Raw genomic sequence first — 72,089 nt, forward strand, 5'->3', positions numbered from 1 at the left:
TTCATGCAAGTCATTTAACTAAACTTTAAGTGTATTTCTAAATGTTAAACAAACACTTTCTCTAAGAGACTCATTAAATTATAAGCAATAGAATGGGTAACTTTAAGGCTATATAAGTTAAGAATTTTATTTTATTTGTGCAACTTTACTTAGTGTGTGCATTGTTGGGTTAACTGAATGTCAGACTTAAGTGATATGCTAATTAGAAGTGTTAAAGTGTTGACGATTTTTTCTTTGTTCCTCTGTAACATATTCCTTTCACAGAGTATTTATGAAGCAACTGACTTGAACTGTCCTGAAGAAAATCCAGGTCAAAGTTCATCACGGATGTCTGTGAAAAAAGAAAATAACTTTCTTTTTCTTTATTTTTTTAAGTGAATATGTGAGAAAACTACTCAAAATAACACCTCTTTTTCTTTTCTTAGAAGTGAAGAATTGGTAAGACAAAGCTATAGTAATGTTTTATACTGAGATATTGTAGCATACAATTTCCTTATATTTTGCATGTTAATAGCTTATGCTGTAGTGTTATTAATGAACTATACATGCAAATGTACAAAAAAACACACTGGCCCCAATGGATATAAGGTGCCAAATAAACGAGTCAGTAACAAAAAAGGAAACTGTACTAAACAACGGCCTATAAAACTTAATATACTTTGAGTAAGGGCATTCACAAACCCCGTTTGCTTCTTCAGACTCTAAAAACTATTACACATCCAAAACAGTGCTTAAATAAAAATTCAAAAAGTGACCAGTCAATAAGATACTTCCAATTCACAACATAGCTTTAATGAAACAGTAACAGCAACCTGAAACAGTTAAAATAACAAAATAATAAAAACAAAAACACAAACAAAATTCCTATATAATAAAATCTCAAATTGGATGTATCAGTCAGTGAGTCAAGATGCATATAAAAAAAATCTCAAACAACTATGACATGTTCTTTCAGTATAAAATTCTCACATCTGTTAGTTTATAAGCAACTGCAACACTGTACATCATATCAGATGTTAAACTAGCAGAATGAATGCCTTCAACCTCAAAAGGAGTAAGTAAGGAACACAAATTACCCCATCGCAACACAAGTCGTCATTCTGCACTTTATAATCAGCATCAGGCTTTACAGCATTCCAATGGATTTCCCTTTAAATCAAAGGCCTCTATATGAAACATACATTCTAAAATGCACTGTGTGAATGTAAAGAGGCATTCCACTATATAATGCTAGTCCATCCCTAAGCTGAAGCATGACTTTAGCCATTAAAATAACTCAAAAATGTCAAACAGAAGATCAGGTCTGCTATATAACAGTAAAACTCACATAAAAAACACAATAAAACATAACACTAGATAAAAGAAACCCACTGCTAAAACAGGAACACTTATATACACATGCCCTATGGCTGCTGACAGTAATAAACTATTAAATTGCAGCTTAAATCTTGATAGTAATAAGCTATTAAATTGCATCTTAAATCTATCAACTATCCATGGAACTTACATTCAAGACACATTTCATGTTTCACTAGGTGGATTCTCTACACAAGCTTTCTGTATATCACTTTTCTACCCTATTCTTAACCATACCTCCATAACTCTGTTCCCAGTTTTCTACGGACTTACTCTTTCACCATCTCTCCTTTGTCCTAAGGTATCCTTAATCACATTCTACTCCTCTAACATCCTGACTCTCTTCTTACTAGCCTCTTAACTTTCTTCTACATTCTCCCACTTTCAGACTTACCTGCTGAATTCTCATACTTCACTGATTGTCTTCCTCGACAGTCTACTCTCTTGTCTCTACCCGCTCCATTCGCCCTTCGGGCTCACTCCGCTCCCCTACCCTGCCCCCAATTCCCACCCACCCCCAGTGCTCCTACATTTATTCCTCTAAAGACACCCCCCACTATACCTACTCCTATCATGCAAATCACATCATTAACACTCCCAGACCCCTTTTTCACAACACACCCACTAATACCTACCTCTCATCCCTCCTTGGTTTAATACCCTACCTACTGTAATATCTCCTACGTGCTTTTAAAACATACCTCCCATTTCTTTCTCACCTCACTAACCATTGCAATGTCTATATCAATCATCCCTTACAAATTACATTTATTAATCTGGGTCTCACTCCTACCTCCTCTAGCCACTACCTATTTCTTAACCTCCTATGAACAACCACTTTACTCTACCCTTCTCTTCCCCTCCAAACAAACCTCAACACCAACATTACCTTTCTCTCTAAATTTCCTAAACTTCATTCACAAACCCAGCTACCTACTAGCCAAATATCACAGACTAGCACACATTAAGTTCACCAACCTAAAAACTAGAAAATTATTTGACTATTATTGTAAGCCTCTCCAGCCTAAACACTTAACACTCCCTCACTCATTACTGGATGGGGGCATTCATCCCAACCCTGGCCCAAACTATCCCCTTACCAATGCAAACTGCAACCAAGACAAAATTAGTATACCCTATCACCTACCAAACCTTCCAACTCACTCTCTATAGCACATCTTAATATACGTAGTGTTTGCAATAAAATTGATCAAGTTCATGCCCTCTTACATGTCCACCTATGTGACATCCTTTGCTTATCAGAAACATGGCTAAAACCTACCATTAAAGACAATGAAATCACCCCACCTGGTTACAATATCATTAGACTTGACCGTACAGCCAAAAAGGGAGGAGGGGTAGCACTCCTCTATAAAGCAGAGCTACAAGTCAGCACTATAAATCTTAACCTAACTTTGGAAAACAGTGCAGAAATAATTATCTCCAAACTTCAGGTCAACACATGTAAAGCCATAAATATCATCTGTATATATCTTCCCCCAGGAAATAACATTAATACACTTGAGTATATCCTTAACTGGCTTTCTATTAATTTCCCACAAGAAACCATAGTCCTAGGGGACTTTAATATTGATTGGAATTCCTGTACTAGTACAAACCCCACCACCCATATTAACCTATATGGCTTCTCACAACTTATTAACTGCCCAACTAGAACTAATAGACTCTACAACAAAGAAAGCACCTTGGACTGCATACTTACTAATTCTCCTCATCAAACCTACATAGCAGGAACCCTTCCAGATGACCTAAGTGACCATTCACTAACTTATATTATCAGACATAAAACCAACCTAACTTTCCCTAACACTTTCAGAACAGTACGCTCCAAAAAGCAATTTAACCCAGAACTTTTCCAAACAGAACTGAAACAATTTTATTGGTCACCATTAAAATCTCTCCCTCTAAATAAAGCAGTAGAATACTTCAATTCCACATTCTTAACCATCCTTGACCACCACGCACCAGCTCGCTCTATGAGAACCAAAGCTAAACCAGCCCCTTGGCTCTCTAACAATACTAGACAAAAAATCCTTCTCAGACACAAGTCCTGGGCAAAATGGCATACTACTAAGAATCCGACAGACAGCCAAACCTTTAGAGAACATAGAAATACTACAAAAAAATCCATCCTGTTAGAGAAAAATAACTTTTATCTCCAATTACAACAAACCTCCCACAAGGAACCTAGAAAATTTTGGACTAGTATTAACAATCTTCTTTTCCCAGGCCAATCTATCACACCCAATCCACAAGGCTCAAACCCTGAGAATCCCACACAAACAGTTAATGCCTTTAATTCTTTCTTCACATACACCATCCAAACTCTTGCTAGCCACCTATCTCCTGATACCTCAAATCTGCCTACTTCTTCTACAAACCCACCCCCATTATTTCATTTACAACCAGTGTCTACTTCCTTTATTTCCTCCCTTCTCCTAAAATTAAAACCTACCACCCCCTCAGCTGACAAACCCCCAGCAGAATTCCTGCAAAAAGGAGCTAAAGCCATTGCCTATCCCATTTCCATTCTGATAAATAGGTCCATAAGTGAAGGAACTATCCCATCTATCTGGAAAATTTCTCATGTCATCCCACTACATAAAGGGTGGAACTCCAATGACTTTTCTAACTTTCGTCCCATAGCTCTACTATCCCCTATTGCAAAAATTATGGAAAAGTGCATCCATAAACAACTACTTAACCACCTTCGCCATAACAACCTACTTGCCAACTGTCAACATGGTTTCAGACCCTTCCACAGTACCACCACTGCCCTGCTATCCTTCACAAAGTGCATCAACAATAACCGCAACAAAAATATTCTTTCATTTGCAGTCTTGATTGACTTATCTAAAGCTTTTGACATGGTTAATCACCAACTATTTCTACACATACTGAATTCTCTTTCACTTGATCCTCTATCTATGAATTGGTTCACATCTTACCTTGAAAAGCGACAGCAGGCTGTACTCTGGCAAAATAAACTATCTAATCACCATTCTATCTCCCTCGGGGTCCCACAGGGCTCCATATTAAGCCCACTCCTATTTTCCATTTATATTAATGACCTGCAATCAGCTATTCCATACTCCACCTGCATTCAATATGCAGATGACTCTACTATAATCTGTTCAGCCACTTCTCAATCTGAACTTCAGTCTCTTACCCAAAAAGCTTTCAACACTGTAGAACAATGGTTCTCACACTGCTGCCTCCTCCTAAACCCCAAGAAAACTAAACTGTTACTCTTCACACCAACCCAAAAGTCCACCTCTTTACATTTCACTCTCACTTCCAACAACGTTACTCTTATTTCTCCTGACCCAACCAGTAAACTGTTAGGAATAACAATAGACAACAATCTCAACGTTGATACTCACATAAACACCACAATAAAATTAGTTAACAACAAAATAGGATCCCTTTACAGAATTAAACCCTATCTTACACCAGTAGCTAGGACTGCTATAGCAAAATCTCATCTAATCTCCACTCTACTCTATGCTTCTCCTATATACACCAATCTCTCTAAAAACAACCTCAACAAACTAGCAACATCCTATAATAATATTGCTAGATTTGCTACAGGCTCTCCTTTTAGAACCCAACACTGTTTGAATCTACGACAACTAGACTGGCTAGAATTTCTTAACCAGCTCCAATTTCAACAGCTCACAATAGCCCACAAGACCCTGTATCAATCCAGCAACACTCCAATACTCTCTAGCCTCATTACACCTTATAATAATCTCAAAAATCTACGCTCCTCAAACAAACTGCTGATCAATACTACCAAACCCAACAACTCAGCAGGTGACTCCTTGTTCTCTAACTCTGTTGGAAAAATATGGAATAAACTACCCTCTGAAATCACATCTCAGACTTCTCTTTCACTTTTTAAAAGGAATCTAAAACTATATCTCAATAAACACTGGCTATGCTCCTGTACTAACCCTGACTAATTATTTTCCTATTCACTAATACTCACCCTTACATCCTTTATTATCTTCCCTTTATGTTTCAATATACTATATCATTGCATATAAAATTAATGTATATATATATATATGTAAATTGTACCTTCTCACAAAATCACTATGAGTATTATAATTTGTACTTCTTGTGTGAAAAAAAACACTAATGTTTTTATGTAACAATTGCTGTTTTTATAATATCTGTCATAACTTCCATATTAACTTTGTATGATTTCTTGGAGCTTTTCTCCCCGGGCCTCTACTGAAAATGGACATGTATCCAGCTAGACTAGCCCGGTCAACAAATGTAAAATAAAATAAAATAAAATAAAATATATAATAAATGTGAAGGATGGTTCGATCCTATGCCCATAACTTCACTGCAAATGCAGACTCCACAAGAACAATAAAATGCTCTCATCAATCACAGGCCAAACTAACAAACACTACTGCTCTTTTAAGCTTGGCCTTAATAAACTACTCACAGTGCCATCTACTGTCAACTTCAGAATATATTGCTTTAACTGTTAATACCAAAGAATGTAAACTCAACCTTGAAATGGACTGATATTACTACAAAGAAAATTTGCCCATCTCACATATAGAGATGGCCGCACACAACTGTCAACATATTCAGATTTAAATATATAGAAATGAGTTCTGGTGCCCTAATTATCTAAGGCTAGACCTACTAAACCCACTTAAGATATACCATTCCAATCACGATACTGTGATCACCTACTTAGTCTTCTACCTCACAGGGCTGGTCTAATTGGCAGAAATTCATTCAACCCCAACCTCATATGTGCCATAAGTCTAACAATCCATAGGGACTCCAAAGTCTCTGTACAGCTGATCAAATCAAATCCTCACAGGTGGTCATAAACCATATCTATAACCTGAAACTGAAAACTATGAGAATCACCCGCATTCAAAGTATGTTTGGCTAAGGCACTACATACTAATTTCTTCTTTGTACAATAACTATGGTCACATATCCTCTTACATAACCTCCTGTTGGTCTTGCCACATAAAAATGTGGGCAGACCACACAGCAAGTTAAATGGACCACATTTTTGCTGTTACAGTCAGCCTCCACTTTGAACTTAAAACACTCTACCTGTATCCGGGTGCCTAAACACCCCTCCATACTCTATAACACAACAGAAATTACAGTTGTTGCATGTAGTAGTCCCCATGGGAATACCATCCTTGATCTGACATGATGTTCTCTCAGGGTAACAAAACATACATTTTAGTGATGGTTTATTCTTATATCTGAACCGTGGGTGAGTTCCAGCCACCCTTATAACTTTCTCATCCAGATGCAAAATCCCCCAGTTCTTACGACAAATCTCTCTTAACAGGTGTATATCATTACTATATGTAATGGTGACCATACTACATTCTTTAGTTCTCTACACCTCCCTCAAAGTGGTATCACACTTGGAAAAATATGGTCTTGCTCTTGTGTGCCTCAAGGCCTGGCATCATTCACATACTTATCAATCTCGTTCTCGATATACCCCCTTCTTTTCAAATTAACCTCTAATTGTTTCAAATGTGCATCACAAACAGTATCTTCAGCACAAAGCCTAGACAACTTCATGGCCTGCCTTTAACTATTTTATTAAAAATATGTACATGCTAGAACGATGAAGTAAAGATATCTTAATACACTCCTTCATGTAAAGATCACTGATAAGGGATCCACAAGGGTCTCTACTAATAAGAACATCAAAAGACTCAATGCTTTCAAATGAAGACTTCACCGTAAATTTAAGAAATGAGGTACTGTCATTCAACATACATACAAAAGCATCCAATTCACATTTTAAACCACCCCAAATGAGGAATAAATCCTCCACAAATCTTTGGTAAAACCAGACCTGGGACACAGGTAGAACAACTCTAGTTTCCCATTCTACAAGCACCATGTTGGCGTAGCTATTAGCACAAAAAGTTCTAACAGCGCCAGATATCTGCAAATAATATTCCTCATCAAACATACAAACATTATTCTCTAAAACTACTTCCAAAAACAAACAAAGGAGGTCAACAAAAATTAAGTCATATTCACTCCACTGTAACAAAAAGCTCCTCACCATTTCAATGCCCTGTTGACTGGGTATAACTGTAAATAACGATTGAATGTCCATGGTGACTAATAATACCCCTTTAGATCTGCAGATCATTCCACATACCCAAACAACTCCAAAATAAATTATTTAGTGTCCCTGAGAACATACACGTACTTATCAAGAACAGGCCTAAGAAATTTTGTTATATCAATAGAAAATGGCTCTGGTAACCAGTCCCCACCAGCCTCTATAGGCCTAAACAGGAATCTCAACAGATCTTTAAGAACTTTGACCATCCCTTGTATAACTGGCACAAGTGGGGCCTCTACAGCCAAATAATTGAAGAGATCTTTAGAAATAGTTTCTGTGTTAAGACAATCAAACAGCATGTTCATGATATTATTACGCATGCATCCTATATCTGCAGCACTGATAACTACATATATATTCAAATCACCCAGCATCTGTTTCATAGATTCAAAACAGTAATCTCTATTCATGACCGTCATCAAGTCACCCTTGTCTGCAGGACGTATAATAATGCTCTTGTCATTCCTTAACTCAACCAGGGCTGCTCTCTCAGCAACTGATAAACTATAGAATCTACATTTTCTACTACTATCATTGAATAACTCATAATTGTCATGTTTACGTTTTCTAGCAAGTAACTCTACAATCTGATGGTTCTGTAGAACAAATGCACCAGGCGTCTTAAAAACATTATCAGCTGCATCCAAGGCAATATTATCATTACAGTACATAATTCTCAACATCAAAGTCTTGATAAAAAATTTCAAGTCCATAATGCAATCCAGCAAGTCCACAGGTTGAGATGGTATAAAACTTAAGCCCCTATTCAGGACACGGAGTTAATCAGTAGACAACTGTCTATCTTAGAGATGCCACACTAAGGTCTATCTCTCGTTGTCCACATTTTCTTTGTAGTGGGATACCTGCTTTGTCCCCCTGGTTGTCTCCTTTTCCTTGTCCTTCCCCGACTCTTGAACCTCCCTGATGAGGCATTCCATCCTTGTCTGATTAACTGTAGTATCTTTCAACTGTACATCACCATGTGTGTTGAAAGTTTTGGAATCTTAGAGAGACACTCCCATCCTCTCCACATAGGGTACTGTATGTGGACCCATTCTGTTGAATAGGTTCACTGTCTATAGGCACAGTCTGTGCTACCTTGACCACCACAGTAGTATCCACTCCTTATTCTGTGTTACTAACACTAACCCTACCACTTACTGGTTGAGGCCATGAAAAAAAGAAGTTATGTACTGACCATAACTTTCCACGTGAGGTGTTCATCTCGCCTTCATTCTTACAGATGGGTTCAGAGCCAATCCTCGGCTCCAAGTCGGCCTACTACAAAGCTCAGTCTTCAGACAACTCGAGGCCAAGTCACTATCCCATGATGCATCTTCAGTTACCTCAGATCTTGTTTGCTGCATCTAACAATACCATGTGCCATTCTATCACTCTTTAGGAAAAACCCATAGAAAGACTGAGCAACCATGAGAAAACTAGTATCTCGGTCCCTGAAAAACCCTGGAGGGGGTAGGAGGGTGGGAAGTAAGAATGAAGGCGAGATAAACAACTCAAATGGAATGTTATGGTGAGTACATAACTTCTTTATGTGAAGTTGTTCTATCTTGCTGTTCATTCTTACAGATGGGTAGCGTCCCAAGCACCATCTTTCTCGGGTGGCTCACAGAAGTATGATTTTCAGGACAGTAGAACCAAAGGAGGCCCTGTCGCTGGAGGCCTTATCAACTTTGTAATGAGTGATAAAGGTATGAGATCTTGGCCAAGTGGCTGCTGCACAAATGTCTATAGGAAGCCTAGCAGGCAAAGCAGAGGATGTGGACACTGCTCTGGTAGAATGAGCCTTAATTTTGTGTTGTAAAGGTAAATTGGCAGCTGAATAAGTAAAGGTGATGCAATCAGATAACCATTTAGATAGTGTTGTTTTTGCCACTGGCATACCTTCCTAGAATCTGAAAAGGAAACAAAACATTGTTCTGATTTCCTGAACTCTTTGGTTCTATCCAGGTAAAATCTGAGCTGTCTATGAACATCAAGCTTGTGCAGCATATACTCTACGTTGTTGGTATGTTTGGGGAAAAACACTGGTAAATCTATGATTTGGTTAAGGTTAGCTTGGGTACAAAATTTAGGTAAAAATAAAGGATTTGTTCGCTGGGACACTCTGTCAGCATGAAAAAATCAAATTTGGAGGCTTTATGGACAAGGCCTGTAGCTCTGATACTCTACGGGGAGATGTGATGGCTATTAAAAAGATAGTCTTCTAAGACAAAAATTTCAAATCACATGAGGAAGCTGGCTCGAAAGGTGGGAGAATAATGCATGAAAGCATAAAAGTTAGGTTCCATGGGGTAAGGGGATTTCACTGGTGGTCTGAGGTGGAAGGTCCCTTTGAGAAAGGCTTTGGATAGCTTGTGTGACATTATGTTCAATCCTTCAAAGCCAAGGTGAAAATTAGAGATGTCGGCAAGTTGTACCCGAACTGTAGCTGCTGCAGCTCCTTTGTTGAAAAGAATAGTAAAAAATTCTAATATAGAGGAAATGGAGGCTTGGTAGGGATCAATGTTATTCTGAGAAGCCCATATGGAAAATCTCCTCCATTTGCTAAGATATAACTTCCTCGAAGAGGATTTATGAGACGATATTAAAATATGCTGCGTTTCGTTTGAGAGGTTATGGAACCTGCCTATGTTGGGAATTGGAGCAGCCAAGCTGTCAATTTTAGGTACTGAAGAGAGGGATGAAGAGCCCCCAATGAATGTGTCAGAATGTCTGGTACAAGGTCCAGAATCCAAGGCTCTTCCAACAGATGAAGTCAAATGAAGGGGAACCAAATCTGACGAGGCCAATGAGGGGCTATTAGAATAATGGTCCTTCCCAGGGCTTTTGCTTTCTGTAATACTTTGGGTATCAAGGGAATTGGTGGGAATGCATACAGGAGACCCGGAGGCCAATCGTGTATGAGTGCATCCCTTGGGGAATCTCCCGGAGGGGGAATCAGGGCAAAGTAGCTGCTGCATTTTGTGTTCGTGTGGGAAGCAAAAAGGTCGCAGCAAGGCTGGCCCCACCTGAGGAATATTCCCTCCGCTATCTCTTTTTTGAGGGACCACTCATGAGGCAACAAAATTGCCCTGCTCAGTTTGTCTGCAATCATGTTGGATTTCCCCGGGATGTGCGTTGCTATCAGAAAGCGCTGGGTGGAAGTAGCCCACTGCCATACTCTTAGGGCCTTGCGACAAAGGGGAAAGGACCTGGTTCCTCGTTGTTTGTTCAAGTACCAGAACACTGACATGTTGTCCGTCTGAATCTCAATTGTCCCCAGAGGGAGAGAGTCCTGAAAGTACTGCAATGCCAAAAGTATCGCTCTCATCTCCAGGACATTGATATGCAGATGTGTCTCTTGTTCGGTCCATGTGCCTTGGGCTGTTCTTCCCTGAAAATGCCCCCCTACCCTATCAGGAAAGCATCTGTGGTCACTGTGGCAGCTGGTGAGGGTAGGATAAAAGGACAACCTATTGTTACTTGAAGTGAGGTCGACCACCACTGAAGATCCTTTTTACATGTGTTTGTTACAATTATGAGATGAAACTTTGGGAGCTCTTGATAAGACCATTGAGTGAATAGCAGCCATTGTAGAATCCGCATGTGCAAGTGACCCAACGGTATCACTATCATTGCAGCTGCCATCGTGCCTAACAACTTTAGCACTTCTGATGCTGGAGCCTTGTCTCTGGATATGATGTGGACTTGCTGACGTAGTAGTAAAACTCTTTCTGCTGGAAGTTTTAAAGTGGTAGAGGTGGTGTCCAATTCTGCTCCGATAAAAACAATATATTGCAATGGCGACAAGGCAGATTTTTCTGAATTTATGGTAATGCCCAGATGATTGCAAAGAGTAAGAGTGGTATCCCTGGCTTGTATTAGCTGATTCCTGTTGGTGGCAGTGAGGAGCCAATCGTCTAAGTACAGAAACACATGGAATCCCAAACACCTCAGGTGAGCTGTGACCACTGCCATACATTTGGTGAACACTCTGGGGGCTGTAGTGAGACCAAAGGGCAGGGCTCAAAACTGGTAATGACTGGCTCCCAGCCGGAAGTGCAGATGATTCCTGGATGGTCTGGCCATTTTTATATGGTAGTACGGATCCTGTAGATCTATCGAGCACATCCAACTGTCTTTCCCTAAGAAGGGAAGTATCAAGTGAAGTGTGACCATCTGAAACTTCTCTTTCTTGACATATCTGTTTAGTCTGCTGAGGTCCAAAATAGGTCTCCAGTCCCCTTTCTTTTTTGGAACTAAAAAGAATCTTGAGTAAGTTCCGGATCCTGTCTGGTCTGCTGGGACTGGTTGGATGACTCTTTTTCTTAACAACGTTTGGACCTCTACTGTTGCTTGCTCCCTGTAACTGGGTGGAACATCTGGGATTTTTGTTGTCATTGGAAGGTGAATAGAGAAGGGAATGAAATATCCTCTGGAAACTATACTTTGTACCCAGTTGTCGTTTGTTATTTTGAGCCAGCCGTCTGGACACAAAGATAAGCGACCCCCGACTGCCACCAGAGCAGGACAGTCGAGCCTCCTTTCAGGAGCGCTGGTAGGGCTTCCCAAAGAAATGCTCTCTGTCACCCTGGTTTTGCGGACCTCCCTCTGCCGTGAGGGCAGCATATTCCATTATTCCCCCTCCTCTGTCCATGGAGAGGGGTTCACCATGTGTGTCCAGAAAGGCTCCTTGGGCTTTTTGGAATCACATCTTTCCTCCCTTTTGCCCCTTGGGGTAGGGTCTAGTACGGTGGAAAATGGACTCTGACAACAGACAGAGACTTTCCTTCCTGCTCACACCTGGTCAAAGTTTCCTTAACTTTGGGCTCAAAAAGGGACAAGCCATCAAAAGGGGTGTTGACAAAGGATGACTTAAAGGGGTCCGCGAAGGAACACAGGCACATCCAGGAGTACCTCAATCCTGTACCCGCTGCCCTGCTCATTCCATCAGCTGCATATGAAATGAGATGCATGGACGAGTTCACTATGGAATTAAGGGTAGCAAGCTGGGAGGCGACTTTGTCTGAAGTTCCTGCAGCTACCGTACCCTGCAGAGTATTGCCAAGCTCTTTTAGGAGGTCTCTTTGCAGTCTTGTAAAATGTGTGAGATAGTTCAGTGAATGCATGGCAAAAGTCACTGAACTGTACATGCGCTTCCTGTATCTATACATGATCCTACAGTCTCTGTTAGGAGGATGGATAGAGGAAGAAGTTTCTGACATCTCCTTTTTGGTGGCTGCCGCCACCAAGGAAATCCTCCACAAATCTTTGGTAAACCAGACCTGGGACACAGGTAGAACAACTCTAGTTTCCCATTCTACAAGCACCATGTTGGCGTAGCTATTAGCACAAAAGTTCTAACAGCCAGATATCTGCAAATAATATTCCTCATCAAACATACAAACATTATTCTCTAAAACTACTTCCAAAAACAAACAAAGGAGGTCAACAAAAATTAAGTCATATTCACTCCACTGTAACAAAAAGCTCCTCACCATTTCAATGCCCTGTTGACTGGGTATAACTGTAAATAACGATTGAATGTCCATGGTGACTAATAATACCCCTTTAGATCTGCAGATCATTCCACATACCCAAACAACTCCAAAATAAATTATTTAGTGTCCCTGAGAACATACACGTACTTATCAAGAACAGGCCTAAGAAATTTTGTTATATCAATAGAAAATGGCTCTGGTAACCAGTCCCCACCAGCCTCTATAGGCCTAAACAGGAATCTCAACAGATCTTTAAGAACTTTGACCATCCCTTGTATAACTGGTACAAGTGGGCCTCTACAGCCAAATAATTGAAGAGATCTTTAGAAATAGTTTCTGTGTTAAGACAATCAAACAGCATGTTCATGATATTATTACGCATGCATCCTATATCTGCAGCACTGATAACTACATATATATTCAAATCACCCAGCATCTGTTTCATAGATTCAAAACAGTAATCTCTATTCATGACCGTCATCAAGTCACCCTTGTCTGCAGGACGTATAATAATGCTCTTGTCATTCCTTAACTCAACCAGGGCTGCTCTCTCAGCAACTGATAAACTATAGAATCTACATTTTCTACTACTATCATTGAATAACTCATAATTGTCATGTTTACGTTTTCTAGCAAGTAACTCTACAATCTGATGGTTCTGTAGAACAAATGCACCAGGCGTCTTAAAAACATTATCAGCTGCATCCAAGGCAATATTATCATTACAGTACATAATTCTCAACATCAAAGTCTTGATAAAAAATTTCAAGTCCATAATGCAATCCAGCAAGTCCACAGGTTGAGATGGTATAAAACTTAAGCCCCTATTCAGGACACGGAGTTAATCAGTAGACAACTGTCTATCTTAGAGATGCCACACTAAGGTCTATCTCTCGTTGTCCACATTTTCTTTGTAGTGGGATACCTGCTTGTCCCCTGGTTGTCTCCTTTTCCTTGTCCTTCCCCGACTCTTGAACCTCCCTGATGAGGCATTCCATCCTTGTCTGATTAACTGTAGTATCTTTCAACTGTACATCACCATGTGTGTTGAAAGCTTTTGGAACCTTAGAGAGACACTCCCATCCTCTCCACATAGGGTACTGTATGTGGACCCATTCTGTTGAATAGGTTCACTGTCTATAGGCACAGTCTGTGCTACCTTGACCACCACAGTAGTATCCACTCCTTATTCTGTGTTACTAACACTAACCCTACCACTTACTGGTTGAGGCCATGAAAAAAAGAAGTTATGTACTGACCATAACTTTCCACGAGGTGTTCATCTCTTCATTCTTACAGATGGGTTCAGAGCCAACTCGGCTCCAAGTCGGCCTACTACAAAGCTCAGTCTTCAGACAACTCGAGGCCAAGTCACTATCCCATGATGCATCTTCAGTTACCTCAGATCTTGTTTGCTGCATCTAACAATACCATGTGCCATTCTATCACTCTTTAGGAAAAACCCATAGAAAGACTGAGCAACCATGAGAAAACTAGTATCTCGGTCCCTGAAAAACCCTGGAGGGGGTAGGAGGGTGGGAAGTAAGAATGAAGGCGAGATAAACAACTCAAATGGAATGTTATGGTGAGTACATAACTTCTTTATGTGAAGTTGTTCTATCTTGCTGTTCATTCTTACAGATGGGTAGCGTCCCAAGCACCATCTTTCTCGGGTGGCTCACAGAAGTATGATTTTCAGGACAGTAGAACCAAAGGAGGCCCTGTCGCTGGAGGCCTTATCAACTTTGTAATGAGTGATAAAGGTATGAGATCTTGGCCAAGTGGCTGCTGCACAAATGTCTATAGGAAGCCTAGCAGGCAAAGCAGAGGATGTGGACACTGCTCTGGTAGAATGAGCCTTAATTTTGTGTTGTAAAGGTAAATTGGCAGCTGAATAAGTAAAGGTGATGCAATCAGATAACCATTTAGATAGTGTTGTTTTTGCCACTGGCATACCTTCCTAGAATCTGAAAAGGAAACAAAACATTGTTCTGATTTCCTGAACTCTTTGGTTCTATCCAGGTAAAATCTGAGCTGTCTATGAACATCAAGCTTGTGCAGCATATACTCTACGTTGTTGGTATGTTTGGGGAAAAACACTGGTAAATCTATGATTTGGTTAAGGTTAGCTTGGGTACAAAATTTAGGTAAAAATAAAGGATTTGTTCGCTGGGACACTCTGTCAGCATGAAAAAATCAAATTTGGAGGCTTTATGGACAAGGCCTGTAGCTCTGATACTCTACGGGGAGATGTGATGGCTATTAAAAAGATAGTCTTCTAAGACAAAAATTTCAAATCACATGAGGAAGCTGGCTCGAAAGGTGGGAGAATAATGCATGAAAGCATAAAAGTTAGGTTCCATGGGGTAAGGGGATTTCACTGGTGGTCTGAGGTGGAAGGTCCCTTTGAGAAAGGCTTTGGATAGCTTGTGTGACATTATGTTCAATCCTTCAAAGCCAAGGTGAAAATTAGAGATGTCGGCAAGTTGTACCCGAACTGTAGCTGCTGCAGCTCCTTTGTTGAAAAGAATAGTAAAAAATTCTAATATAGAGGAAATGGAGGCTTGGTAGGGATCAATGTTATTCTGAGAAGCCCATATGGAAAATCTCCTCCATTTGCTAAGATATAACTTCCTCAAGAGGATTTATGAGACGATATTAAAATATGCTGCGTTTCGTTTGAGAGGTTATGGAACCTGCCTATGTTGGGAATTGGAGCAGCCAAGCTGTCAATTTTAGGTACTGAAGAGAGGGATGAAGAGCCCCCAATGAATGTGTCAGAATGTCTGGTACAAGGTCCAGAATCCAAGGCTCTTCCAACAGATGAAGTCGAATGAAGGGGAACCAAATCTGACGAGGCCAATGAGGGGCTATTAGAATAATGGTCCTTCCCAGGGCTTTTGCTTTCTGTAATACTTTGGGTATCAAGGAAATTGGTGGGAATGCATACAGGAGACCCGGAGGCCAATCGTGTATGAGTGCATCCCTTGGGGAATCTCCGGAGGGGAATCAGGGCAAAGTAGCTGCTGCATTTTGTGTTCGTGTGGGAAGCAAAAAGGTCGCAGCAAGGCTGGCCCCACCTGAGGAATATTCCCTCCGCTATCTCTTTGAGGGACCACTCATGAGGCAACAAAATTGCCCTGCTCAGTTTGTCTGCAATCATGTTGGATTTCCCCGGGATGTGCGTTGCTATCAGAAAGCGCTGGGTGGAAGTAGCCCACTGCCATACTCTTAGGGCCTTGCGACAAAGGGGAAAGGACCTGGTTCCTCATTGTTTGTTCAAGTACCAGAACACTGACATGTTGTCCGTCTGAATCTCAATTGTCCCCAGAGGGAGAGAGTCCTGAAAGTACTGCAATGCCAAAAGTATCGCTCTCATCTCCAGGACATTGATATGCAGATGTGTCTCTTGTTCGGTCCATGTGCCTTGGGCTGTTCTTCCCTGAAAATGCCCCCCTACCCTATCAGGAAAGCATCTGTGGTCACTGTGGCAGCTGGTGAGGGTAGGATAAAAGGACAACCTATTGTTACTTGAAGTGAGGTCGACCACCACTGAAGATCCTTTTTACATGTGTTTGTTACAATTATGAGATGAAACTTTGGGAGCTCTTGATAAGACCATTGAGTGAATAGCAGCCATTGTAGAATCCGCATGTGCAAGTGACCCAACGGTATCACTATCATTGCAGCTGCCATCGTGCCTAACAACTTTAGCACTTCTGATGCTGGAGCCTTGTCTCTGGATATGATGTGGACTTGCTGACGTAGTAGTAAAACTCTTTCTGCTGGAAGTTTTAAAGTGGTAGAGGTGGTGTCCAATTCTGCTCCGATAAAAACAATATATTGCAATGGCGACAAGGCAGATTTTTCTGAATTTATGGTAATGCCCAGATGATTGCAAAGAGTAAGAGTGGTATCCCTGGCTTGTATTAGCTGATTCCTGTTGGTGGCAGTGAGGAGCCAATCGTCTAAGTACAGAAACACATGGAATCCGAAACACCTCAGGTGAGCTGTGACCACTGCCATACATTTGGTGAACACTCTGGGGGCTGTAGTGAGACCAAAGGGCAGGGCTCAAACTGGTAATGACTGGCTCCCAGCCGGAAGTGCAGATGATTCCTGGATGGTCTGGCCATTTTATATGGTAGTAATGGATCCTGTAGATCTATCGCGCACATCCAACTGTCTTTCCCTAAGAAGGGAAGTATCAAGTGAAGTGTGACCATCTGAAACTTCTCTTTCTTGACATATCTGTTTAGTCTGCTGAGGTCCAAAATAGGTCTCCAGTCCCCTTTCTTTTGGAACTAAAAGAATCTTGAGTAAGTTCCGGATCCTGTCTGGTCTGCTGGGACTGGTTGGATGACTCTTTTTCTTAACAACGTTTGGACCTCTACTGTTGCTTGCTCCCTGTAACTGGGTGGAACATCTGGGATTTTTGTTGTCATTGGAAGGTGAATAGAGAAGGGAATGAAATATCCTCTGGAAACTATACTTTGTACCCAGTTGTCGTTTGTTATTTTGAGCCAGCCGTCTGGACACAAAGATAAGCGACCCCCGACTGCCACCAGAGCAGGACAGTCGAGCCTCCTTTCAGGAGCGCTGGTAGGGCTTCCCAAAGAAATGCTCTCTGTCACCCTGGTTTTGCGGACCTCCCTCTGCCGTGAGGGCAGCATATTCCATTATTCCCCCTCCTCTGTCCATGGAGAGGGGTTCACCATGTGTGTCCAGAAAGGCTCCTTGGGCTTTTTGGAATCACATCTTTCCTCCCTTTTGCCCCTTGGGGTAGGGTCTAGTACGGGTGGAAAAATGGACTCTGACAACAGACAGAGACTTTCCTTCCTGCTCACACCTGGTCAAAGTTTCCTTAACTTTGGGCTCAAAAAGGGACAAGCCATCAAAAGGGGTGTTGACAAAGGATGACTTAAAGGGGTCCGCGAAGGAACACAGGCACATCCAGGAGTACCTCAATCCTGTACCCGCTGCCCTGCTCATTCCATCAGCTGCATATGAAATGAGATGCATGGACGAGTTCACTATGGAATTAAGGGTAGCAAGCTGGGAGGCGACTTTGTCTGAAGTTCCTGCAGCTACCGTACCCTGCAGAGTATTGCCAAGCTCTTTTAGGAGGTCTCTTTGCAGTCTTGTAAAATGTGTGAGATAGTTCAGTGAATGCATGGCAAAAGTCACTGAACTGTACATGCGCTTCCTGTATCTATACATGATCCTACAGTCTCTGTTAGGAGAATGGATAGAGGAAGAAGTTTCTGACATCTCCTTTTTGGTGGCTGCCGCCACCACCATGGCATCAACTGGCACTCCCTTAGTGAGAAAGGACTTATCCTGAGGGGCAGAAATAAATTTATTGGGCTTCCTAGGGACAGGCTACATGGTGTCTGGAGACTCCCATGCCCTTCATGAGACCAGCTCCATGAGCTCATGGAAGGGTGAAGACACCTAAGAGGTGGAGGGTTAAGACCCGAAAGCCTTCAGGAGAACAGACTAATCTTCAGTAGGGTTGTTGGACTTCCAGCCACCCCTCTGCTTATGGATTTCTAATATCTCTGCAAATGAGATATCATCAGAGGGGGACCATGGGGACCCTTCTGATTCATCTAAGTCGGTATCAGATGTGAGAGACTCCTGTGGGGAGTCTAGGTGCTTCCTCTTGCAAATTCTCTTCCTGGGAACCTCATCAGTGGGAACTTCTGGTGAGGTCTCGGAAGAGCAGGGGACACCCAGTGGGGCTTCCTGAGGCTCAGGGTCTCTACGCTTCAAAGGGATCTGTGAGGCAGAAGTGGACACAGGTGCTTTTGGGGAGGAGGTAGTTGGACCTTAACTTGTAGATATCTTGGGGGACATCACTCTCCTCATGGCTTCAAAGGCACCTCTGCTACAATGGGAAGGGATCGCTGGATCTGAAGAAACAAAAGATTCCCTTGGCACCGGAATAGTGGGCTCCAAACCAGAGGTAGGAGCCAAACTCATCTGAGCAAAGGCCCAGAGAGGAGAAGTCAGAACCGACAGGTCAGTCTGACTATCCTCCCCAGTCCCGACCAGAGAGTGTCAGCTCCTAGACTCCTCAACAGGTGATGAGGAAGTCTGAGTAAATGGAACCAATGGCACTGCAGCAGGCGTCAGCTCCGAAGGCTCAACAATCATCAGGTCCAACTCCTCCGGCTCCGATGAACCGGTATGGCTCGGAGGAGGAAAAGAAGTTGATGGCATAACAGTCTTCGGTTCCAAAATCACTTGGGTGGGAGCCGATAAAAATTTAGCAAATGCCGGTGCCTGTAGCAACTTCTGCACCACATGATCCACATCCAAATCGGAAAGTCTGATCGAGGACTGAGATGAATTTATGGAGGGTGGTACCAACTGGAGAATGGGAGACTTTAATACTTCAGAGACTGGTTCCAGGACTGGGGACCAGCTCCGAAAAGACAGGAAGCTCAGCTGCAAAGGCTGTGGAGCCAACGTCGACTTTTTTTTAGATTTTGTCATATCAGTAGAAGAAGCCTTAGAAGACTTTGAAGACATGGGAGACTGGCTAGATTTATCCTGGTCACTCAAAGCTTCCTGAAATGAAGATTTAAAAAGTCCTCTGTCAATGAGTTTTCTTTTTCTCTCATGTAAAACTCTAGAAGAAAAAAATGGCAAATGGAGCAGCTCTCTTGTAAGTGCAAGGCTCCAAGACAATAAACACAATTTACGTGACAATCTGTCACAGACATCTTTTGTCCACATTTTGGACACTTTTTAAAGCCAGACATAGAATGCTTGTCTTTCTCCTGGTCAGCCAAATGGAAATCTGGAGTACCAAAAATTCTACTGTACAATAACAGACTGTAGTCTCAAAAAAGAATACACACACACACACACACACACACAACTTTAGCAAAGTTAAACTAGAGTAATTAGCCCTAAACAACAAATGGGCTGTATAAGAATAAATGTGATGTAACTCTAACTATCTAAATGCACTCACACGCTATCACCGGGATTCATGAAGCTTGTGCCAGGTGCAGGTGAAGCATCAGCATTCTAACACCAAATACGGCCACCTGTTTCTACGTGCACTACCTGCGTATGCTACGCCTGCACAACTCCTCAGCCATGTATGCTAATTACCCCATGTGCAGCAGTGTAGCATGCAAATGAAGGTATGTAGCAATTCAGGAAGTGGTGCAGACGTACTGTAAGCATGCAGACATGTAAACCATAGAAAACGGTTTACATTTTTGCAAACATAAAATCGGAGCCATGACAGTCGACCAAACACATGTATTATAATGTTAATACATGCCAATGGCTAAATATATAGCCATTGGCATAAAAAATTACAAAATATAAAATTAACATTTAATATATATATAGTCGCACTATCACGACGTGGAAGCACAGGGCAGCGGTGCGCAAACGGGATCGCAAGGAATATATAAAAATATAGAATAAAACTGCAATGAAACACATATCACGATTTGCCCATAATACTCAATGGCAGGCATGCCACACCATACTCATGGAGCAAGGGTTGCTGAGGGGTAGTGACACTGTTATGCGCAGTAGCTAGGAATTAGTAGGCAATGCCATGCAAATGAGAGGAGTAATAGTGAATCGCAGACTCCCAGCTGGTGTAAGGGTGCACCTCACAGCGTAGTGTTATAACACCGAGGTGAGCCCTTGAGATAATGATGACATCAAGAAAGGGGCGTGTCGCCATTGCTGTAAACACATTGGAGCATTGCTAAACCGGTCTGCCGCTAGCTAGGCAAAGCTGCAGGATAGGGGTGTGTCGAATCACCCATAGCTATGCTTAGCTGAGAGTACAGAAGGTAACCGAGTATGCATGTGAATGGAGATGAAAACGCGCGTAAACCTGGTAAACGGGTATGCATGTCGCGCACTGTAGCCGAAACAGGAAGGATATAGGAAAGAAAAAAGGAAATGTTGCAGCAGTGAAATTGGAGTACAAATGACTAATTAACACCTAGGAGCCTACAGTGAGCCACTGACAACAGCTAACAAGGCTGCAAGCAGCTACCTGCAGAACAGGGAAGGGGAGGGGCTGTACTGCAAAGAAAACAGCAAAGTGTCAAAGCAGAACAAAGGCGATATGCAGTATATCAGCTACAAGCACATTTTGCCATGACTGGGTAGGGAACGTACAAAACAAAAAAGACGGGAGGTGTATGCATGCCTGATAATGAGAGGGGATCCTGGTCTAAAAGTGAATTAAAGGGCAACAGATTAATCAAGGCAGGCAAGTAGATCTCCACAGTAAGGGCCCCACACTTGCAATACTCATTGCAAAACACATAATTAAGACACACAGCAGCTGGAATAGTTCATACACACCCACTTACATCAGCAGCATCCATAGCACAATACTATAAAGTGTGAAAGCACCTCACACACACATTTGTGTATTCCCATACACTCTGCACCAGTGGTGTATGCAGACGGGGAAATTTTATTATGTACATGCTAGGGGCTGCCATAGCTTTGATCCACCAGCATGTATGGAGGATGATGCACATGACCACCAAATGCACCAGAGGAGGAGGAGAGTGTTCAGAACCAGGCTAACCTACCAGGGGCTACATGACCTGGAGATAGTAGAGCATTACAGGGTGGACAGGGACACCCTACCACAACTTGTGGATCTGTGCCGGCCACGCCTTAGAGCCAGAACAGAGAGGAACCCATCCCAGTGGATATGAAGGTATGAGTAAGCCTGAGAATACTAGCTACAGGTACCTTTCAAAGACCAACTTGGGATATCATGGGTATCTCACAGGCATCAGCATCCAGGGTACTACACCAGTTCCTGGAAGCCATGTTACCACATGCCAATAAGCACATATACTTCCCCCGAACTCAGGAGGAGTTGGCCAGCAATATGCATCTCTTCCACCGTGTGGCAGAATACCCGGAGGTACTGGGTGCAATAGACTGCACGCACATACACATCAAGTCACCACCCAGTGAGCAAGGAAGGTGATACATAAACCGCAAGGGATACCCCTCCATCAACTGCCAGGTCGTGTGCAATGCCCAGGGCATTATCATGGATGTGTGTGCTGGCAGCCCTAGAAGCTATCATGACTCCCACATCTGGCATACCTCACAGCTGTATTGGTTATTTGGCATAAGGGACATCCCAAATGGCCACCTAGTGGGGGATGCTGGCTATGCACTGGAACCGTGGATGATGACTCCCATCAGAAATGCACACACACCCATGCAGGAACGTCATAATGAGGCACATGCACAAACAGAATCATCACAGAGCATGCGTCTGGGATGCTGAAATCATGGTTTCGTTGTTTGGACATATCTGGTGGAGCCTTGCAGTACTCTCCAGACACATGTGCCCACATCTTCATAGTGTGTGCCATGCTAAACAATATGGTCCTGCGGAAACAGCTGCAGCAGGGACAGAATGGTGAAGGCCCTCACAGCCCACCACCATTGCCAAGGGCCCCACAGGCACAGAGGTACTCAGACCATAAACACCCTGAGCCAGTCCCAGTAGGCAGATGGAGGTGTGCCCAGTATGCCCGTGCCTTGGCAAAGAGGGAACATATAGCACACACACTGACAATGTAGGCACCTAGGGACAGACACCTTTCTCCACCTGCACACACAGTAAAAATGGATGGTACACACACACACAATACTACCTGTAAATTGTCATGTATAGGCAGTCTACTGTGTGCATCCAACATAGGCAGCCCTCAACTACTGCACACACAACAGCCATTGGTACAAGGTAAGTCAACACCTGAACAGTAAATTAAGCTATCAGCATATGCAGATACTGTATGTATAGATTCATAGGTAGGTACTTGGCCAACTGCCAGAGGCCATTCATAAGGCCAGCCAAAATGTGTCAGCTTTTGCCACCCCACTGATTCATTAACCATCCCTCTGTGGAGCAGATCCAATGGCAGGATCCATGGAGTGCATCTACTGTTCCCCATCCACCCTTCAAGGTTTCTCTTGCAGAGTGTTAGTGAGGGGCTCTGTATAATGTAGTTAGGGATGTTGTTCCAAAGTATGGGGAGTGTCTGTGACAGGAAGCTGTCCCTCCAGCATCTCCAGGTTATTGTTGTGGCAAGGTCAGCTCACTACAGTGTGTGGCTCACTGGGACATGGATTCCCATAGGTGGAGCATATACATCAAGCCTGAGTTCGACAAGGCTGTGTTGGTCAGTGGAGATCATCTCTGGGTAAACGAGATACCACTGAGTAAAGCAGGAGTTTATTCAGTCTGGCTGCATAGGCCATATGTTAGAGGCCAGTATTCCCCTTGGTGAGGTACATTCGAGGACCCCCCGCTGTTGGACGTGTTCTCTGAGGTACATCCCACATGGGTTACTATACCCTATGATAGGATTGATGTGTGATGAGTAAAGGGGCACTATAACCCCAGTATGTCTAGATGGGATTCTTTTAGTAGTCAGATGGCCTACACAAAAGGATGTCCTAACTACTGTGGAGATATGATTGTCACAAAGGAGATCACTATCTACCTTAATCCCCAGATACCCCATTACCTCATCTGTATTAAAGTGACTGCCGCTCATGTGATAATACATGGGTGCCAATTCCACAATGGAATAACCATGCAGTTAGTGGCACTTGGCTGGAGGCCATGTCGTTGGCACCCTGTGATGTTCTCTGTGAGGCCCCCTGAGGGATGTCCGTGTCAGCTGGACTATCAATCATGGCTCCCAGTTTGCAGTTATTGCCAAACATGGTCTGTCAGAGTCCACCTGTGTTTGCCTGTACATCTGAGACATATATGCCAAACAGTAGGGCTCCCAGGACAGAGTCCTGTGGGACACCAGTCATGACTGTTCAAGAGTTGGACCATGTGGGTTCTGTGTGTAAGCCCAATGGCAACCCAACCTGTGATGTATGGGTGAATGTACAGGCTGGTGTGTTTATCATTAATACCTGAGTGAGGCATGTTGTCAAAAGCCTTGGTGAGGTTCAGGTAGTATGTGTGAACCACCTCCCCTGTCATCTAACGTCTTGGTGACTGTATGTAACACTTCAAACAGGTTCAGTAGGCATGAACTGCACTCAACCAAGCTGACCTGGGTTGGGTCACATGTTCGAAGGTTACCAATGTCATTGTTAATGAATGACATGAGGATGCGAACCATACCACTGCAGACCAGGCTAGTCAGGCTTATGGGGTGGTAGTTACCATGGTCAGTTGTGATTTCTCCGTGATGTGGAATAACCGTTGCCACGTGCCATTGTATGGGCATGTAGCCTGTGGAGAGGCTGAGGTAGGAATGCTTAATTAGGTGAGGGGCAGGTTGTCTTGTACAGTTTGCAAGATGCAGTCTGGGTCAACATCTGCCTCCATTGATGCTGTGTTCTGCTGTTAGAGAGGGCCATTTCCACCTGTGTCTCATGGTTGGGATGCTGTACCTTTCGGATAGTGCTGTGGGCTCTTTAGGGGGTGAAGTATGCACAGAATATATCTGCAAGGATGTTGGCGATATCAGTAGGGTCAGCATATTTTGTACTATATTTCACTGGCACAGTGCAAATCTGTGTGTCACCACGTAGATCCTTGACATAGCCAATGAAGGCTTTGTGGTTATCTTTCAAATCATTGCATATTCTCCTGCTGATGTTAGCCTTGGATGATGTCATGAGGGACCTACGTATCATACTAATAGTGGGCATGGATGTCTGCCCTTCGTGGGATTTGCTGTGTGTCTGGGACACTGTCCTACGTCTATAGTAGAGCCTGTTTATTGCAGAGGTCCACCAGACTAGTGTCCTTGTCTAGGAGGAGTGAGTCTTGGTTTACCAGCGATGGCACAATCCATACATCAATGTAGGTGCTTATAGACTGCATTTGTAAATCTGTCTGTATCTTGAGCAGTGTTTCCCCTTAGCATGGAGGCTGTAAAACCTCCCACCCCTGTCACTAGTAGTGTACATTTAGCTGTAGGAAAGGTATACACTGTGGTATCCATGGGTGGGGGAAATGCTAGGGTGTGGAAACAGGGAATAATTCATGGTCAGATCTAACCAGTGACCGGTTAACCTCCACTGTGGTGCACCTGTTACCCATGTTGGTGATGACCACATCTAGTAGTTTCCACCCCACGTTAGGAAGGTTACACCTGATACAGGGCATATGAGGTGATACATTCCAGGAAGCGCTGGTCCTGGAAGTGAGTACCGGAGAACGTTTCCCAGTTAATGGTATGGTAGTTGACATCGACCAATGCCAGGGTGTTCGTTAGGACTGTCATGTTCTCCACTGTCTCCAGGTAGGTGGAGTGGAGGTCTTGGGTCATGGAGGGTGATCCGTAGTAGGCCACATTCCACATTGCAGTTGTGACTGATGTTAGCTGCACATGGATGATCACAGAGGTATCATGCTGCCCCACTAACCTGGAGGTGTAGGTATCCCTGATGAATATGGATACAGCCCCTCCATGTCTGTCAGTCCATGTTCTGTGGCTGAAATGTGTGGTATGGGTTGTAGTCTGGTAGTGCTGGTGTGCTCTCAGGAGCCTTAAGACAGATTTCAGTTAATGCACAGAAGTTGATGTCCATCCTGAGGAGTGCTGTGAGTGCATGCATGTTGTGATCACAACCCCTGGTGTTGTGTTGAGTAGCATAAACCTCATTGAATATGCTATTGTGCTGTTTACGCAGCTGGTATTCACCTTCAAGACTTTCCTAAATAAGGCACCATGGGGGCGCCAATAGCCTTGCTCAGTATTCCAAAGCGTAAGGCTGACACATAGGCCGGTATGGTATCATTGCATGCATGTTCCCCATCTGTGCTTGTTTTTCATCCCCCCTGTAGGTGACCTAGTGGCAAGCAATAGAAAGCCTTAAACTTATACAAGTCTTCTAGCTCCCAAGATAGGCTTTTTAATTCACTAAGTATCAGTGTTAAGTATGTTTTTGCTGTACTCAAGTGTTTCCTGACTACATGGTGAGTTCACACTGTATATTGTGATCTGAATGTCTGTTTATTCAGATATTATGGCTGTGATGGCCTGCACGTTAGAGGTTCACAGATAGCCTACTATTTATCTGCCCAAGGGCAATTAGAAGCATAGCAACAGTGTGTTGGCCTTCCCCGCACCATTGATGAAGTAACTGAGCCTCTGTCAAGCATAGCCAATGAAGCAATTCCAGGCAGAGTTGCTGGAAGCTGTTGAAGACTGCAGTTGTGGAGGGTGATAGGGGCACTTAGTGATCTAAAGACAGCATGTTAATGTGGCAATTCAAGACCATTCAATTCCCCCAACAGGTCTTGCAGCTGTCAAACTGGACAGGCTTCCCCACCCCCTAGCTGTATGGTTCTGAGTCACATGATCCCAGGGGTGTATAGTCTGTTACCCATTCACACAACAAGGTTTCCCTTGAAGTGTGTCAGTGAGGGGCTATGCCTAATGTAGGTAGGAATACAATGTATTGTCTCACAGTACATTTGTTATATGTTGTTATGTCAAGAGTACGTGAAGCTCAGTGAGTTTGGGGGCTCCCACCCTTTGCTTAGCCTAGCTTACACATAGAAATCATCTAAATAGGCAGAAGCAACGTTAATGTCTACAGTGTAATGGTTACAGCATCTGCATAGTATCTGTGCATTCAAGGTTACAATCAAGATAAAGGCAGGGATGTTTATCATGTGCAAAAGTATACCTTAACCACAGCTTGCATATAAAGGTAGTAATAGTCTGTATAATAAACATTCGAATGACCCATATAAACCCATGTGTGCAGGAGAGTACAGTCAACAGAGAATGTAATGTCATGTCAGCACATAGTGAGATGTTATGTCACTGACATGTATAAATCTGGAGTAGTTAGCGGATGTGGCCGTGTTTGCGTGCACAGGTTATACGTTACAATGTTTGTTAACTGTATTTAACTGCTGCTATAATGTCACGCAAACACTTTTAAACATGCTTACAACTGCTTAAATGAGCCTTATTCTGCAGTAAAAAACATTCGTAAAGCATTACAGGTGTCGAACCCTGGACCATGTACACTATAATCATGGGACATACTACTAAGCCATCAGAGGTGTACATATGTTTCATGGTCCTGAGACTACACCTTATACCATATGCATTTCACTGTAATGATCACAAATGGGACAGTGGCTTTGTGTACATATGTACAGTACATTGTAATGTGCTGTAGTTTGTGAACCAACACATTCCAGTCTACAGATGTATTACTGTTACAAACTAATAAGAAATATATATATAAATATATATATATATATATATATATATATATATATATATATGTGTATATATATATATATATATATATATATATATATATATATATATATATATATTATACAGTTACATCAATAGCCATATATATAAGCATCTATGAACTCACTTCGTGACACAGAAGCAATCCAAAGGAATTGGAGTGTACACAAAACACATGCAGCTCTGGTATTATAACAATTAATATTAACCTAATTCACCATAGATGGGGTGGTTGTTGTGTATGTGAAGTTTGGGGTGGGGGAGGAATGATGGGTAATGCAATCATGCATCAAGGAAGGCCTGGGTCAGATGTCCAATAAGTGAACTGGAGAGGCATACATGGAGTATGGGGACAATATAAAAAGGACACAAAGCAAGAACCTTCTTCTTCTTCTTTCGGCTTTTCCCAGTTAGGGGTCGCCACAGTGGATCACCTGACCGCTCATGATTGGCAGTGGAGTTTTATGGTGTTGAGTTGCCAGCCCGGCACCCAACCTTCCATGGAAGGCACACATATGCACACCTAGGGCCAATTTGGAGTGTCCAATCCACCTAGAGCATGTCTTTGGTATGTGGGAGGAAACCGGAGCACCCGGAGGAAACCCACTCGACCACAGGGAGGACATGCAGACTCCGCACAGAAGGCACCCCAGTCGAGGATCGAACCGGAGAACCTCTTGCTGTGAGGTGACAATGCTAACCACTGCACCACCATGGTCGCCCACAAAGCAAGAACCGTATACATTCATAATACACCCTGTCATGACACATTGCAACACCTACTTTCACAAACATATGAACATTAACATGTATCAGATATATGTACACCAAATTACAGTCACATTTGTTTTCAGTAGTGAGAATGTCTGTAGTACAATGTATATTCTAAACACCATAACATTTGTGCTTATCTCAGATGCCTTAGTGTACACAACAGCCATTGGTACAAGGTAAGTCAACACCTGAACAGTAAATTAAGCTATCAGCATATGCAGATACTGTATGTATAGATTCATAGGTAGGTACTTGGCCAACTGCCAGAGGCCATTCATAAGGCCAGCCAAAATGTGTCAGCTTTGCCACTGATTCATTAACCATCCCTCTGTGGAGCAGATCCAATGGCAGGATCCATGGAGTGCATCTACTGTTCCCCATCCACCCTTCAAGGTTTCTCTTGCAGAGTGTTAGTGAGGGGCTCTGTATAATGTAGTTAGGGATGTTGTTCCAAAGTATGGGGAGTGTCTGTGACAGGAAGCTGTCCCTCCAGCATCTCCAGGTTATTGTTGTGGCAAGGTCAGCTCACTACAGTGTGTGGCTCACTGGGACATGGATTCCCATAGGTGGAGCATATACATCAAGCCTGAGTTCGACAAGGCTGTGTTGGTCAGTGGAGATCATCTCTGGGTAAACGAGATACCCCTGAGTAAAGCAGGAGTTTATTCAGTCTGGCTGCATAGGCCATATGTTAGAGGCCAGTATTCCCCTTGGTGAGGTACATTCGAGGACCCCAGCTGTTGGACGTGTTCTCTGAGGTACATCCCACATGGGTTACTATACCCTATGATAGGATTGATGTGTGATGAGTAAAGGGGCACTATAACCCCAGTATGTCTAGATGGGATTCTTTTAGTAGTCAGATGGCCTACACAAAAGGATGTCCTAACTACTGTGGAGATATGATTGTCACAAAGGAGATCACTATCTACCTTAATCCCCAGATACCCCATTACCTCATCTGTATTAAAGTGACTGCCGCTCATGTGATAATACATGGGTGCCAATTCCACAATGGAATAACCATGCAGTTAGTGGCACTTGGCTGGAGGCCATGTCGTTGGCACCCTGTGATGTTCTCTGTGAGGCCCCCTGAGGGATGTCCGTGTCAGCTGGACTATCAATCATGGCTCCCAGTTTGCAGTTATTGCCAAACATGGTCTGCCGTAGTCCACCTGTGTTTGCCTGTACATCTGAGACATATATGCCAAACAGTAGGGCTCCCAGGACAGAGTCCTGTGGGACACCAGTCATGACTGTTCAAGAGTTGGACCATGTGGGTTCTGTGTGTAAGCCCAATGGCAACCCAACCTGTGATGTATGGGTGAATGTACAGGCTGGTGTGTTTATCATTAATACCTGAGTGAGGCATGTTGTCAAAAGCCTTGGTGAGGTTCAGGTAGTATGTGTGAACCACCTCCCCTGTCATCTAACGTCTTGGTGACTGTATGTAACACTTCAAACAGGTTCAGTAGGCATGAACTGCACTCAACCAAGCTGACCTGGGTTGGGTCACATGTTCGAAGGTTACCAATGTCATTGAATGACATGAGGATGAGCCATACCACTGCAGACCAGGCTAGTCAGGCTTATGGGGTGGTAGTTACCATGGTCAGTTGTGATTTCTCCGTGATGGAATAACTGCCATGCCATTGTATGGGCATGTAGCCTGTGGAGAGGCTGAGGTAGGAATGCTTAATTAGGTGAGGGAGGTTGTCTTGTACAGTTTGCAAGATGCAGTCTGGGTCAACATCTGCCTCCATTGATGCTGTGTTCTGCTGTTAGAGAGGGCCATTTCCACCTGTGTCTCATGGTTGGGATGCTGTACCTTTGGATAGTGCTGTGGGCTCTTTAGGTGAAGTATGCAGAATATATCTGCAAGGATGTTGGCGATATCAGTAGGGTCAGCATATTTTGTACTATATTTCACTGGCACAGTGCAAATCTATGTGTCACCACGTAGATCCTTGACATAGCCAATGAAGGCTTTGTGGTTATCTTTCAAATCATTGCATATTCTCCTGCTGATGTTAGCCTTGGATGATGTCATGAGGGACCCGTATCATACTAATAGTGGGCATGGATGTCTGCCCTTCGTGGGATTTGCTGTGTGTCTGGGACACTGTCCTACGTCTTAGTAGCCTGTTTATTGCAGAGGTCCACCAGACTAGTGTCCTTGTCTAGGAGGAGTGAGTCTTGGTTTACAGCGATGGCACAATCCATACATGTAGGTGCTTATAGACTGCATTTGTAAATCTGTCTGTATCTTGAGCAGTGTTTCCCTTAGCATGGAGGAAACCCCCCTGTCACTAGTAGTGTACATTTAGCTAGGAAAGGTATACACTGTGGTATCCATGGGTGGGGAAATGCTAGGTGTGGAAACAGGAATAATTCATGGTCAGATCTAACCAGTGACGGTTAACCTCCACTGTGGTGCCCCTGTTACCCATGTTGGTGATGACCACATCTAGTAGTTTCCACTTAGGAAGGTTACACCTGATACAGGGCATATGAGGTGATACATTCCAGGGCTGGTCCTGGAAGTGAGTACGGAGCTTTCCCAGTTAATGGTATGGTAGTTGACATCGACCAATGCCAAGGTGTGTTAGGACTGTCGTGTTCTCCACTGTCTCCAGGTCGGTGGAGTGGAGGTCTTGGGTCATGGAGGGTGATCCGTAGTAGGCCACATTCCACATTGCAGTTGTGACTGATGTTAGCTGCACATGGATGATCACAGAGGTATCATGCTGCCCCACTAACCTGGAGGTGTAGGTATCCCTGATGAATATGGATACAGACCCTGCATGTCTGTCAGTCCATGTTCTGTGGTTGAAATGTGGGGTAGTCTGGTAGTGCTGGTGTGCTCTCAGGAGCCTTAAGACAGATTTCAGTTAATGCACAGAAGTTGATGTCCATCCTGAGGAGTGCTGTGAGTGCATGCATGTTGTGATCAGTAGCATAACCCTGGTTTGTGCTGTAGTGTATTCACCTTCAACTCCTAAATAAGGCACCATGGCAAGCCTTGCTCAGTATTCCAAAGAGGCTGACACATAGGGTATGGTATCATTGCATGCATGTTCCCCATCTGTGCTTGTTTTCATCCCGCTATAATGTCACAAACCTTAAACTGCTTACAACTGCTTAAATGAGCCTTATTCTGCAGTAAAAAACATTCGTAAAGCATTACAGGTGTCGAACCCTGGACCATGTACACTATAATCATGGGACATACCACTAAGCCATCAGAGGTGTACATATGTTTCATGGTCCTGAGACTACACCTTATACCATATGCATTTCACTGTAATGATCACAAATGGGACAGTGGCTTTGTGTACATATGTACAGTACATTGTAATGTGCTGTAGTTTGTGAACCAACACATTCCAGTCTACAGATGTATTACTGTTACAAACTAATAAGAAATATATATATAAATATATATATATATATATATATATATATATATATATATATGTTATATATATATATATATATATATATATATATATATATATATATATATATTATACAGTTACATCAATACCCATGTATATAAGCATCTATGAACTCACTTCGTGACACAGAAGCAATCCAAAGGAATTGGAGTGTACACAAAACACATGCAGCTCTGGTATTATAACAATTAATATTAACCTAATTCACCATAGATTGGTTGTTGTATGAAGTTTAGGAATGATGGGTAATGCAATCATGCATCAAGGAAGGCCTGGAGATGTCCAATAAGTGAACTGGAGGCATACATGGAGTATGGGACAATATAAAAGGACACAAAGCAAGAACCTTCTTCTTCTTCTTGCTTTTCCCAGTTAACAGTGGATCCTGACCATGATTGGCAGTGAGTTTTATGGTGTTGAGTTGCCAGGCCCCAACCTTCATGGAAGGCACACATATGCACACCTAGGGCCAATTTGGTGTCCAATCCACCTAGAGCATGTCTTTGGTATGTGGGAGGAAGAGCAGGAGGAAACCCACTGACCACAGGAGGACATGCAGACTCAGAAGGCACCCAGTCGAGGATCGAACGGAGAACCTCTTGCTGTGAGGTGACAATGCTAACCACTGCACCACTGGTCACAAAGCAAGAACCGTATACATTCATAATACACCCTGTCATGACACATTGCAACACCTACTTTCACAAACATATGAACATTAACATGTATCAGATATATGTACACCAAATTACAGTCACATTTGTTTTCAGTAGTGAGAATGTCTGTAGTACAATGTATATTCTAAACACCATAACATTTGTGCTTATCTCAGATGCCTTAGTGGTAAGGTCAGTGACTGTGGTGTTCATGGTCCCGGGTTCAAGACCTACAAGGGCTGTTAGGTTCTTTTGAGGGGCAGAATAAGGGCTTTTGGATGCAGGTGGATTAAAGCACTCTTAAGCAGTTGTAAGCAGGTTTCCACAAGTTTGCGTGACTGTAAGCGGAGAAGCGCTTCACACGTTTGACCATTGCTTAACGTCACGCAGACCATGGGCAAACCTGCTCACAACCACGTAAATGTGCATTATTCACATTTTCCCTACCAGTGCCTACTCTGAGAGGTAAAATAATAACACCTTCCAGGAGTAGAACCCGCAACCATGGACTACCAGACTCAGAGTAACCTATCACTAAGCTACTTGGGATATACCTATCCCAGTTGTGTACGCAGACAGGTTAAAACACAAAAGGGAGGAATGTGTTGAAATAGCACAAGCCACCATGTACCCAATTAAACGTGTATGCTCATATATAAATATATATATATATATATATATATATATATATATATATATATATATATATATATATCTAGAGAGAGAGATACATAGAGACATGTCGATATATACAAGTCTACATATATATGTAGATATATAGATAGGTTAAAGACATCTACACATCTATGGCGGTACAGATAAACGTATGCAATAATGTACATATCTATATACATACACACACACACACACATATAGATATATATATATATATATATATATATATATATATATATATATATATATATATATATATATATATATATAAACACACACACACACACACATACATACATGTCTGTAGACAGCATCTGAAGTGGCCATATCTGAATATAACATGGACCATAGCAATCACACATTCCACCCCCCCAAACAATATGAACATAACATATGAAGAGTATATGCCAATACACTATTACAAATATGTTCTATGGACACAGTCACCAACACAACTGCACTGACTGCAAATATCCATGACAGAATTACACAGACAGATTTCATTTTGCAAATCTTTATTACATTCCAATGTATTGCCAAAAGGATTCAAGGACTAACATTACCTGCATGCTATACAGGAAGCATTTAATAGTGCCTTAATGAATCAGCCTGCAATTACCATAGTATTAGTCCACTAAGGGATATGGGAAAGAACACCCACACACATATAGACATTGTATAAAAGGGGTTCCTATGCACCTGCATGTGCTATGTATACCCACCAACATCTACCCCACAAACGAAATAATTACATCAATACATACTGCCATACCATAACCAATTATACAACTACTGTACAACATCTGCTGAAACCTTAATATACCTGGACACTAACATGGCCCTATGTGAAATAATAAGAAGTTATGTACCTACCATAACGTTCCATGTTAGTTGTCTTCTTAAAACAAGTGATCCCAGTGTTCAACAAACTAAAATCCAAATGCAGAACTGCAAAGACACCAGGAACTCGGACACTATACTGATAAAACAGAAAAATTTATTGCACAAACACGGTTGAGCGCTTTCAACAGTATTCCACTATCTTCATCAGAACAACAATTACACATAATTAAAAGCTTATATACATTCTAAAATCCCGCCAAAAAGTATTAAACAATTGAGTAATTGAATAATTCATGTAACCATAGTAACTACCCCTAAATCCTAACCCAAAAAGTGAAAATTCCTGTACAAGGTAACTTCTAGGATTCATGGAGTACCTGTAACTAATGAAACACTCAAATATCACATACCATCATAAATATTATACAAAAATTATTATACAAAAAATAATAAAAAATAAAAAATGAATAATGAAAAATGCAAACTTCGTGTGATACTCCCTGATACATCATAATGCGCACATATTTCAAATACATTATATGAAAAATACTAAAATAATCTACTAAACAGGTGACAATACTATAGTGGTGCCTGAATGCATGAATGCATACAAAACAACACTAAAATAACGTGTATCTTAGAAATAAACAGACATAATTCTCATAAAAGTTGGCCGACAGCCAAGTGATATCTATACAGGGATATATAGAAATACTCTACATGTGTACACAATGAAAATAAAAAAGCATAGAATTAAACCTTAACTAAAGGTTTCGTAGGGATCATTTCATTGAGCCGGGGGTAACGCATCAATCAATCTGCCACCTAATCTCCTTTTTACCAACTTCCCTAGCAGCCTTTATATTACCACCTCTCGGGTTGGGTGAAATCACTTCCAATATGGCAAATTTAAACATCTTACAATTAGAACTGCTAATAAGATGTCTCGACAGAGCATTGTTGACATCACATTTTCTCATGCAATATGTATGATCATAAATTCTGTTCTTCAAACAGCGATCAGTTTTTCCCCACGCGTAAAACTCATACATGCAGCACCCCCAGATAAACTATATGCTTAAATCAAGCAATTACCACTACTAAACCAAATTTTACTTTTCAAAACAATTATTCTAAGAACAATACATGGGGAGTCTAATATATATCTGCAAGTACACTGCCACATTTTTAGTTCTATTCTCTGTATCTTTATATTTTGTTGGTATTTGGATTTAATCTCAATAATTCTTTTTATATTATTACCAGCTTTATATACAAAATGCGGTTTATCACTAAGTTTATTTTTTAAAGATTGGTCACTGGTCAAGATGTTCCAATTGCTTGCAATAATATTCTTCACTTGACTGGAATGTTTGCCATAATTAATAATACAAGCTTTTTTGTATTCAATGTTGTCAACACCTGAATCAAGGACAATGCACTTATCGTCAACAGTGGGTTCTTTGACAAAACCCACCCCCAGGAGTGGTTTGTATTTGCGTCCCCATTCATTGCCAACATACTGGGTGATATCATTCACCATCTTGCGGGGATATCCCTTGTCAACAAATAAATGCCCAATAAATTCAAGCTCATGCAACATCACATCCCTTTCGGTTGTCATCCGGGCTGCCCGGATACCGCATCGCTAACAATGCCTTTTGGTGTTGGTATGTGCACTGGAATGGTGCAAATAACAATACTTTAAATGTATCCTTCCTATAGATACATGATTGGAATTGTTCATCCTTGGTGTAGATAAAAACATCTAGATAGCTGATACCCTTAAATTCGAATTGGTGAGTGAATCTAAGATAATCAGTGGTGCTGTTGATGAAATGCATAAATTCCATCAGCACATCAACATCACCTTCCCAAAGAATAAAGATGTCATCCAGGTACCTAACATATCTCTTAATGTTGGACATCCAAGATGAGTGTAGAATATGTTCAGTTTCCCAGTCTAATAACACCATGTTGGCATAAATGGGGGCACAGGCAGTGCCCATGGCCACCCCAGTTCTTTGACGATAATGCTCACCCTCAAAATAAATGTAATTGTGATCTAATACGATATCCATAAATTCCATTAACAAGGAAATTTTATCCTGTCCTAGGCCACTCACTCTGCGTATGCTGTTATTGAATCTATTCAACCCATCATCCTTAGGAATACAGGAAAATAACTCTTGGACATCAATCGTGACAAATGTAATATTGGGGGACCATAATTCTTTTTTGAAAATGCCTAAAAATTCCCAAGAATCTTTAATAATATGATCCACTGAGTTGTAAATATGTTTGAGTTGGTGATGAATCACCTGACCAAAAGGAAATGTCTTACTTGCACTTCCAGAAATAATTGGACGAAATGGTGGATCCTCCACTTGCTTGTGGACCTTGGGAATACCTGTAATAGTGGCCAAAATAGGAAAATCAACCTTCAAAAATCTATACGTCTCCTCACTTATTCTATTTTCCACACTAAATTCTTCCAAATAAGAATCTATACGACCATGTCCAATATTAACTTCATTGATAGACACAGGTGTATATTGAAAAGAATTGTTTAATAGGTCAAAAATCTTGTTTTTGTATCTCTCCTGATCATAAAGTACAATCCCCCCTCCCTTGTCAGCTGACATAATACGTACATTGTTATTGCAAAGTACTTGGATCATATCCATGATGTCATTCCCAGCATGTTCCTTCAGTCTTAAATGCTTATGTTTGTTATAAAAAGCATATAATTGAGTGTTTACCACCTTCTCAAATGATCCTAAAGTACTACACATGGGAGGAGTAAACGTACTTCTTTTTCTCAATTCACCCGAAGATGCCTCACCTATAATATTTTGATTACGAAAAAATATACCTAGATTTAGTTTCCTCAGAAACAGTTTAAATTCCACCAAAGTGTCGGTCAAATCAAAAGAGAGGTCAGGTATGAATTTCATACCCCTTGAACACAGTTTAAAAAACTCCGGTAGAACAGCATGGTTGCTATAGTTATAAATTTTAAGTTCCCCACAACTATGTATAATGTTAGATTTTTTGCTCATATATGTGGACCCTCCATCAATATTTGTGGTTGTGTTAGTAATCGAAGAAAAGTTTTCATGCTGCCTAATAGTTCCTAATGGAACCTTTGATTGTTCCATATTTTCACTTCCCCTTTCCCCTCGCATGCTCCACTGTTCTCCATTCCTCTCTTCCTTCCTCTAAAAAACATTCATCATTGTTAACATAATCAATAGCCTCATGGAGAGAACCTATGGGCTGTACAATTCTAGACCTTGTTCTATATTTTCCATCTTTGCTACGATTCCATCGATATACAGTTCCCTTCTCGTATTGCTCTAAATCCCGCTGAAGCTTTTTACACTTCCTCTCGAAAGTTTTTTTACATACATTCTCAGCATATTCATATTGTTTATAATACAACTTGTCCCATTGTTCAAATAATGCATCATTTTGGATTAATCCATCAAGTCGTTCTACCTCCTTCAATAATACATTAAGCTTGGAATTATTGCATTCTAAAATAAACAACATAAATTTCTTCCCAAATTCATCAAACATAGCATTACATTGTTGTATATTTTGCACACTCAAATCAACCCCCATGGGTTCTTTGAAGAACCGTAGTCCCATAGGGACTACACCTTGATCCAAACATTTACGTAAATAGAGATTCTCCACCTGTAAATTCTTAACTTTCGTTAATTGATTGCCAAAAGAATAAATAAGCTTCTTAAGAGAAGGAAACTGTCCTTCCCCTCTAAAATAGGTGTTATTCACACCCCTATCAGTTTCTTTAAAGTCCAAAGATAAATGCATAAAATCATCCAATTTATAATGATGTCTTGGAGCATCTTCGCCCCGAGCAGGAAGACCCGAAACAGTATTTTTGACAGTACCTGTACTAGATAAATGGGTAGCCGCTCTTCCCTTCTCATCGCCTGCATATGTCCGAACTGGGAGTTGACGCTTGGGTCTGGCACCCGAAATTAGACAAATGTCATCGTGGGAATTGTCCAAAACATTGGCGCGCCTAGAAGAACCATCCCGACCACTATTAGACCTCAAGGGATCCGTCGTCGGTATGTGCCTGACTGAACCCGGCGAAGATATTCTCCTCTGTCCATTAGGTATTTCATCATCGCTAACGTTGTTCAAGGAAGAGCGGATTGACGTATTGACCGGCGGGTTAGGTTGTACCACTTGACCGTTAGTTAGATTGCAACACCTACTTTCACAAACATATGAACATTAACATGTATCAGATATATGTACACCAAATTACAGTCACATTTGTTTTCAGTAGTGAGAATGTCTGTAGTACAATGTATATTCTAAACACCATAACATTTGTGCTTATCTCAGATGCCTTAGTGGTAAGGTCAGTGACTGTGGTGTTCATGGTCCCGGGTTCAAGACCTACAAGGGCTGTTAGGTTCTTTTGAGGGGCAGAATAAGGGCTTTTGGATGCAGGTGGATTAAAGCACTCTTAAGCAGTTGTAAGCAGGTTTCCACAAGTTTGCGTGACTGTAAGCGGAGAAGCGCTTCACACGTTTGACCATTGCTTAACGTCACGCAGACCATGGGCAAACCTGCTCACAACCACGTAAATGTGCATTATTCACATTTTCCCTACCAGTGCCTACTCTGAGAGGTAAAATAATAACACCTTCCAGGAGTAGAACCCGCAACCATGGACTACCAGACTCAGAGTAACCTATCACTAAGCTACTTGGGATATACCTATCCCAGTTGTACTACGTAGACAGGTTAAAACACAAAAGGGAGGAATGTGTTGAAATAGCACAAGCCACCATGTACCCAATTAAACGTGTATGCTCATATATAAATATATATATATATATATATATATATATATATATATATATATATATATATCTAGAGAGAGAGATACATAGAGACATGTCGATATATACAAGTCTACATATATATGTAGATATATAGATAGGTTAAAGACATCTACACATCTATGGCGGTACAGATAAACGTATGCAATAATGTACATATCTATATACATACACACACACACACACACACATATAGATATATATATATATATATATATATATATATATATATATATATATACACACACACACACATACATACATGTCTGTAGACAGCATCTGAAGTGGTCATATCTGAATATAACATGGACCATAGCAATCACACATTCCACCCCCCCAAACAATATGAACATAACATATGAAGAGTATATGCCAATACACTATTACAAATATGTTCTATGGACACAGTCACCAACACAACTGCACTGACTGCAAATATCCATGACAGAATTACACAGACAGATTTCATTTTGCAAATCTTTATTACATTCCAATGTATTGCCAAAAGGATTCAAGGACTAACATTACCTGCATGCTATACAGGAAGCATTTAATAGTGCCTTAATGAATCAGCCTGCAATTACCATAGTATTAGTCCACTAAGGGATACGGGAAAGAACACCCACACACATATAGACATTGTATAAAAGGGGTTCCTATGCACCTGCATGTGCTATGTATACCCACCAACATCTACCCCACAAACGAAATAATTACATCAATACATACTGCCATACCATAACCAATTATACAACTACTGTACAACATCTGCTGAAACCTTAATATACCTGGACACTAACATGGCCCTATGTGAAATAATAAGAAGTTATGTACCTACCATAACGTTCCATGTTAGTTGTCTTCTTCTCGCCTTCTTTCTTGCTAGATGGGTTCGGAGCCGATCCTTGGCTCTGACTCGGCCTATACTATAGCTCGAGAGCTATTTTTTACCGGCTTGAGGCAGCCCTATATCCCACAATACCATGCACTAACTCCCCAGATCTCATTTGGCAGCTAACACATAGCATAGAATTTTTTGTTACCAACAAAAAAACAATGTATATATATAAACAGACTCCCTAGCAATAGTAGTCATGATATGGAACCCTGGAAAAAAGGGGAAACATCATGAAATAGAAGGATCTCAGAACCTTCAAGTCTGTCTAGGCTCGGGGGCAGGAGGGAGGGGCAGAAAGAGAAGAAGACAACTAACATGGAACGTTATGGTAGGTACATAACTTCTTAATGTTAAGTTGTCATTCTCGCCTTCATTCTTGCTGGATGGGACAGCGTCCCTAGCACCTTAGTCCTGGGTGGCTCAACGGAACAGACTCCTGAGTACAGTGGAACCAAAGTCAGCTCTATTTCTGGAGGCTATATCCAGTTTGTAATGGGTAATAAAGATATGTTGAGAAGCCCAAGTAGCTGCTGCACAAATGGCATCTAAAGGTAACCTTGCTTGAAAGGCTGTTGAAGTCGATAGCGCCCTGGTTGAATGAGCCTTAGGTTTTGAAGGAAGTTGTTTATGTCTCAACTCATAGATAAAGGTAATGATGGAAGCTAACCATCTGGAAAGGGTTACCTTTGAAACTGGAAGTCCTTTCCTCTCGTCAGCATAAAAAAGGAAGAGTTGTTCTGACTTCCTGAATTGTTTTGTTCTGTCTAGATAATACCGCAATTGGCGATGAACATCCAAGGAATGTAGTTTCTGTTCAGCCCGGTTTGAATAATTTGGGAAGAAAACCGGCAAGTGAATAGTGTGATTCAGATTTGATTCAGAAGAAACTTTAGGTAGAAAGGAAGGGTTTGTTCTGAGAGCTACTCTGTCTTTATGAAAGACCAAATAAGGGGAACGGGTGGACAGGGCTTGAAGCTCCGACACTCTGCCGGCAGAAGTTATAGCCACTAGAAACAGAGTCTTCCAAGAGAGGAGCTTGGGAGAACAAGAAGCTGCAGGCTCAAAGGGAGGAAGAATTAGTGAAGATAACACTAAATTCAGGTCCCATTGTGGAGGAGGATCCTTAATGGGAGGTCTGAGTAAGAAAATGCCCTTGAGGAAGGCTTTGCAGAGTTTATGAGACATAATACTGGTTTCCGAAAGTCCTACATGGAAATTGGCAATGGCCGCTAGTTGAACTCTGATAGTGGCTGTCGATGAACCTGCATGAAAAAGCTCTGCCAGAAAATCAAGAACTTTGTGAATTGGAGCATTAAAAGGGTCTAAGGACCTAGCTTGTGCCCAAATGGAGAAACGCTTCCATTTGCTCACATAAGTCTTCCTGGTATTAGACTTATGGGAGGCAAGAATAATGTCACGGACAGGAAGAGAAATGAGGGGAAGCCTGGCTATGGTTGGAAGTGGAGCAACCAAGCTGTGAGGTTGAGGGACTGAAGAGACTGGTGCAGCTTGCCCGTCAGATGGGTCAAAAGATCTGGAAATAGTTCCAGATGACAGGGCTGTTCCAGAAGGTATCGGTGCAGGAACGGAAAGCATACTTGTCGAGACCAGTAAGAGCAATGAGGATCATTTTGGATCTCAATGCGGTTGCTTTCTGAATTAACTTTGGAATCAATGGAAAAGGGGGAAAAGCATATAGAAGACCCCGAGGCCAATCGTGGACTAGAGCGTCTCTGGGGGGGTGGCCTGGTAGGGGGAAGAGAGTGAAGAAGTCGAAGCACTTGCTGTTTTGAGGTGTTGCAAAAAGGTCGCAGCAAGGCTGGCCCCACTTCTGGAAAATTCTCTCTACTACCGCTTGATTTAGAGACCACTCGTGAGGCATGAGAATTGTTCTGCTCAATCTGTCCGCTATGACGTTGGATCTCCCGGCGATGTGCATTGCTATCAGAAACCGTTGAGAGGAGATTGCCCACTGCCAAAGTCTGAGTGCTTCTCGACATAGGGGGTAGGACTTTGTTCTGCTCTGCTTGTTTATGTACCACACTATGGACATATTGTCCATTTGAACTGCTATAGTGCCCGTGGGAAGAGAGTCCTGAAGGGCTCGCAACGATAAAAGCACTGCTCTCATCTCTAGGACATTTATGTGCAGGTGGCATTCTAATTGTTGCCACGTGCCCTGGACAGTCCTGCCCTGATAATGCCCCCCCGCCACCCGATCAGGGAGGCATCCGTTGTCACCATGGCAACTGGAGGGGGGAATAACAAAGGGTCTGCCCTGAAGAAGTTGAGGGGAGACTATCCACCGGGCGAGGTGTTTCTTGCAAGTCGGGGTTATCAATATGTTGTGTTTCATAGGAAGTTTTTGGTAGGACCACTGAGAGAAAAGCATCCACTGAAGAATTCTCATATGGAAGCGGGCTAAGGGAAGAAGGGGAATCGCTGCCATGAGGCCCAATGTTTTCAGTACTAACTTGACTTGAACTTTGTTGGACTGAATCAGAAGGTGGACATTCTGCCATATATCTATCACTCTCTGAGGTGTTAAAGTTGCAGACATTTCTGTGGTGTTTAACACGGTGCCTATGAAGTTTATACATTGACAAGGTGACAAGAAGGATTTTGCAAAATTTATGGAAATACCTAACCTGTTGCAAATGTGAATGGTGTAATCCCTGGTTATGATAAGATGCTGCTTGGTGGTAGCGGTGATGAGCCAGTCGTCTAAATATGGAAACACCTGGAATCCTTTTTGTCTCAGGTGAGCCGTGACCACTGCCAAACATTTGGTGAACACCCGGGGGGCTGTGGTGAGACCAAAGGGCAGGGCTCTGAAGTGGTAATGAATGGTTCCCAGCCGAAAGCAGAGAAACCTCCTGGAGCGCCTGTGTATCTTTATGTGATAGTACGCATCCTGTAGATCTAACGAGCACATCCAGTTGTCTCTACCCAAGAAGGGCAGAATGGACTGCAGCGTTACCATCCGAAATTTTGTCTTCTGTACAGATTTGTTCAGTCTGCTGAGATCCAAAATGGTTCTCCAGTCTCCTGTCTTTTTTGGTACCAAAAAGAACCTGGAGTAGATTCCGGATCCTAGCTGGTCTGCTGGGACTGCCTGGATGACTCTTTTTTTTAACAGCTTTTCTATTTCCAGCTGTGCCTGACCCCTTTGTCCGGGTGGTACGTCTGGGAGGGGCCTTGGCAACTGGTTTGGAGGGGAAATGAAGGGGATTTTGTAACCCTCGGATATAATCAACTGTACCCATTTGTCTTGAGAGAGGGATTGCCAGGGTTCCGGGTACAAAGATAATCTTCCCCCGACTGCCTCCAAAGGTGGACAGTCGGGCAGCTTCTCAGGGATGCTGAAAGGGTTGGTCAGGGAAGGACTCCCTGGGACCCTGGTTCTGTGGACGCCCTCTGCCCCTGGGGTGGCATCTATTGTTGTCCCCCCCCTGCCTCTAGGGGGAATTTCACCACATGTGGCGGGCGTGACTCCCTGTGGTTTACGGAACCACATCTTTCCACCCTTCTGACCTTTGGGGTATGGTCTAGATGGTGTGGAAAAATGGACTCCCACGGCAGAGAGAGTCTTACCGTCTTGCTCGCACCTGGTGAGAGTATTCTTCACCTGAGGTCCAAACAATTTTGAACCATCAAAGGGGGTGTTGGTGAAGGACGCCTTGAAGGGATCAGCAAAATTACAGAGTCGCATCCAGGCATGACGTCTCAACGCAACACCTATGCCTGCGGCCCTACTCACTCCATCGGCTGCATAAGAGATAAGCCGCATGGAGGAATTGGCAATAGAATTCAGGGTAGCTAGCTGGGAGTTAATCTTGCCCTGATACCCCGCAGCAGAAGGATCCTGTAGTGTTTCACCCAGTTCTTTGAGCAAATCTCTCTGAAGGCGGGTGAAATGACATAAATAGTTCAGCGATCGCATAGCAAAGGTCGCTGAAGCAAATGTCCGCTTACCGTACCTGTCCATGGTCCTGGACTCTTTGTTAGGAGGATGAACAGGTGCAGAAGGATCAGCTAATTCCTTCTTAGTGGCAGCTGCTACCACCATAGCATCTACCGAAACACCTTTGGTGAGAAATGTCTTGTCCACCGGAGCAGAAATAAATTTTGAAAGCCTCCTAGGGGTAGGTTCCATGGAGTCAGGAGCTGCCCACGCCTTTCTGGCCACCACTTCCATCAGTGGATCAAAAGGGGAGGACACCCAGGAGGTGGAAGGGCGAGATCCAAAGGCATCAAGGTAAACCAACTCGTCCTCAGAGGGTTTGAGTGTGGACCAATTCCCCCTCTGTTTCAGGATCTCTAGTATGTCTGAAAAGGAGACATCTTCAGAGGGGGATCTGGGGGAGCCCTCTGACTCATCCAAGTCGGTGTCCGAGGTTACAGACTCAGGGGAGTCTACGTGCTTCCTCTTGCACTTTCTTTTCCTAGGTGGCTCTCCTGAAGCTTCCGGAGAGGCCTCGGAGGAGGATGAGACACCCAAAGTGGGTACCCTATGTGTTGGATCTCTGCTATCAGTTGCAAGAGGATGGCCAGAGACCGTAACAGGCACTATGAAGGGAGGAGCTGAATAACCCAACCTTGGAGCGGATGCTGGATCCAGCACGCTCCTCATCACCTCGAAAGCCCCCCTATCAGGCACCGAAGACAGTCCCGGCTCCGAAGACACCAGAACCGCCCCCGGCACTGACAGAGAAGGCTCCGAGAATGATGTTGGGGCTGAACTAAGCAGAGCCGATGCTCCGAGAGGGAGAGCGGAGTCAGACAAGGGTCCGATGCCACTCGCCCCCTCGGAGCCGACAATGGAGTCTCGGCACCCGGACTTCTCCACGGACGGTACCAATGAAGAAGTCGGAGCCAACGACACCGGAGCCGAAGGTGGAAGTATCGGCTCCGACGTGGGCAAGGTTACGGGTCCAACAAACTCCGGCTCCGAACTCGACTGGAATCGAAGGCGGCACCGAGGGAGCCACAGTCTGGTGAGATGGGCTTTGGAGTATTTGGGCCAGTGCCTGAGATTTTATGAGTCTACTGACCACCCTCTCAATATCGTGGTCAGAAAGCCTAGACGACCTGGAGGAATGAGTCCTATGACTCCGCTCTGATAGAAGGGGTGATCTTGGAGCCGATCGGACGGACTCTAATGAAGGGGATCTAGAGCGCTTGCGCGCTGATGTCGGCTCCGATACAGGTTTTGGAGCGGGTATGATCTTGCTCACATCGTCTCCGACTGGAGCCGATGTCGGAGCGATCTCAGTTTCGCCAGCCCTCGACTCAGAAGCTGGAGCCGAGGGCTTGGCGGGCTTAGACGACTTCCCCGAGCCAGACTTGGACGGGGAGTCTTCGGGCTTCAATAAGCCCCTCAAAATAAGTTTATTATGACACTCCTGCAGGACTCTTGAACTAAATCCGTGGCAGACAGAATAAGAGTCCTGCAGGTGCAAAGGTCCCAAGCAGTAGACACAAGAAGTGTGACCGTCTGTCAGAGACATATTCTGACAGCACGAGTCACACTTCTTGAATCCCGAGACCTTAGCTTCTTTAGACATAGTTACCCTAAAAAACAGTAACACAGTCAGCACAACCACTCACTCAACTTTCACACCAAGGGAAAGTTAAGGGGCTGACTAAAACAACAACTCACACACACAATAATGGGGGAGAGAAAACAAAAACTAAGCCTGTAGGCCCGATTAGAAAGTTTAACTAAAGGGGTGGGTAGGGCTTAACAAAAAAATTACTAATAGGTAATTTAGGTAAAACTATATCAATGGGAACTAACCTGACAAAAACTAACCTGAAGTTTTGAAGAATTTGCTAAAATTTCTTTTACTGACCTGAGCCGGCAAAAAAAGGCAACCTCGCAGCGAAGTGGCAAACGAGATCTGGGGAGTTAGCACATGGTATTGTGGGATATAGGGCTGCCTCGAGCCAGTGAAAATAGCTCTCGAGCTATAGTATAGGCCGAGTCGGAGCTGAGGATCGGCTCCGAACCCATCCAGCAAGAATAAAGGCGAGAATGACAACTTAACATTTGCCATTATAAAATTGAACAGCTGCTGATGTAACAGGGTTTGTATGAACTAATCCCGTTTCAGAGGGTTGAAAGGTTCGTACACCAGGAAGTTTTACCGAGTACTGATTATTAGCACAGTATGATACACAGTAACACCAAACTAAGTATGTCTGGTAAGCACACTGTAAACCCCCTAACATTATATGCATAGATATGCAGCCTTGAGCTGGTCAAACAACCTGGCCAGACTGACACATATGCAGAAGAATTAGGTACAGACAAACCCTGCACAAGTAGCAATGTACTCACATTTAGACCAACTCCTCTAGGCATTACACACAATATATTACAGTTCGTCTCCATACAGCTGTTACAGTAGATGTCAAATAAAACTTCCACGCTGTCTTCCTCACAAGTAAGGCAAACGGACAACGCCCAAGTGGAGTCCTCAATTATACTCCACTGTAGCTATGGCATTGGCTAAGGCAGTAGCAGCGCAGCTGATATGCATGTAATTAGCTACTTAGGAACACCAATTGGCCATCGTGATAGCACATGTTACTGATCTGTAACTATAAAAGGTTGCCTTGTCACACATTCAAACCATCTGTATCTACCTGTAGGACAGTACAAAACACTGAAAGACGAACCGAAAATGAGTATTACACTAGTTAATAACACCTCCGATTACTAAGACGGCATGTATAACATGTAGTATGTCTGTGTATGTAGTATCTGTACTGTAAGAATTACAGTGTAATCAATGCATATAGTGGAAATAGCTATCTTGTAGTGATGTATTGTTGAGCAGTAGTAATGCTTGTTGTATTCTATGTGTGTACTACTGTAGGTCACACGGCACACTTCACATACACCACAAGCGATGAAATGGGCTTGGAACCCATCAATTTGCTTCCAGTCACTGTCAGGCTTGGTCCAACAAGTATGTGCTATAACAGGGGATAGTATACGTCGATACATTGTAACAGTCGACATATGTATGGGTGTATAAGTAAGATGAACATGTTAAAGATGGGTTTACCGTGCAAATATTGTGTGCATTGTGGGATGTTGTGCCAATAACTGTGTAATGTACAGTATTCTAGGCAGATCTGTATTCTATTCTACATAGCGGTTCTGTTATGTTATGCAAACAGCAGTACAATATTCAATGACAGGATACATAGCATTAGTATTCATCTGACAGGTTAGCAGCATGATAGCAAAGATAATTGGAAGAGCCAGGTAACTATCCATGCACATAACACATGTAATATCCACCTCTCTACTATCATTTGCAAGCATTAACAGCTGAACATGTGTACATGTTATGCAAATGTGGTGACCCTTGTTACAGGGCTGGGCCAAATGGCTATGTGCACACCTACATAGAGTGGATATTGAGAGTACAGACACACTGGTTGAACTACCAGGTTTGTGTAGCCCAACCTCTCATTGCCAACCTAACAGCCACCTGCACATACTGTATGTAAGGTAGTGCACAGCACTGGTAATGAAACAGGTTGCATATCATCTTTAACACCAGTGTAACATCTGCAGTAGGACTGTAAGATGTAGGAGACAGCTGCCCATGTGTAATAGCCGTATCATAGGTGATGGCTCACACTATCTGATTATATCCTGATCATACTGATAGTGGCATCACAGCCTATTGATACATGACTCTGTTTGTCGAGTGGGTGTCTGTGCCCAACAGAGCTCATGGTCCTGGTGGATATGTGAGTATATACCCAGAGAAGGAAACAGACCTGTAGACACTTGCATCTTCTGTAATCAACTAACAGGATGTGATGTGCTCCTTAGAGAAGGATTGCTGCTAAAGGTAGCTACAATGTTTTCGTAACAGCCAGTGTTGTCACGTCCATAACACAAATATTTACATGTGAGCATCACTGTCTAAAACATTTTCATAGGCAATACATAAACTAAATACAGTACTTGGTACTTGTAGTACTGACTGCTCATACAGGCATGTCCACTAGTCAGCTACTGGTGTTTACTAATGTCAGCTTTGTGTGTGTGGCCATCCTGGGGGAACGTAATCTCTATGCCATTTACACTACCAGACCCACCTAACACCATGCCCCACACATTGTCTGGGATGCAGCTACAGGGGTAAGATGGAAGGCAGCCCAGTCTACAGCCATGACTGGACTGGACAGTCATGAGGTGTAGGTTAACACATGCAGCTCTTCAACACAACCAACACTTACCCTTACCAGAACACAGTAAGGACACCCACACACACTTCCGGAAATCACACACATTCACAGATGCGTCTAAGTATCTGGCAAAACAAGTGATGCCCCAAGCAGGAAGAGACAGACACCTAAATACACAAACTGTATGACATAGTTTGCATAATTGTGCCACACCTCTGAACACATGACTGGAAACATGCCCAACAGTATTCATTTGTGAATGCAAACTCTATACGAGGGCATACATACTGTCAGCTGCCTGTCTGCCATGATTATCCACATACTCATACACTAAGACCACCTTTTGAACTATACACATGGCTCTGGCATATTCCATGTTGTTGTGCAGGACCTGTGATACAGTAGCCTGGACTGCATGGAAAAACATGTAGGAACTGTCAGGTCTTGTAGCCCATGCAGGTATGTCCCAAGGCCTGGGTAATATTCTGCTATTGGCCAGAATGATAATGCAGTACAGGGACAAAAGGATTGTATTCCACAATTGTCTAGTGTAGTGGTGCATGCCGCAGGGTATCCAGTATCTGTCGTCCTGGGATAACATGGTTGACAGACCATAATGCTTTGCCAGACAGGGCCTGCACCTGTCACCCCTGGGAATCTGGATACAGCCTAGGGCTCATGCTTCCCCTATAGTGCCTTCATCAAGCATGGTTCAGGTGAGGGTCCACTGCTGTTACAGGGACAGCCAAGCAATAAACTGCGGGTCTCACTACACAATGATACATGTCAGAAACACTATACGGACACACACACATACATCAATCCTTAACATGGAGAACATATCTGTGCAGTGGCTGAGACATGTTTCAATGCTCTGGAGAGCACAACTGCATGACCATGTTATAACACATACCTCACCTTTTGCCCATTATCCTTTATTGGAACACACGGGCCGCAGGTGTGTCCATATTCCTGAAGGGTATGTACACCCCCATGCTAACTGCACTTGCATAACATCAGATGCATTATGCTGAGCAACTACCTTTGTGCCACAGTGGAATTTAAAATGCACCTTGAGACAGATCACCCACCAGGCCGTGGACTTCCCAACTGTCATAATGTATTGTAATGGGGAAGATTAGGTCTGAGACAGAACCATAATATTGGCTACTCTCAACTATTCCATTATGAACTGGGAAGACTCCTCATGTACCAACACCTACGCTCAATGCATGCTGGATTCCATCAACCCCACTGACCTGGATCACAGTAGTCACACAAACAGGGCTAACAGTATGCTACACATAGTTAAGTCTCCAATGCCAATGTTATGTTTCCTAAGAGCAGAGTGGTGCCATGGCACCCATGCAGATGGACAATGCATATGCAAATGCTGAATCCTACACAAATGAACCTTAAGCAGTCACATACATACATACAGTGATTGTGCTATTGAAACAGAACCAGGAGTCAACCCAACACAAACAAGTAGGCAAACTGGTGGTGCCATGCTTTAAACTGTACCACAGAAGGTAGTAACTGTTGCAAGAGTGAACACACATGAGTGCAGGTGATCCCTGGTCAGCCTTAGTAAGATGCAGATACACCATATAAAACCATGCAAAGCTGCTGTGAAACCAATCAGCCACATATTATGAGGCCAAGCACAGAGCATTCTATAGCTGTGTCATTAATTTTAATGGCAACGATTAGACCTGCCGTGCTGCACAGCACTATGGCATGGGAAGTACTGCACCTACAGAAATTGCACCAGTTTATCCAGATAGGGCCCCGGAGAACCTAAACCCACTCCCACCTCCCCCCACCCCCAACAGGTACAGTTAGCAATATATCCATGTACACTACAGGGCCCCTGTACTAACGACTATGCAGGTACAAGCTGCACTCTCTAATGCCATACATACAGCTTTCATGGGACCTGCAACATCCCAGGGTGTATCCTACACAAATGTAAGAACATTCAGCTATCCACATACACATCATGTTCAATCATAGCTCCTTGTCAGGCTGTGTACACACCGAATGGTGCACAGCAACAGTTATCACACCCCACAAAGGGGGAGACACCATTGATAATGGGACATGGTGCACAACTACCCTGCTGAGTCTGGTCTGTACGGCCAAGTACCGTGGTCAATGTAATTGATGTACTCAGTACAGATGTAGATGACAGTAGGGCTGATTCACACTGCATATCATGACCTTGCCAGGTCATAGGACACCATCACCCATACTGTGTTCCAGCTACACTCAGTAAACTAGGTGTATATTCCTATGTCACAGGAGTGGTTGGCAACTGGACTGCTGGCAGAACCCACACTACGCAAGCTGTCTAATATTTGAACTGCTTCTTACTGAAATTGGTACACCTAGTTTGCTGTAGCATAGACTAGATCCAGACCTGCTGAATCTAGCTTTGTTTGCATAACTTGAGCACTAATCCAGGCATTTTTTAAAGTATTCAGTTGTATTTATTACTGCTGGTAGTAACTTGATTAAAGTGTAGCTATCATTTCTAAGTCTTTTGGATTAAGCACTTGGGCTTCAGACCAGTTGTTTTACATTAGGAAGGTTTGTGGCCTGCACTGTGGTGGCAGGACAGGCAGCTTACATCCTTCTAAGTTAGGAACTGCTGATTGAGAGCTCAGTGTCTGTTATTCTAAAAGTGTATTAGTTCTAGTTTAAGCACTTGGGCTTCAGGCCAGTTATTTTACGTTAGGAAGGATTGCGGTCTGCACTCTTGTGGGAGGAGAGGCTGGACTCTGCCCTTCTGAGCAAGGAATATCTGGTTAAATGCTTATTGTGCCTGCATATTCTAACTGTTTCTTACTGAAATTGGTACACCTTGTTTGCTGTAGCATAGACTAGATCCAGGCCTGCTGAATCTAGCTTTATTTGTATGCTTGTTTATTTCCCTGAAACGTTAATTCCACCTAAAACGCGGCCTTTTAGCACTTCTGTGGATCCCTAGTGATATCTGCATTGCTTACTGTACTTATTTCCTTGTTTCACTTGTAAGAAAGTTACTGTTTGTCGTTTTTGCATTTAGGTTACCTGTAACACATTGCATTTAAGTTACCTGGCACTTGCTCACTAAAGCAATTATATAAGTCAGGTCTAAAAAAAATAAAAGCACTACACCCTCACAAACTCCCCTTGAGTACCTTGTTCCCCATTGGCCCTTTTTTCAATTATAAAGGAATTCCCAATACTATTCTAGCATGTCCAAAGGTCAGTTGTCAATCTCCTCTCCGGTCCAGCAGGTGAATCTGGGAATCTTGAGGCAATGTTACAACTGCCTCATGTACACAGACAACCCTCTCCTCCTCCCAACAAATTCCAACACATGTGAGAGATGCAACCATATAGCCAAACTGGAGGCTAGGCTCTCTCAACTCAGTACTGGCGTAACCAGTCAGGAGGAGAAGGAAACCACACTCACTACAATTCCAGTCTCACATAGACCTACCACGACAACAAACCAAGCACATAAACACACAAAAACATACTGAGGCTCTAAATAAAAATCTGCCTAAGCAGCAGAGACCTCCAAAGCAGACACCCAAGCAACCGCTACCCCAAAACAAAACACGTGCAACACATAACTCACAAAGCCAGTGTGCCGAACAGTCACAGCCCTTAAGGCTAAACAATACACCTGATACACTTGTAATAGGTGACTCTATCGTCAGGCACACTGAAGTCCCGCTCACCAGGCTGAACAAGGAGAGGGTCACGGTGAGCTGCCTGTCGGGTGCTAGGATCCACCACATAACACAAGCACTCAGGTCACTCCAAGGCAAGTACAAATATGACTCAGTCATTGTCCATGCTGGTGTGAATGACCTGAGACGTACCTCCCTGGACTACATGAAAAGAGACATAGAAGAGCTCTCTGAGCATGTAGCCCAGGCCGGTATGACCCTGACCTTGAGTAGCATCTTACCCTCACCAAGAATGATGCCACAATATGAAGACAAGATGATCAATTTCAACAATTGGCTTAAGTGTTGGTGTCATTCAAAGGGGATCCAATGCCTGTCAGCCTGGGATGACATGCTCAACAAGCCACGATGCTTCGCTAGGGACGGCTTGCACCTGTCACCCCTGGGCTTTCGGATATTGGCAAAGGCTCTTGCTACCCCCATAGTGCCTTTTTTAGGCAAGGCTCAAAAGATAAACCCACCTCCATAGGTATCACAAGGGATAAGAAACTAAGAGCAATGCTACTCAACGCCAGAAGTCTAAACCTCAAGATGCACGCACTCGAAACTCTCCTTAGCATGGAGAACATCGATATCTGTGCAGTAACAGAAACCTGGTTCAAGGCTCGAGAGCACCCCAGCACTACCAGGTTATACCTCATACCATACTTTTCGGCCCCAAAACTTGGACCGAACCACAAAAGGAGGGGGAGTATCAATATTCGTCAAAGATACCCACACCTCCAGGTTGGTGGCACAGCACGAAGCATCAGAGACTATCCATGTGCAGATGACTGTGGGTAAAACTGCCTTCCAGTTTATAGCCTGCTACAGACCACCCTCCCAAACACAGGAACCCCACTTGGCCTTCCTGAGAATACTGGAAAATATGAAGGTCTCTTCAAACACCATTATAATGGGCGACTTCAACTACCCAAACATAGACTGGGAGCATTACTCTAGCTCCAACACCCTAGCCTAAAGGTTCCTAGAATTTATAAACTCAAATGCTATGGAACAACTTGTTACCACTCCCACAAGAGGGGAAAACATACTGGACCTGATCATCACCAACATGGGGACACTATGCTCCAGACCAGACGTGTATCCCTCACTGGTAAGATCAGACCATAAACTAATCTCACTGGATATTCACATCCCAACCCCACCCCCTGCCCAGAAAACCACAGTGAAAAACTTCTCTAAAGCAAATTTCACACGCCTCAAAACCGAGGCGAAATCCTTCAAAGCCCCCGGGCCTGTGGAAAATACGGCCCAGACCGCAGATTCCTTTATAAATGCATTCTATGAACACCTTCAGGAATGCATGGATCATGCAATCCCAAATAAAACCAAGACCCAATCCTCCAAAGGCAGACGTCCTGTCTGGCGGATCCCAGCCATAAACAAACTATACAATAGAAGGAGGAAGCTACTACATGATAGAGCAAAATCCCAAAAAGGGAAGGCATCTCTGATCAGTATTAGCAAAAAACTACGGGCACTCATAAAATCGTCTAAGGCCAGCTTCGAGAGAAAAATTGCACAGGACACTAAGGATAATCACAAGGCTTTCTTTAGTTATGTTAGGAACCTGGGTGGGAATTCCCAGATATGCTCAGAATTACTCCAAAATGACAAAAATACACCGAGCCCACAGACATTGCCAACATCCTAGCTGACAGGTCCAGTGCAAACTTCTCCCCCCTCTCCCCACCAAAAGGGCAAATATCTATCCCAACAGAGTGCTGCCCCCCTGACATCTCAGATGCTCAGGTAAGAGCCTCCCTCTCCAAAGCAAAAAACACAGCATCAATGGGACCAGATGGTGTCCCGAGCTGCGTCCTACATGAACTCCAAGAAGAGCTAAACCCAAACATAAAACTACTGTTCAATCTTAGCCTTACTACAGGATATGTACCCAAAGAGTGGCGTACAGCAACAGTGGTCTCTCTCCACAAAGGTGGTGCCTCAACGGATCCTGGAAACTATCGCCCCATAAGCCTGACTAGCTTGGTCTGCAAAGCTATGGAAAGGATCATCATGGACCTCATAAATAAAGATATTGGGGACCTACAGACACTGGATCCTACCCAGTTTGGCTTTGTTAAGGGCAGATCCTGCCTCTTAAACCTGGTTGATTTCTTTGAAACAGTCACCAAGGCCATTGACGAGGGGAAGGTGGTCCACACAGCCTACCTGCACCTCGCAAAAGCCTTCAATACAATACCCCACTCGGGCATTATAGATAAGCTCACCAGCTTAAATATAAACCCCTATGTCACTAGATGGGTTGCAAACTGGCTCAAGGACAGAACCCACATAGTTAGAATTGCTGGAGCCATGTCAGACTCCAAAGCAGTTACAAGTGGTGTCCCACAAGGCTCAGTCCTGGGACCTCTCTTGTTCGGTATATATTTCTCGGCGGTACAGGCCAACACAGAAGGACTGTGGCTGACCAAGTTCGCAGATGACTGCAAACTGGGTGCCATAATCAACTCTCCAGCCGACACAAGCATCCTCCAAAAGGGCCTCATAGAAACAGACAACTGGTGCCAGAGCCATGGCCTCAAGCTAAACGCCAAAAAGTGTATAGTCATCCCTTTGGCAAAACAAAGTGCCCACAAATTACCACATAGGTGGTAATCCATTAAGTACAGAAGAAGTCATTAGAGACCTGGGGACCCAAGTTGATAGCAATCTCTCATTTGACAACCACGTGGCCAAAGTGGTTAGAAAAACATTTTATATAGCCCACCTAATCATGAAGGGATTCACATCTAGATCAGGGAGGTCATCGTACCTCTTTACTCATCCCTCATCAGGCCCATAATTGAGTACAATGCCCCTTTTGGGATGTACCTTACCAGACACCTGCAGCAACTGGAAAGACCCCAAAAGTACCTCACCAAGAGGATCAAAGGGCTCAAACAGATGCCATATGCTGCCCGGTTAAAGAAACTCCAGCTCTACTCAGTGGCATACCGCCTGCTCAGAGGCGATCTGTGCCTGACGTATAAAGCCATGTCCAACCCAGAATTAATGGACATGCTGCACCTCAGAAAATCCAAATCCCATCGAGCTACGCTCGAGAGACTTGAACCTCAGCAATGAAATAAATAGGACATGCTGGAGGGACAGATTCATAACCCAGAGGCTCCCTTCACTCTGGAATAAAATCCCAGTCCAGGTTAGGCAGAGTCCCACATTGACTCTCTTCAAGAGGAATCTTGATGAGTGGATGGGAGATCGTAGGTTTACCCCGGCTATCACTTCTGTGTCACTGTTAGACAGAGGCACAGTATACTAACCTCAAAAAACGCATAGCAAAATTAATTTAAAATGGGTGGCGAAAGCCAAACACACTCTGGCTAGGCTTATAAATGCCCTAGGGCAGATAGCCTAGTATGAACCTATGAACCTATGAACATGCATATCAAACCAGTGCCAGCCACAGTAATACAGGGGAGTTCACCAAATCAAATATTAGGCCTTGAAGTCAATAATTTATAATCCAAATTCAAGAGCACCATTTAAACCTAATAGCATTTGTATTTCTGTACAGGTGGTAACTTACAAGATTACAAGACAAATCAAATGTTACTTAAACAACACTTGTGCTGATTATGTCACACATCTGTAAATGACAGTGAAGGTGGTGTACATGTTATAGGCAGGTAAAAATCTTTGCAAAGGATTCTGACACAGCCAAATATTAAATATGTACATACGGATTGGAAACATAGTGGTCACTGAAGGACACCCGGAGGCAATATTTCCTTAGGTACAGTTTGCATATAACTGTTGATTGCTCTGGACAGGGGAAGCAGAACACTGTACAAAGCACGGCAAACATTTTTCTGTATCTTTTCTTGCTTACTCCAGCTAATCATCACTTTCCCTTCTAGTGAATAATTGGCTTACTCGTTTTTCTGTACCATGGTCATTTGGCCAGTAGTGGCAGTGGAAGTTGGCTAGCAGAGGAGTCATCATCAATGCAGGTTTCAAATATTGTGGTTCCTAGCCCCTCCTGTGGTGGTTTGATGTGTGTACTGCCAATGTGGAGTCTACAGTGCCAGATGATATGCTAAATCTTGGATACAACCCTCTGTGCTGCTTGACAGATTAAGCACATCCCTGACCCTTGTACTACCTGCCATTATACCAAGCTTCTGTCAAATGTTAGTAATACAGTATAAAGAGATACTTCTCTCACCCAGCTTAGTATTTATAAGAGATTCACATGGCAGTGTGGGAGAAGGCAGGATCAGTGCTAGGCAGTTATAGACAGACAGCTGAGAAAGGGAGTAGGAAAGCAGATACAGTCATGGCCAGCATCAGGCATAGGCAAACCAAGCAGCCACCTAGGGCACTATTCATTTAGAGGCACTTTTCTGCATTTTTGTTATTTATCTATTTAAGTAAAGAAATGCTGCCTGCAAAAGCTGATGATGCTACCCTGTTCAAAGCAGCTGTGGTTATGATGCCCTAAACACATTGTACACCTGTCCTATCAGTTCACAGACTTTTGGTACATCTTACCCACAATCTAAATGATGAACTGGATAGTCTCAACGAGCAGAAAACCCACATTTTGTGACTTCCCCTCCCCACATCTGGCTATCAACTGCCACCATCTGAAAACCCACATTTTGCGACTTCCCCTCCCCACATCTGGCTATCGACTGCCACCATCTCCTCTCTCCATTCATCAGGTCTACTAGACTTAATTTAACCTTCCCTAGGCTCAACATAACCAACCTCTTGGACTGGTGATGAGATCAAGGACTCTGTAGCAGCATCATATTGCTGCCAAGGAGTGCGCCCTAACCTCTTCCCATCCTGTATCAGCCTTATAAACTCCACAATTGCTGCCTTCAGGAGGTGTGATTAACCTTCTGCCCATGCACAACCTCTGGACCAAGTGTTATACTGCTTGCAGTGTGGATCCTTAATGCTGCTAGTGCAATGAGTCTAGGCTGTCTCATTTCTCCCGGGATGGGCAAGCCAGCATTGCCTGTTCACTTTCATCACTCCCATCTGGTGCCTCCAGTGCCTCATGCCACTACTCAAATACAGGTCACCTGGGGTCGCCTTATCAAAAGCCCACAAATGTTAAACAGTAGACTGGATGTTCTGGCCATGGTGAAAACAATGGGAGTCTGTAGTCATCTATACTGTGAGGGTCAATAAAATCAAGGGAATGTTATGGTCAGGATGCAGTCCACTTAATATAGTTTGTATTGTAGCTAGTACATTTGTTTTTATCCTGATAGGCAGCCAGATATTATAGGCAGTGAACCAGTAACAGTATACACTGCCCATAGCAGGATATCTTTTTAAAGTGATTTTAGTGGGGGTGCAGCTGAAAGTGATATACATTACTGTGGCCATTACTGCTGCTGCTGCTTCCTAGTGATTACACAGTGGCCATTTGTTTGGGGGGAAGTCTATGGGTGAAAACAGTTATTTTATACTATTACATTTGTGACTTGGCAGGGCTTGGGGCAGAGTGGCCTTTATTTTTCAACTTTCTTTACAATCAGACCACTAAAGTGTACAGGGAACGCCACTATTGCTTGTGCAAGGGACTGGGGTCAGTGTAGTCATTGTTTTTCTAATGTTTCCACACAATCAAACCTTAGAAGTGTGCTTGCTTAGGAATAATGTACTGTCCAAAAGCAACAGTTCAGAGTAAATTACTGTGATCATTTTTTTTTTCACTTTCCTTGTAATTACATATTATATCTGTATACAGAAGGCTATCATTTGGTGGAAGGAGTAAGGAAGCATGCTGTATATATGTGTGTGTGTGTGTGTGTGTGTGTGTGTGTGTGTGTGTGTGTGTGTGTGTGTATATATATATATATATATATATATATATATATATATATATATATGTGTGTGTGTGTGTGTGTGTGTGTGTGTGTGTGTTCCCTATGACATCGCCGAAGTTATGGCCAAGACCATCCCCCGGATTTACAAAGCCCTTTATAGCATGCAGGATTAGTTTAAGAGCTATTTTTGGCAATATGGCCGATGTGCGATCCAGGAATGAGCCCCCGGGAAGTGCAAGTGAGCTCTTAGGCTAATCCTGCACGGACCAAGCTCCTGTATGCAAATTACCCTCATTTGCAGGTGAAAATCATGCAAATGAGGGTAATATGTGATCCAGGAAGCTGGCAGCCGCCCATGCAAGATGAGTGCAGTGTGCAGATATGTACTCGGTTAGTAACAGAGTACAGTTCTGCAATCTACAAAACGGAGCTATGACAGCTCCAAATAAAGGCTGCATATCATTGAAGAAGCATGCCAATGTCCAAGTAGAAGGCCACAGGCATTGCAAAATGTAAAAAAAAAATAAATAAAATAAACAACTTTTAATTTTCTTTTCGCTGATCTCGCCTGGTTAAGCATAAGGCAGCGACTCTCAAACGGGATCAGGGAAAATTAATAAAATAAACCTAAAATAAGCATTCTAACTAAAATCTGTATTCTGCCATGGAAATCAATGGCAGTCAGAAGACAACCTGGCCAGTGAGTAATGGTTGCTAAGGGGGGAGGCTCAGTGTGGGACATTTAACTATGCATTAACAGGCAATCCTATGCAAATGAGGGAAGGGTTAGTGAATCCCAGATTTTCCCAGGGTGTAAGGCAGGTCCCAAGAGTGTAAGAGTATAAATAGTTGGGTGCAAGACTAGGATATAGGTGACATCATGGGGGTGTGTGTCAGGCATACTGTAAATGGACTGGAAACCTGTGGCTCGGGATTGCTCCTAGCGTAGCACAGCTAAGCTAGGGGTGTGTCTAAACCTGCCTAGCACTCTTTACAAAGTGTAAGCAGGTGTGCATACTGCGCACCAGGTTGTACAGGAAGAAAAAGGAAGTTAAACCATGAAAAAGCAGCTCTGTGCACATTTGCATGGCGCGCACATGGGCCTAAACAGGGAGGCAATGGGAAGGGAAAACAGCAGTAGGAAGGTAATCAAGGAGAACTAGCTGAGCTGCCAGGTGAAATATATCAGAATCAGATAATCACACAGGAAGCAGACCAGCCCAGCCCAAAACACCACTATAAACCAAGCAAACACCTACCCCCCTGGTTTTTCCACACTCTACACCGCCAGTGTATACAAGTGGGGAACTTTTAAAACCAAACCTACAAATGAGAAGGGCTGCAGCAGGCAACATAGAACAACATGTGCAAGAGGCTGAGGGTGGTGAGGATGCCAATACTGCCGAACAATCCACAGTGAAGAGACAGAGAAGAGTGTACAGACCCAGGGTAAACCTACCAGGGGCTACATGAGCTGGAGATAGTGGAGTGCTATAGGGTGGACAGAGACTTCCTACAGCAAATCGTTGAGCTGTGCAGGCCACACCTGACACACCACACTGGCCGAGGGGAACCCATCCCAGTGGATACCAAGGTATGTGTAGGCCTAGGTATACTAGCCACAGGTACCTCCCAAACTACAACTGGGGATAACATGGGCATCTCACAGGCATCAGCATCCAGAGTATTCCACAAGTTCCTGGATGCCATGTCAGCACATGCCAGTGAGCACATATATTTCCTCAACACACGTGAGGTGCTGACCCGCAATAAGCGTCTCTTCTACCAAATAGCTAACTACCCTGGGGTAGTGGGTGCTATAGACTGCACGCACTTACGCATCAAAGTACCACCCGGTGAGCAGAGTAGGGCCTACATCAACTGCAGGGGCATCCCCTCCATCAACTGTCAGGTTGTATGTGATGCCCAGGGCATTATACTGAATGTGTGTGCTGGCTGCCCTGGAAGCCATGACAATTCACACATATGGCAACTGATGCAGCTGTACCACAGATTTGCTGATGTGGACATCCCCTACAGTCACCTAGTGGGGAATGCTGGGTACCCACTGGAGCCGTGGCTGATGACACCTATCAGAAATGCAAACACACCTGAACAACAATGCCATAATGATACACATGCATAGGCCAGACATATAATAGAGCATGTGTTTGGGAAGCTCAGGTCACGGCTCCAGTGTCTGGACACATCCAATGGAGCACTGCAGTATTCACCAGCTACATGTACCCAAATAGTAATGGTATGTGCTATGCTACACAATATGATCCTGCTGAAACAGCCACAGCAGGAACAGCATGGGGCAGGGCCACATAGCCCCCCACCAATGCCAAGCCCTGTACAGGTACAGAGTGGCTCGGAGGAGGAACAACCTGAGCCTGCTCCAGTAGGCAGAAGGGGGCATGCCCAGTATGCCCTGGCCATGGCAAAGAGACAGCGCATAGCACATGCACTGACACAGTAGGGCCCCAGGGAATGACACCTCTCTCTGACTCACACAGACAGTAAAAGGGATAGAAAACATGACACTACCTGTGCCCAGCCATGTATAGGAAGCGTACTATGTGCATCCAACATAGGCAGCCCTTCAGCACCATCCTCAACTCTGGCACACTCTCAAGGTAAGTTAATCAACCTACCAATTGCCAAATGGAGTAGAATGTGTTTTTACCTGTAGCTATGGTATGGATGTGAACATGCAGGAAATTGGGTGGCTGGATGTCAAGGCAGCAGAGAGTAGACACCCATAGTGGCAGCATGAGATCTGCAATACATACTGGACTCACCATAGTAGCCAGTACTGCACAGGGTGGCAAAACCCACTGCAGGAAATGGCCTGAGCGACAGGGGTGTCCATAAGAGCCACACATACCAGTCAGGAAGGATCACATACCCAGCAACAGTCTCGGCCAGCAGGACAGGTGAAGACAAACAAAAACAAATGCTGTACTATGGCCTCCGAATGTGCACTATGGTTAACGCCTCCACCAGGCCTACACAGACAGACTGCAGCAGGCCAGGCAGTCGGATGTAAGTTGTGAAGGCTAGGAAGTCAGACACTAATATGTAGGTAAACAAAGCTAGGATCTGTACTACACTGGTAAGCCCTAGCCAGCAGAATAGGTAAGACTACAGACTGAAATGGATTACCTGACATACCAGTACAGTCCTAGCAAATGTGTACAAGTGTCAAGTGCACCCCCCCCATCCAACGTACACATAGAGTAACAGTCAGGTGTGCTGCCACTCACTCCTGTGTAGAACAGTAGAAACTGTCAGGTGCCCCCCCCACCATGCAGAAATGTAGCAATAGTCAATAGCAAATGACTGATGAATACCCTGCAGACACAGCATGCTACCTGTCGGTGTACAACAAAAGGTCAGCACTGCAGTACAAACAATCTGGATGTGGGTCACACATGCAGCACAGATGGCCATACTGGGCATGCTCACACACTTAAAGGAATGAAGGCAATGTCAGTTAACAACATACGGAGAGGTCATACTGGGCATGCTCACACACTTAAACACATGAAGGCAATGTCTGTACCAGTGGAGCAGACATATCTGGATGTTGCAGTTCTCAGTGTGAACACGTCAGTATGCACCACTCCTGCCTTGCACACGCAGCGGATAGGAATAAAGACAAATATGTAAGGACAACACACTATAATAAGTCACAGGCACATGGGCATAGATGTGTGGAAGAGGGTGACCATGACAAGGAGCCATGAGGGCCTGTCCCAACTGGCACACAGCCTAAAGCCCCCAATACATGAGGTGTGGATGTAACCCACTGCGGATACTAGCCACCAGTACCTGTCAGCATGACAGACTATGTGGTGTACATGCCAGCTGTGCAACAAGACTGTACAAGAAAGCAACCATCCAATAGCTGTATACACGCACCTGTGACATATGACCCCGTGTGTGCCCGCATGTGGCATGTCAACCCCTACATGAATGGGGTATGGCCCATGCACACACACTGCTCTCCCTATAGCAGTAGTATGACAAGCCTGCTGAGATCATCCAATGTGAATTACACCTTTGGGAGAGCTATAGCTCAGTAAAATGCATGGCGTCTCCCATAACTGCGTACTGCTGTAGTGACAAGAGTAGTTATGTAGCAGTACTAATCCCAGACCTGTCAATTGTGTGAGTGTGTGTTTGTGTGTGCGCCTGTCTGCCTCTGACTGTGTAGAGTGAAATGCTTGTTAGGCTACTCACACTCTGTGGAATACATATATTCAACTTTGGTAAGGCTGCTGATGTCACTCACCTAGAAGTACACCTCTGGGAACGTGATAGCCCAGTAATCGCCGTGCTGCGTCCTGTAACTCCGTACTGCTGTAGTGTGATAAACTAGTAATAGGTGTTCAAACCCCAGCCCTGGTGCTTGTGTGTGAGTCTGTGTGTCTGTGTGTGTGTGTGTGTGTGTGTGTGTGTGTGTGTGTGTGTGTGTGTGTGTGCGTGTCTGACTGGGTAGAGAGCAATGTTTTGAGGCTACTCACATGCCATACAATACAAATACTCCACTTTGCCAAGGCAGCTGATGTCACTCACCTAGAAGTACACCTCTGGGAACGAGATAGCCCAGTAATCACTGTGACGCATCCTGGAACTGCATACTGCTGTAGTGTGATAAACTTGTTAGGTAGGTGTTCGAATCCCAGCCCTGGCAACTGTATGTGTGTGTGAGTGTGTGTGTGTGTGTGTGTGTGTGTGTGTGTGTTTGACTGGGTAGAGAGCAATGCCTTTTTAGGCTACTCACACTCCATACAATACAAATACACTACTTTGCCAAGGCTGCTGATGTCACTCATCTAGAAGTACACCTCTGTAAATTGATAGCCCAGTAATCGCTGTGGCGCTTCCTGTAACTGTGTACTGCTATAATGTGATAAACTAGTTAGATAGGTGTTCAAACCCCAGCCCTGGCAACTGTGTGAATCTGTGTGTGTCTGACTGGGTAAAGAGCAATGCGTTTTAGGCTACTCACACACACACACACACACACACATATATACCTGCACATGATTGTCAATGTATAGATGTGTGTGCATATCTGTACCACTGTAATGTGTAGCCCTTCAACATAGTACATTCCCTGTGGTACAATGGCATATCTGCATGATATGTTACAGATATTGGCCTGGCATATACATGTGACATGGATAACCATTGTAGTTGTGGTGAGTCCTGCTTTCAAGTACTGCATGTGCTGGATATTGGATTACACAGCATATCTATTAGGGTGGGGGGGTTACATTGCAGTAATTGCCAGGTGCCCCCATTAACTGTGCTCATGGTCTGTTACATAGTACAGAGTGGACCAGGAGTCCATTCCCATGTGGAAATCATATACACATGTCTATCTGTGTGTGTGTGTATATATATATATATATATATATATATATATATATATATATATATATATTTATGTATATCTGCATAAGTACATATGTTATACCCCCATACAGAGAGGGATAGAGCTGGACATTGACATAGCTTTAGCTATGTATAGGTATATATATATATATATATATATATATATATATATATATATATATATATATATGCATATGTTCAGCATATATATATATATATATATATATATATATATATATATATATATATATATATATATATATATATATATATATATATGCTGAACATAATAATCTATCTCTGTACGATTGCTGTTATATGGTTTTTGTGAGTCATACATACACACATATATATATATATATATATATATAGCTGTCTATCCCTCTACATTAACAGATGTACAGTTGTCCATATGTCCATGCATGTTCGGCCTATATGTGTGGCCTGTACCTCATTCTCTTGGCATTTGACATGGATGACCTTAGGACTGAGGTCAGTCATTCCTGCCGACATGTACGTGTTTCAGACGTATTATCTCCAGCAATATATGTGTTCTACCACATATAACTGTGTAAATTGCAACGTTTGAACTGTATTAGAGCAGGATATGACAGATATTCCTATATGTACCCACATTACAGCGCACTATGACCGTGATTCATGCATTAAGAGATTGTGTGGTGTGTTACTACTACATTCCCTGTGCTGTTGACTGATTGTGCTGGATGATATGTATGTGGAATGAGTGGTTATGTACATCTGTCATGGTTTAATGGTAAATCACGTAGTGTATGATGTGCAGCATCCTGGGTGTGGGCCTTCCACAGGCTGCATATTGTGTTTCCGGGCAGAACACCAGCTGTCGGATACAAAGTGAGTTAAGGACATTTGAGTGGTCGTATGAGGGTGTGCGCGGGTATGTGCAGAGCTAAGCAATGCTAAGTTCAGGATGTGTTACCTTACACTCAGCTAGCATCTACTTAACTCAATCTATATAGGCAATGCTTACCCCTGCGCGAATACACGTACACACACTTACAACTGCTTATCCATGCATACTACTGCTGTTATGCGCGTACACATGCTTACTAATGCTTTAGTCAGTATGACACTTCACATATGCATTTAAGGCAGTACTCCTGTGCAAATATAAATGTTACTTAGTAGGTTATACAGCAGAAACCACATCAAAGGCAGTCACGAAACAAAACCTTTCTTCCTGGTGGCGAGAGCTTTGGCTGACTTCCTGGTGGCGAAAGGTTTTGTTTCGTGACTGCCTTTGATGTGGTTTCAGTTTGTTTGCAGATCCTAACTTTCGTTTAGGTTATACAGCAGAACAAAGTTAACATAAGGATATCACATGGAAAATAGGATGTGCTGCAGTGGGACTCGACCCAGGAATGTGTGCGAGTTAGGCGGATGCTCTGGCCACTACACTATTGCTGTTTTGCTTCGTTTGCATATGTCTACCATATGACTACCATAATGACATACCCATGTTCCCTTCACCTGGCCCCTGAGCTCCACGTACACAGTATCCATCCATTCCCTGGTTGCTAGCCCTACCATACTAAACCTCCCACATTTCCCTCTCTGCACATCTCGGTACACCTCCAGTATACTGTCCCCACCCAAGCGTCTGCAGGTTCTTCATCTGTTTAGTCCACGTATGTACCAGCCTTCCCCTGATCCTCCTCCGATACTGGTGGTGACATCGATGTGACCCACAACTGCTGGTTCATCCCGACAGGGACGGACCTGTTGTTGTGTCAAGAGTAGACCTAGCTGATCTACAGTGTTTCTCCCACTGGTAGCATCTTGCCAAGGTATTGTGTAGCAGCAGTTTGCTCACACACCTGGCCAGCCTCATCTCCTGGTTCCACAGAACCAACGCCCCAGGTGTGACATACTGTGCATGAAGCATGCTCACACGCCCCCATGGTGTGCACTGTATATCATTATTCCCTTCGGTATTATGCAAGACTACTGTTCTCACAGTATGATTGGACAGGCACTGTTCTGTGCTGCACATAGACTGCTCATAATACTGTGGCTGAGCAATGGACACATGTTCTGGTATTAATCTAAACACTTATATACATTTCCTATACTGGTGGATGCCTGTGCTGGATGATGTGTTTGTGATCACAGCAGCTGAATGTGTATCCGCCATGGCTTAGTGGAAATGACGTCTACTATAGTGTGCAGGGTTGGGGGTTTGCAACTTGGCAGTCCAGATTCTTTTGTTAATGGCCACAACAACAGCTGTTGGCTACAGAGTGACTAAGGCACTGTAGAACATTTGTAGGCGGGTATGCACTTGTTTGTGCTAAGCACAGCATTACTGACCTGTGGTTATGGCATCTTGCACTCAGACTCTACATTGCTTCATCAGTGTGGTACTCACATACCGGCGGCCAAACAGGCTTACATCCGCTCGCTCCCACATACACATGCGCAACGACTTGCATTTTGTTCACATCTGTCAAACTAGACACTCAGACTGTATGCTTGTCCATTGACAGTGGTGGCCCGGGGTGTAGAGTTCCACATTGACCCCAGCTATGTATCCCAATTAATACTGGGGTGATCACATTCATAGAGGGTAACAGACATAACATAGCTATGTCCCCCATTAATCATGCTTAGTTTATGTTAAACTGTTGGTATTATCCATGCTTAGGTCAGGTTTACATGTCAAGTATGACTGTTGACAAACGTCAGTTTAAGGTGTGGTTGGATTCCTGTTTCACAGGTCAGGATAGGTTACATTCAGGTATTCGGGGTAGGTGTAGTTATTACATACCTGTGTGGTACAGTAGAGGCGAATAGCTAAGGAGTAGGTAGGTAGGTAGTGGGGGTGATATTGTAACTGTATAGTAGCCCATAGGTATAATTGGATGGGGAGCAATAGGGAAGGTACGTCAGATGTTGGGATTTGTATGCGAGGCAGGACAAGAGGTGTCAGTATCACTAGTTGATGTAGTGGTATAGAGTGTGAGGTAGGGAGAGGGTTTCGCAAGGTGGTGAGCCTGTGCTGCTCCAGGTGTGCTTGTGGTGTTCCTTCATGTGTTAGTTACGTGTATCCTGTAGGACAGCTATGATATTACATGTGGGTTGGGTTCCAGATACTGGCAATATAGTGGGGGAAGAGGGTGTCCCTATGTGTACCTGTAGACATTAATAGGAATGGAACAGGGGCTGATAGGTATGTGGTGTGCATGGGGCACAAAGGCGGGAGTTAGTACGGGGATTATCCAGGGGTGTGCAGGATGGCTGCAGGGAAGGTCCACAGCTGGTCAGGTTGTCTACGACAACAGCTGTGCATATGCACTGCATTTGGTGTTTGTGTTGGACACTCACACCCCTGGGTGGGGGTGAGGACTTCAGTAATACCTTGTGATGCCTATTACATCAGCTTACATGCCTACAGTGGGGTATTGCGACCATGTGTTCGTAGGTGTTGTGTAGTGGGTAATGCAACAACACATATGGTTATACTGTATTTTGCCATGTACACTGTACTGTGCTGCGGTGGAACCCATATCGGGAATGGCTGCCCGTTAGGTGTAAGCATGCCTGTCGACTGTACAGAATCCACAGCCTGTCCAAAGTTTGCTTCATAATATTGGTGTGTTCCTCTTAAAATCTGCACCTGTCTGGCAAATACCTGAGAACTGATGCCATTAAATATAGACAAGCAATTGGGTTTAAGACTCCACATCCTTCAGACGAGTCATGCTAATGCATAACCTTTTATTCTATCAGCTTTCTAAGGTTGTAAGTGGGATACGTGCTTTCTGTCCCTTTTTGTCCCCCCAACGGTTTAGGTTTTGTCCAGTGGTTTAGCTCTTAGAGATTGAGATGCATGTGCTTATGCTCTGCCCAATTCGCAGTATTACTGACATCTCCGGGGCGGTCCAAATGCAACTGCGCCAGCCAACACCTGCATGCCTAGGCCCATAATTGCATACCCATAGTTTCCCCACCTGGCCCTCCTCTACAGCACTCATCTTTACTGCGAGTGCAGGTGGGGTCTAACCACACCACTACACACTGCCCACTCTCCACGTGCTGGGACCCATGTAGTATGTTGTCTCGACTCATGGGTCATCAGGCTTGCTCAACCTACTGGTCCGTGTACGTATACAGCCTGGTTGGATAAATCCTTACAGGGACTGACTCTGATTATTATTAATTTCTGGGGTGTCCCACAAGGGACATTGATGCCTTTGTTTCAAATTTAGACTTGGCAGGTCTCTCCCACTGGAAGTATCCTGCCTGAGGTTTGGGAAGCAATGGTGTGTTTACTTGTACCATCTGTTTGCATGTTTCACCTGTCTAGGTGGGGGAGTTGATGCTACGTGTTACACGTTTGTTGATTGGACCCCCACCCCCATTGGCACGGCCTGTGAACATATGTAATCCTTAATTGGTGTATCATATCTATATATATAGATTTATATATACATATATATATATATATATATATATATATATATATATATATATATATATATATATGCTGTATACTACTATTTAACAAATTGTTTTCTAGTCTTTAGGAGCTTTTCTTCCTGGGTTACTGCTGTAAATGAGCCAGACACTCAGCCAGACTTACCTGGTTAACAGATGTGATTTAAATACATAACTCAATTAATATCCTAGCTATATATATGTGTATGTTTATACACATATATACATATATATATTTCTACATATCTATATACATATAAATGTATATATCTGTATCTGCATGCATATATATATATATATATATATATATATATATATATATATATATATATGTCTAATGACATATGGATGTATGGGTGTCTGCATATGTATATATCTATAAGTGGGTGTTTAATTATATTCTGTCTCTGTATGTACACATTTGTACTACAGAGAAGGGGAGGTTTCACTCCGTGTAGGTATGGCTATATATACACACACACCTCTACAGTTGTACATCTACAACTGGTTATTCCATTCTTTGTCATGTACAATAGACTGTGCTGCAGTAGAACTCGTAGCAGGAGTGGCTGCTCATAGGGCGGCGGCCCTGCCCAATGCACACTATTGATTACATCCCTGGGATGGTCCACAGAGAACCACTCCGGCCAACACCTGCTCAGCTAGGCCCATAATTTCATACCCATAGTTCCCAATCCACACATCCTCTTCGGCACTCTTCCTTACTCTGGGTGCAGGTCAGGTCTGGCAACACCTGTACACTGTACCCACTCCCCATATCTCGGACCCATCACGTATGTTGTCCGCCCCATGGATCATCAGGCTTCCCCTGCCTTGTAAACTGGGAACATGCGTGGCCTAACGTTCGACATCGGTGTAATGGCAGGAAACCGAAATATGTTTGACTTTTTGGGTGTCCCACAAGGGACATACATGTCTTTGTTTCAAGATTAGACTTAGTGGGTCTCTCCCATTGGTAACATCCTGCCTGTAGTCCAGGAAGCAGTGGTGTGTTTACGTTTATTGTGTGCCTGTATTTTTCACTGGTCTAGCTGGGGGGGAGGGTTGATGCTACGTGTTACACGTTTGTTGATTGGACCCCTCACCCCCATTTGCACGGCCTGTGAACATATGTAATTCGTAACTGCTGTATCATATCCTAGCTATATACATGTGTATAGTTACACAAACACGTATATATATATATATATATATATATATATATATATATATATATATATATATATATATAGACAGATAGATATATATCTATATATAAAACGACACATGGGTGTATGGGTGTCTGTATATGTATATATATCTATATGTGGGTATGTATATGTATTCTGTCTCTGTATGTATACATCTGTACTACGGAGAGGGCGAGGTATATCTCCATGTAGCTATGGGTAGATATACACACACATGCCTCTACATATATAAATTTACATCTGGTTATTCCATTCTTTGCCATGTAGATTAGACTTTGCTGCAGTGGGACTCGTAGTGGGTGTGGCTGCTCGTTGGGCGATGCCTCTGCCCAATGAACACTTTTGCTTACATCCCTGGGGCTGTCCGTATAGACCCACTTCAGCCAACAGCTACACAACTAGACCCATAACTAGTTACCTATAGTTCCCCCACCCACACCTCCTCTACAGCACCCATCCTTACTCTGGGTGCAGAACGGGTCTGAACACACCACTACACACTGCCAACTCTCCATTTCACAGGACCCATCTCGTACGTTGTCTCGACCCATGGGTCATTAGGCTTTCCCACCCTTGTATTCCGGGTATGTACACACCCCGGCCAGAAAGGTCATTCCACCGGCTTCCTCCCATAATATGTCAATTTTTGGGGTGTCACACAAGGGACGTTCCTGTCTGTGTTCCAAGATTAGATTTCATGGATCCACTGTGTACCCCCCCCCAGTTGTATCCTGTCTGTGGTCTGGGGAGCAGTGGACTATTTACATTGTTTATGGGTTTGTGTGTATGTTTTCTCTGTCTGACTAGGGGGGGTCATGCTACGTGTTACATGATTCTTGCTTCAGCCCCTCATTTCCACTGGTATAGCCTGTGAACATATGTCACTCTTGTGTGCTGTTTCCTATCATAGCTATATATATGTGTATATCCACGCATATATATAGATATATATATATATATATATATATATATATATATATATATATATATATATATATATATATATATATATATATATATATATATATATATATATATATATATATATATATATATATATAAACCATGTGAATGTATCTGATGTATGGCCTTAATCTCACTTATCTATTGCTATGATGGCTTAGTAGTTAACTATTGTGACTATAGTGTACAGGGTCCTGAGTTTGAGCCTTGCAGAGGCAGTTTATTTCGTTGCTAGGCAGAACATGGGCCGTTGGATCCAGAGTGATTAAGGCACTTTAAAGCAGTTGTAAGCGGGTTTGCGTGGGTTTGCGTGACGGTAAACACTGCTAACCTCCAGTAACAGTTTCTTACACTCAGTTAGCTTCTACTTTGCTTAATCTGTGTGGGCAGTGCTTACCCCCACGCAAACGCACTTGGACATGCTTACTGCTGCTTATTTGTGCTTAGACCTGCTTACTTGTGCCTTATTCATTATGACTCTAACACTTCACATGTGCATTTCATACAGTACTCCAGTTCACATTTAATTATTATGTAGGCTATACGGCAAAATGATGTAAAATTATGTTCATATAGAGATTTCCCGTGGAAAATGATTTGTGCTGCAGTGGGACTCTAACCGGGAATGCCTGATCGTTAGGCAGATGCTCTAACCACTCCACTATTGCTGTGCTGCTTCATTTGCATATATATTCCTTGTTATCCTCTTCAGCCTTTTCAGCTGCTTTAACCGTAGCTAGGCGATGGGCAAACCTGTGCACCTATGGTTAGCTGTACTCGGGGTTTAAAAAAAAATAATACAAGGGTTTCTTCGTTTTATTTCAATGTACGGTTGCTGTTGAACACATGGGGACTGTTGGTGGAGATATGCGGACACCTATGAGCAGTTTCACTCATTTATTTACACTTTCTTCTGATCTACTTTGCAGGGGCGTGTTTATTCTGACAGCTCTGCTCTCAAACACGCCCCCTGCACTCGTCCACGCACAGTGTAGGATTTTGAGCTCCGGAGGCGCGCCTTCATTATTAAGCATGGCGCGCTGCCATCCTCCTCTTAAACTGCTGCTTACGTGCAGGAATAGTTTAGTCCTGCATGGGAGATTAGTGAATCTGGGGGCATATGCCCGAAGTTTTGAAATTCTGAAAACTTTGTACCGGGATCGCTGTATGGCGCAGAATTCGGGATTTGCCATTTTCCTCACTATAGTGTGATCCTGGAGTTGGTATATTTAAGTAGCGGGGGGTGTGGGGGCTTGCCCCCCTGCAAAAATGTACATGTAAGTTGTTTTGTTTTATTTACTTCGGGTTTTTTTTTCGGAATTTCAAAACTTCAGACATATGGTCTCGGCCATACGGTCTTTGATGTTTTGAAATTTCGGCGATGCCATAGGGATCTATATATATATATATATATATATATATATATATATATATACACACACACACACACACACACACACAAACACATACACACGTCAGACTGCAACAATACAAAATATATTACTGTGGCTATTTGTTTTTTCACTTTTATCCAAATGTAACAACAGGGATTCATAGAAGATGGTTATTTATTTATTTTTTTTTGGTGTGTGTTTATGTGTGAGTGGGGGGGTACTGTTCTTACATATGATTTATGCATCCTTACAAGCACTTGACTTCTCACTGTATTGGGAACTACTATTTTGTCAGCTAAGAACATTAAGCTTTAACATATCATACTCCTTCCTTCAAATTAAACATAAGACTGTATTTCTTACCCTACCTGTGATTTTTGTTTAGGCCATCAGTAGATCAAATGGTTGGCAAAAAGTTCTAAAACATACCTCAGAACATCTAGAACTCGAATGGCTTCTTGTGACTGATCAAAAGCTTAATTCAGTTATTTTCTCCATAGTTATTACTGTACTGTCTTGGCATGTTATGATGTGTTGAAAGAATGGAGAAAATGCTGAAAAGTGAAAAAAAATCAGAAGACAATAAAGTAATGTTTGTTGGTGAGGACAAGAAAGGGGGAAATGGAAGAGGTACTGAGGTGGTGCATGGGAGGAAGTGGTGGCCATTTGGGGGTGCCATGCAGTCCTTTGCCTTTCGTTCAATTTCAGCTAATGTTCTCCCTGGGCATAATACTCAAAGGACTTAGAGAATACAAACTACAAAATTTTCTAACTTCCTACATGATCAAAAATGTTACAATACTTTTGGACAAGCCACTGAAAAACATGTACTGTCTCAGTAGATGAGGGCTCTTTGCCACAAAACTAACTGCAATTAACCTGCATAAGATAGGAACATGAAAGAAGCCAGCCAATTTCACATGTATTGAACACACTTTCTACAGAAGATTATAGCAAACATTCTACATGACTGACTGATTGACTTCCATCTAATTATCTTGCAAATGGACACAAAGCTGAGGTCATAACAGCCCATGATCCACTCTATGGCTGGTCATCAGAGAAATGGACAAAAGGAGTCTAATTGATGTAGCATCACAAGAAACTTGTGCTGAAGTTAGCAGATTTGGGGTGGGATGATACTAAACTGAATGGCCAACTAGTAGGACTCAGTGACAGTGAAGTGAAGTACATTCTGGAGAAAAATCAGTAACCCATGGACTGCTGCAAGTTCTAATATTGATGCAGAACTGTTTTGCAAGCAGTGTCAGATATTGTAATGGGATGTATTATGCAATAACAGATTAAATGGACTTGCATAAGTCTATAAATGTCAGCTACAATCCAAAGTGA

This window comes from Protopterus annectens, chromosome 1.part1 (assembly GCF_019279795.1).
Source record: "Protopterus annectens isolate FY-2018-M chromosome 1.part1, PAN1.0, whole genome shotgun sequence".
Classification (NCBI taxonomy): Eukaryota; Metazoa; Chordata; order Ceratodontiformes; family Protopteridae; genus Protopterus; species Protopterus annectens.